Here is a 71834-nt window from a genome sequence, read left to right on the forward strand (position 1 = left end):
AATGGAGTTTCTCATTGATCATACAGCAAATGCCGAAAAGTGCCCTTTATGTATGTAAATGAGATATTTATATATTTCATTTTCAATAAATGTGCAAACATTTCTAAAAACATGTTTTTACTTTGTCGTTATGGGGTATTATGTGTGGATGGTGTAATGCAACAAAATGTGGAATAAGTCAAGGGGTATCAATACTTTCTGACAGCAATGTATATTTCTTTCTGCCATGTGTTGCCCTTTATCAGATCCTTCATCCATATATTCAGTATAGAGGCCAGCCATAGAGACTGTGAGGCTTAATCCTAATCCATTTGTGGCTTGTTGTTTTGATTAAGTGGTCACGGGGCTTGTCTGAGAAGACACTTGGCGATATTCACTACCAGCCTATAGCCATGGACTGGACTAGAGAGAGCTATACTACACCTGGAGCATGACTGAGGCCCTGTGTGTACCAACCTAGAGGTACCACCCATCATCACAAAAACAACTGGAACAAGTTGTCTCCTGTTTGAATAAATATGTCTGAAAAATCCTCCAAACTTCCCTTTCTCTTCCCTCAACGTGTTCTGGAGGCTGAAAAGAGTTAGAAAAATAAGGTATTTGCTGCTGATGTGCTAAAATAGTGAGGGAGAGACCTCATCGTGGAGAGGCAACCTGGCCAGGTAAGATGGGTCTTGCAATTGTGTTGCAGTTTTCTAGTGTGATGAAGGGATTTGACTGCTTGAAATAGAGAAGGTTGTTGTAAAATATGATCATTATAGGCTTTGTTGGTTGACTATAATTTCATGCTAATCTTGCCAGGCCCATTTTATATGTCTAAATATTAATCAATCACAGAACAGTTAATTAAATGCACATTTTAATCATGGAAATAGTGCTTGTAAATGTCTTCAATGAATGAAAAAATGCATATTATTTTTTACAACTACAATTGTACCTCACACAAGGTCATGGGATGTGGCTTTGCAAAATCAGACAAGCTGAAGAAACGCGACAGAGAAAGTAAATGCTTTTTCTCATGTATTATCACCTCTATAAACAATTAAACCATTATAAACCAGTTTGGATTAGCCTAGAGAGAAATGAACTAATCTTCTCTGTCTTGTTTTTCTGTTACTTATAGCCAGCCTCTTAGTCCCAGGTAAAGTCTTACAATTCAACATTTGGTTAATTCAAATTTGTTTTCAAAATGTACATCAATGTTATTATCAACATCACATACTGTGAAAGATAACACTTGATTAACTAAGATTAACACTTGTACTTCTTTGGTTTATGTGTCTTTGTTACCTACAACGTGATGTGAAGCTGCCACAGGTGAGTCAGTCAGTCTTCAGCTCGAGGACTAAATCACTACAGATCATTATGGGGTATTTGAGGATCTGAATTTGTAATCTATGACTGAGTGCTCCAGTAGTTACCGTTAACATTATCATCAGATAAGCTAAGAATAGCTGTAGAACTCTTCATACGGGTATCAGACACTCAGACAAGCTACAAATAGCTGTAATACTGCTTTAAAAAAACTGAAGTGAAACCACTAAAGATATAGTAGGTCCCATAATGATAACTAGCTACATTTGCACTGTAAACTTGTGTGTTCTTTTGGTAATGGGATCGCGATAGCAATGAGAGGGTTGTGAGTTCAAGTCCCACAGGGATCACATACTGTAAGTGCCTATGTGTTGTAATATGCTCTCTCCCGACGCTACTCATTCCCCCAGCAATGAGGGCAGCTCTCCTAATCCAACGTTGGTACCGTCAGTACGTGGCACGGCTGGAGATGAGACGCAGGTGCACCTGGAACATCTTCCAGTCCATCGAGTACGCAGGAGAGCAGGATCAGATTAAGGTGGGACAACAAACACACATACCTAGCATTGCGGGAAAACTACACATTCACATGACACCATGTGATTCTTTTAGTTAAAAAAAAGAAGAATTTAATCAATTATGTATTTTCTTCTTCTTCTTCTTGTTCTTCTACTTCTTCTTGTTCGACTTCTTTATCTCAGCTCTACAACTTCTTTGGCTACCTCATGGATCACTTCACTCCAGCCAGCAGTGAGCGTAAGCTATCCTCTCACCTCATCCCCAGGCTATAGGCGAAGAAGTCAGGTGTACGAGATTAGGGATGTGTCCCAAATGGCACCCTATTCTCCATATTGTGCACTACCTATGGGCCCTGGTCAAAGGTAGTGCACAACATAGTGAATACTAGATTGCCATTGGGGATGCATCCCAGCTTTCCTCCCATTAGCTAATTTGACTAATTACCTACAGTACGTCCTCTGAAAAACCTGTGTCCTATCTCTGTCTTAGGGAACCTGATCTCACACATCTTCCGTGAGAACAACATCTGCCGTAATGTAGATTGGGAGAGGTACTTCTGCTACAAGAGCATTGAGGTACCAAAGCTGTACTCTGGTCCCCATCTCTCTTTCCCCATAACATGTTCCAATGCAGCTGAGCTGGTGGAGGCCTTCAAGAACAAACAAGTAGGTATTCCTACTCACAAGTGATCCAGCAAGCAAGTGTAGGCAGGGCCATCAGTGGCCTCCATGTGCCAAACATCCATTCTACCACCAACTGTTGGGCAGAGGCTTGCCATTATGCTAGTTTTCTCTGCTGACTGCCGTCTGTTGTTGACTTTCTACTAACGACTTTCCTCTCACTTCTCGTTTTCCCTCAAGCGTTCTGTTCTTCTCTGTCTGTTTTTCCCAGTAGCAGCTCCATTCTCGCTATGTCCTTCAGCTCCTTGGGGAGACCTGGAGGCTGCTGAGGATCCTCCCCAACATCAGTCAGATCTCCACCTGCCACAGCAAGGAGATCACCATCTGTGGTAGAAACATAACCACACACCAGGCTTTTAAACAATTCACTGGTTGTATAGCTTTATTGCTTCTTATGTTTTACCAACTTGTCACTCACTGGTAAACCCTCTCCCTCCCAACAGGAGACTTACATGGGCATCTTGAGGATCTTTTGTTGGTCTTCTACAAGGTGGATGCCACTTTTTTGTCAACGCACCACATCACAATTCACATGACATGGTTCTCATTCATAATGAAGGTAAACTAATTTAAGCTTTCTTTGTATTTGACATGTGCTTACCTATCCTGATTAGAATGGTTTACCATCATCTGAGAAGCCTTATGTCTTCAATGGAGACTTTGTGGATCGAGGAAAAGATTCCCTGGAGATCCTCCTCATCCTGTTTTCCTTTCTCCTGGTCTATCCTAATGATGTCCATCTGAACAGAGGCAACCACGAGGACCATATCGTTAACCTAAGGTACTATCAGACATACTCTATGTACAGTATAATCCCTGCACTAACATACATAACATGGACATGTCTACTTCTGCTAAGCTACCCAGTAAAGCAATGAAAACAGTCAAGCAGTGCTAAAAATAGCCCACATTAACATATGTAGATGACATTCATATTCTGACAATTCTGAAACTTACTTAGATAATACCTTTGATGATACATGGTTATAACATCTACAGAAAATACAGAAATGCCAAAGTTGGAGGTGATGCCGTTTACTTTCAGAACAAGTGATCACACTACAGTAGCCATATCTAGGAAAACCAAACTTCCAAAGGCTGGGCCTAATATAGTGTATAAGAGGTCATACAATATGTTTTGTAGTGATTCCTATGTTGTTGTACATAATATGTGTTGGTCTGTTGTGTGAAATGAGGAACAACCAGATGCTGCAATTGACACATTTATGAAGTTGCTTATCTCAGTTACTAATAAGCATGCACCCATTAAGAAAATGACTGTAAAAACTGTTAAATCCCCGTGGATTGTTGAGGAATTGAAAAATTGCATGCCTATCAGTAACTGAGGAAAAAGAAACAGCAAATAAGTCTGGCTACAAAACCGATTTGCAAACAGGTCAGAACAGCTCTACTTATTTTTGTAAGAAGTGTTGACATGCTGAATGCACCGAGGTGTATGTTAATTAAAACTACTAGCACACAGCTCAGACACCCATGCATACCCCACAAGACGCGCCACCAAAGATCTCTTCACAATCCCAGAGTCAAGAACAGAATATGAGAGGTGCACATAGAGCCATGGCTAAATGGAACTCTATTCCACATCAGGAAACTGATGCAAGCAGTAGAATTGGATTTCAAAAACAGATAAAATACACCTTATGGAACAGCAGGGACTGTAAAGAGATACACATAGGCACATACACATATACACATGATAAGATACGCACTCTACACTCGTGCACCTGGATGTTGTATTGTAAATATGTGGTGATGGAGTGGTGGCCTGAATGTGATGGGTAAGGTGTTATGAAAAGTAATGTCATGTAGTATTTTAAACTGTATGTATGTTGCTGGACACCAGGAAGAGTAGTTTCTGCCTTAGCAGCAGCTAATGGGGATCCATAATAAATACAAATACAAATAATATCTTATTCTCTGGTATTCCCCAGTAGAAACATCATTCAACACACGTTTCTTTCCCCCCCAGATATGGCTTTACCAAAGAGGTGCTTGGAAAATACAGGGTAGGTCTCACCTTATGTCATTCTATAACATTGGATAATTGTTCAAATTGCCAATCCAAGTGTTTTCCCAGGGCAGTCCTATTTATTTGATATGGATGAACCACATCATAGGTAATTTATTCTGCTAATCAGAATCATCTAATCTTCCTGAGTATTATGTTAACCAGTGATCAGAGTCCACTTATATCAAGCCTATCTATTTCAGTGTGTAATGTGGGTCACTCTCCTTCTTGACTAAGGAGATTACAGGATCTTTCTCTCCGTCAACTGTGTAACTCTTCGTGACTCTCTTTCTCTATCTTTGTGTGTTTGTGTACGTGTGTCAGTCAGTCTTAAATAGCCAGCACACTGACCCAGTTAGTCAGGAATACCTGTTTGTTTTAGGTTACATGGTTACAGTAGCCAATGGATAAACTGTTGGTAGATAACACCATCCACATCCGCTTAGTTCTTGATTAAAGACCTACTGTATTTGATGTGTTAATAGTGTGTATCCCAAAAGGAAAAAATAGCACAGGTTACTGCACAGGCCTTATCGTTTTCAATATAATCAATGACGCTGACATGTTGAATCTTATACTAACATATGCATAATAAGAAATATTCTGATCGACATTGTTGTCACTTGACTTGTGCTTAGCTTCATGGCAAGAAGATTCTAAAGCTTCTCCAGAAGATCTTTAGCTGGTTGCCCCTGGCGACAGTAATTGACAACAAGGTGTTGGTTCTGCACGGCGGTATCTCAGACACCACGGACCTTCACCTCATATCCAGGGTGGACAGACACAAAGTAAAACCACACTAACACCTCACTTAAAGGAATAGTTCACTTGTAACAAAGTATAACCTCACAGAACCCTTCTCTTTAGTTCACCCACATTACTTAAATGTAGCTGAGCATCAATTAGACACTAATTGATGATTTATCTTAGCCTATTCTAGCCTTAGTATAGACAGGTGTAATGAACACCCCAAAATAGTGGGTCCCTAAATATCCCTAAACCTAAATATCACCCAGATCGCCCAGATCACTTTGCTCATTGTTTAATAATGTCTGTGCTAAGTGCAGCATTGCTCACTGTAGAATGGATCATGACAATACTTGTATCTGTAGTATGTTTCAGCTCTCCGGCCTCCCAAGAGGAAGAGGCAAAACAGGTCAGGTATGACGGACTCCGATCTAGAAGACGATGACCCAACCACCAAGCCTGTGGACAGCAGCAGGCGCCGGGTCCACTCCCTGACCCACAGCAGCAGCACAGGGACCAGGCATGAGGTCCAGCGTCGCTCCCTGCAGGGCCTGAACAACAGGGTGACCTGCTCTGTAGAAGAGGAGCTGAAGGAGAGACGCAGGCAGGCCGGACTTAGCCAGTCCTACGGAGACCTCCGTAACTCCCTGGCTAACTCTGACTCTGACCCAGACTCTGGAGAGCTGCTGGAGTCGTACGGGGACGAGTGGAAACAGGTAACTGAGATCATACACCATTTACATCACATATTTGTTAGAGTATGAATAAAGTTAAAATAACAGTTTGTGATGTTTTAGGAGGATTATCCATATTGGGGTGAAAGGATTAGGATAGCAGGAGCTGATGGAGTTAAAGGCTGACATTTGTTTATATTATGGGGTGGAATTGATTTGAGTTCTACCTTTATTTGAAGAATAGCAAAGATGATTGAAAGCAAGAGATAGACTGATTTGGGTGGACATTGTTAGTCTACAGAACCAGTGAATGGCCATCCCCCTAGTGGTGGTGTTAACTAGTAACTACACCCTGGTGTTGTCTGTCTGGGCTGCAGATTGTAGACATGCTATGGAGTGACCCCATGCCCCAGGATGGCTGTGTCCCCAACGAGGTGCGAGGTGGAGGATGTTACTGGGGTCCTGATGTGACAGAAGAGGTCCTGCAACGTCACAACCTCACGCTGCTTATACGCTCCCATGAGTGCAAGCAAGAGGGCTACGAGTTCTGCCACAACCGCAGGGTGAGGAAAGCCACAGACATAGCACAATCAAAAGAGAATTAAATATGCAATAAACTGTAGCAAAATGTTTTTACTGCAGCCATCTCTTTGAAATAAAAAAGGAATACAAACTCTGTGAGTGTTTGATAAAATCCTCTAAGAGTAGGCAAAATAGCTTTGAGTTCTAAAGCAAAATAGAACCTTTGAATAATGCTTGTTCTTTCTCTTTCTCTAGGTCCTAACCATATTTTCTGCATCTAACTACTATGAGGTGGGAAGCAACAGAGGAGCGTACATCAGGATGGGTCCTGACCTGGTGCCTCACTTCATCCAGTACCAGGCCAACAGGGCTACCAGGGCGCTCACACTGAGACAAAGGTAACATAGGTCACACGAGCCACAGATAGATGTTTAAATGACTCTGAGACACAGGCAGCCCAATTCTGATATTTTTGGGGAAAAAGATCAGTTGGACTGCCTGTGTAAACGCAACCATTGTGTCATCAATGTGTCATCTGTGCGGAGAAGGTCATGAAATGGCACTTTGAACAATTGAATATCAGACTAAAAGAAGATTACCTCAGATGTGTATATGTCTGACATCTCACACATACCACACTAAAAACCCTGCAGTGAATTCCTTGTATACCTCAGACACATTATCCACTGTGTGAGGTGGTTGATGCCTTGTGTTTTCAGTGTTGGGCGGACTGAGCGTTCAGCTCTCAGGGCTTTGAGGGAAAAGCTGTTTGCACATAAGTCAGACCTTATCAGTTCCTTTCAAGAATACGACCCGGAAAATACAGGTACTGAACCACACACTCACCGTTTCACTCATATCACCTACCAGGAACCTCTGTTCCCCTTAGTACTTTAGTGAATACATTATATAATATTGACTACTATTCATCACCATCTAGTGGCAACAGTATATTTAGCAGTCTTAAAATCCTACCATAAAGGTTCCAAATGTACACTGAATGGTGTCAACATCAAATCATGTTTTATTGCATCTCTCTCTGTGATGATTGTCTTTATGGCCCAGTATAGGTTATAGATAAAAGTTCTCTATGCAGTAAAAAGTCTGTCAGTGTTTTATGTTTATCTGTGTGATCACTGCATGGTCTGGTCTCTCTCCCAGGGCTGATCTCTCTGTGGCTGTGTTGAGACTGGGTTTACCCTGAAGGGTTAGTGTAGCAGTTTGAGGCTGACTGTGTGACTGCGGCATGGTCTCTGTAATATGGTTGTGTGGTCTCTCAGGGCTGATCTCTCTGGGCCACTGGGCCTGTGCCATGGAGGCTGTGTTGAGGCTGGGTCTACCCTGGAGGGTGCTGCGGACTCAGCTAGTGGGAGACACTCTGGATGGCATGCTGGACTATCATCTCTGGTTCAGAGAACTGGCCATCACCGAGCCCAACACAGAGGTGAGGTTTACTAACACACAAATGTAAACATATATGCACACACACACACAAAAAACAGCAAACAAGCACCTAACAAAATTCCTGGTTGCTGCCTTTTATCTACCAGCTCTCGAATGCCAGTCTGCTTGAAACCATGTATAAGCACCACTCCAACCTGGAGACCATCTTCAGGATCATAGACACAGACAACTCAGGTGAGTAAATAATCAGCTTGGCCCAGATACCTGCCCTGTTGTGTTTTACAAACATGACCTTTCTCAAGCCTCTCAGGCCCCTCTCTGTCATAACATACAGAGAGCTTATTAGTAACAAGCTGAATATGATGTTCCATTGAAAACAAAGAGATTAATTGAACTGCATTGATCCCCAGAGGGAAAATTGGATGTGTCACCAGCATAGGACACCTACAGGAACAACAGACACACGTGTAACAGACGTTGTGCTTGCTTAACAGTACTTAACTAGGCAAGTCAGTTAAGAAATTCTTAATTACAATGATAGCCTACAGTAGGCTATAGTTTCTTTCCTAAAAGCCCACACTGGTGGTACTCAATCTCAGATCCTCTGCCTTGCGCAAACACGTGATCGCATCCCTTGACCAATTACACTATAGAAAAGCTAGTGAATCGATAGGGCAACTAGAGACATTTCAAGCTGGGGAGTGAGGCTACGAATCCAACTCTGTTACACAGGCACATATCAGAACACATAGACCTGATGTACTTTATTTTTCCTTGTCTGATCTGTGGGCTATATATCTTACATGTGAAATAAACCCATTCGATTGAGTATAAATCAGTACCATATGTAGCCAGGTTTAAAACTGCAGAATATCACCGTCTTTCACTCAAAGACCCCGAAAATTCTTCTGGTGCACTACAGATTAAATAATGTGTGATCGGGGGGGAACACATTTCTATTCAAATATGTAAAGCAACCAGATTCCACAATAGAAATGTAAAGGTCATTCCCGATTGAGTCGATATATTGCATTTAAATGTCACACTTTAATGCTAAACTTCCAGATTGAATAGAGCCCATGATCTAAAATACAAAGCACTATTCTATTTCATTGTCTCCCAGGTCTGATATCGTTTGAAGAGTTCCGTCAGACGTGGAAGCTGCTTAGCTCCCATCTGCAGACAGAGATCAGTGACGAGGCCATCAGTGACCTGGCCGTCTCCATCGACTTCAACAAAGACGGCAGCATAGACATCAACGAGTTCATGGAGGCCTTCCGGCTAGTGGGAGGAGACCTACTGCAGAATGAAGGTGACCCCCACTGACACATCTTCAAACTGGAATCTACTCATTGCAATCAATGGTCAACAGTACCATAGGAGGGCTTCCAGCCGACCTACTGCAACAACAGACATGATAAAGCACTTCAAGAGGAAATACAGTATATTACTACCAACTGGAATCTACCCATTCAAATCAATGGCCTAGCCCTGGAGGGGGGTCAACAGTATGATCGGGCGAGGGCTTCCAGCAACCTGCTGCCACATGAACAGTAGTCTTGCTTGCCAGCCTCACGGTGCTTCACCATGCTGCGGGGAGGGACTACAGGAATGCTAGTGAAAAAGGAGGGGGATGAACCTCTTGAGTTTGAGTTTATTTCTCTGATACCCACTTCTAGAGAAAATATACTACAAACTGGGAATCTACTTATTCCAATCAATGGACGCATCTCCAAAAGGACAGATATTTAGAACCAATGAAAAAAGATTGAAAAGATTTTGGGGCATATTGATTATTCATACAGGCCTCTCTCAATAGGTGACCATAATAATATTATGACCTAAGGAAATATTGATTCTATAGATAAACTATACAGCCATTGGCTAGTCATTGTGTGAGAAACCCAGACAGAACACAGGATATGGATTTGCAAAGCATTCGTTTTAGAAATGGTGCCTATGCATGTGTAACAGATTAAGACTGTACCGGATAAACTCACCAACAGACTAAAATGTTGCCAATGGTGCCATTGAATCAGATCCTTTTCAGTGTAACAACTGGTTTGTAATGTTGTCAAGCGGCATTCATGGGAGACAGAGGACCCTGGTTCAAGCCCAGTCAGAGGCAGATTGAGGGAGAAAACAAAGCTGCTGAGCTAGCACTGACACCGGTTACACTTGGGTAAGAAAGAGATCCAAACAAAGGAGTCATGTTGAAAAAGGCTCCTCAATGACATTTTATTAAACCATGTTAGGGATGTGTATAATTCTTATTCAATCATATAAAATATTACTAAAGCAATAATAAAAAGGCGTATTTATTTACAATGTGTTGAATATCACACCAAATCATCGAACAGTCACATTTCACTGGCTGTCAACCAGACAGTGTCCACCAGACGGTCTGGCAGTTTTTCTAAGGCAGTCTTGTTCCAGTTTAGATGTTTGGGGGTTTCAGGGGCAGTTTCCAAGACAAAATGATACCAAGTAATGGACTAAAAAGGATTTTTGATTGAGATTCAATATTCAGCCATTAGTCCAGGACAAGGATTAATCTGTGTGAGAAAGCAACTCTGAGTTGAAGACAGACAGACCATAGAAAAGACAGATATATGCCTTGCTAAGAAGAGGCATAAACCTTTAACTTTTGTCAGCAGTGAGAGAGAGATTCAGGGTCACGTGGGGCCTGGGAGGACCTTTGAGGTCAGCCGAGTCTGTCCAGGAGGCCATGTTCTATCAGTTTGATGTCTTCCACGTCATCTTTGATCACACTGATCAGCTGACTCAGACCCTCCTGCTGCTGCTTCAGGTGCTGTGGAGAGGAGAACGGAGAGACACTCGGTCAGCAATACTGACCAACCACACACAAACAAAGACACTTAGAACTACTGACGGACTAACGGCAGACCACACACATCTGTAAGCAAACAGACAAAACACTTCCATAATTTGCGTTAACATATACATGCAGTATGTCTTGCCCATAAAAATAGAATTTTAACAGTCTCACCTGTCTGATCTCTCTGAGAAGGTCTCCGTCCACACTATATCGTTCCTCTGAGCGCACCGTCCCAAAGTGGTTCTGCATCCGGATCTGAGACATCAGCTCATTCAGACGGCCCTAATAGAGCAACAACCATTTTGAGTAAATTTTATAGACAAGGTCCTCAAATTACATGAGAAATACTGTACATCCAACAAGAAAAGAGCAGGGTCATCAAATCTGAATCAGTGAGAGGCGACAGGTAGTATAGCAGTTAAGAGCATTGGGCCAGTAGAAATGTCGCTGAGTTCCCGAGCAGACTAGGTGAAAAATCTGCTGATGTGCCCTTGAGCAAGGCATTTAAACCTAATTGTACCTGTAAGTCGCTTTGGATAAGAAGAACGTCTCCTAAATGACCAAAATGTAAATAGGTAGGGTGTCCAAAGTTGCAGCTAAAAGTCAGCTTTTAGCATAGTCACGTAGGGCATGGCGGAGTGCCAGCATTTGTATGGAATAACCAGATGTTGCAGTGAACTTACCTTGAACTGCGTGGGGGCATTGAGTTCACACTGGATGGTGTCCAGCTGCACTCTTAGGTGCTCTTCATCCACCTGGATGGCATAGCCACTCTTCCTCTGAATCTCCTGCTTGATCAGCACCTAAACACACACACAATCAGTTTATATACCAAGACTGCCCCTGACAAAAAAAAAAAAAGTGTTTTGCAGGTACCATTTAATTTAATGAGGCTGCCAGTTGAGGACTTGTGAGGCATCTGTTTCTCAAACTAGACACTAATGTAGTTGTCCTCCTGCTCAGTTGTGCACCGGGGCCTCCCACTCCTTTCTATTCTGGTTAGAGACAATTAGCACTATTCTGTGATTTTGAGCCTGTAATCAAACCCAAAAATGAGGATGCTCCAGATACTCAAACAGTTTGATTGCTTCTTTAATCAGGACAACAGTTTTCAGTTGTGCTAACATAATTGCAATCAGGTTTTCTAATGATCAACTAGCCTTTTAAAATTATAAACTTGGATTAGCTAACACAACGTGCCATTGGAACACAGGAGTGATGGTTGCTGATAATGGGACTCTGTACGCCTATGTACATATTCCATTTAAAAATCTGCCGTTTCCAGCTACAATTGTCATTTACAACATTAACGATGTCTTCACTGCATTTGATCAATTTGATGTTATTTTAAAAATAAATAAAAAATTTGCCTTCCAAGTGATCCCAAACTTTTGAATGGCAGTGTGCTTGTATGTGTATATATTACATACACGCACGAACGTACACACAGAGGTTTGGATATACCTACTCATTCAAGGGTTTTTCTTTAGTTTTTACTATTTTCTACATTGTACAACAATAGTGAAGACATCAAAACTAAGAAAACACATATGGAATCATGTAGGAACCAAAAAAAAGTTAAACAAATCAAATATATTTTAGATTCTTCAAAGTAGCCACCCTTTGCCTTGATGACCTCTTGGCATTCTCTCAACCAGCTTCATGGAATGCATTTCAATTAACTGGTGTGCCTTGTTAAGTCAATTTGTGTAATTTCTTTCCTTCTTAATGCAACCACTGTCAGATTTTTTAAAAACTTTACGGAAAAAGTATACCATGCAATAATCTGAGATGACGCTCAACAGAAATACGAAATTACATCATAAATATTCCCTTACCTTTGATGATCTTTCATCAGAATGCAGTGCCAGGAATCATAGTTCCGCAATAAATCGTTGTTTTGTTCGATAATGTCCATTACTAGTGTCCAATTAGCTACTTTTGCTAACACGTTTAGTTCACATGTCCAAACGTTGGCGCCAGTCCAGGCGAACTCGGACGAAAACTTTAAAAAGTTATATTCCAGGTTGAATAAACTGGTCAAATTAAGTAGAGAATCAATCTTCAGGATGTTGTTATCATATATATCTAATAATGTTCCAGCCGGAGCATTCATTTTTGTCTACAGAGTAATGGAACACATGACAATATCATGAGAAATGCGCCTGGCCAGGAACTGGCATTCTGCTAGACCACTGACTCAAATGGCTGCCATCCGGTCCCACATCACACTAGAGGCTTCATTCCACATTCTACTGACTGACATCTAGTGGAAGGCGTAGGAAGTGGGAACAGATCCATATCTTACTGGGATGTGAATAGGCGATGAGTTGAAAATCAACCAGCCCCAGAATTTCCACTTCCTGTTTGGAAGTTTGCCTGCCATATGAGCTCTGTTATACTCACAGACAGTTTTAGAAATGTCAGAGTTTTCTATCCAATAGTAATAATATGCATATACTAGCATCTGGGACAGAGTAAGAGGCAGTTCACTATAGGCACGCAATTCATCCAAAGTGAAAATGCTGCCCCCTATCCATAAAAAGTTAACCGGTCTAGGATCAGCGGAACCCCTCGCCAACAGCCAATGAAATTGCAGGGCGCCAAATACAAATCAACAGAAATCTCAAATCAAATTTCAGCATTTTAAAGATAAAATTCTTGTTAATCCAGCCACAGTGTCTGATTTCAAAAATGCTTTACAGCGAAAGCTCCACAAACGATTATTACGATTATGTTAGGTCACCACCAAACCCAGCCATTTTTCCAGCCAAAGAGAGGAGTCATAAAAAAGCACAATTAATAATACTACATGATTCCAAATGTGTTATTTCATAGTTTTGATGTCTTCACTATTATTCTACTGTGTAGAAAATAGTAAAATAAAGAAAAAACCTTGAATGAGTAGATGTGTCCAAACTTGTGACTGGTACTGTATATTACTGCTCGGCTAAAATAATCTTGGTCGACCAACAGCCTAACGACCAAACAATCAACTAACTGGGGTCAGCCCTATTATACACACATAGTAAAATAAATATTTAATCAAGATAGTTAACTTCATGATATTCTGTCGGCATTCAAAATATGTTCACACACCGCTGTACCAACTGACAACAGCCAGATGACTTGACTTAAGAATAATGTATGGCACATACCTGTAGTACTCTGTGAGAGAGATCCATCAGCTTCCTCTTGTATTGAGCGATCTTAGCCACTGTTGTTGCCTGGTTCTTCTGCAGTTCACTGATGTCATTAGAGATGATCTGGTGAAAGACCACAGGAAAAGTGTACATAACTACATAGGAGGAACCCACCTACAGCATATAAAGGAGGGTACTGAGAAGCATGTGAGGCAGTACAGGAAAGCTGTAACAAAGGCCAGCGTAACGTAGCTCCCCTCCTGGATAGGTCTTAGTAGCCAGATTCATCTATCAGAGTCTCCTTTGCACAGTCCTTCAAGAACTAAATAAGAACCAGCAACCTAAGGTTCTTTATTCATTTTATGGTACTGCAATTTCCCTATCCCTCTACACTCGTTTATAACACTTCTAGAAGCAGGCCATATACAGTGGGGCAAAAAGTATTTAGTCAGCCACCAATTGTGCAAGTTCTCCCACTTAAAAAGATGAGGCCTGTAATTTTCATCATCGGGACACTTCAACTATGACAGACAAAATGAGAAAAAAAATCCTGAAAATCACATTGTAGGATTTTTAATGAATTTATTTGCAAATTATGGTGGAAAATAAGTATTTGGTCACCTACAAACAAGCAAGATTTCTGGCTCACAGACCTGTAACTTCTTCTTTAAGAGGCTCCTCTGTCCTCCACTCGTTACCTGTATTAATGGCACCTGTTTGAACTTGTTATCTGTATAAAAGACACCTGTCCACAACCTCAAACAGTTACACTCCAAACTCCATTATGGCCAAGACCAAAGAGCTGTCAAAGGACACCAGAAACAAAATTGTAGACCTGCACCAGGCTTGGAAGACTGAATCTGCAATAGGTAAGCAGCTTGGTTTGAACAAATTAACTGTGGGAGCAATTATTAGGAAATGGAAGACATACAAGACCACTGATAATCTCCCTCGATCTGGGGCTCCACGCAAGATCTCACCCCGTGGGGTCAAAATGATCACAAGAACGGGACCCCAGAACTACACGGGGGACCAGGAATGACCTGAGAGAGCTGGGACCAAAGTAAAGAGCCTAATCAGAATGAATGGGGCCATGTACATGTCCAGGCCCGCCTGAGATTTTGATCCAGAAGATTGGAAGAATGTCCTCCCAAAATTCCATCAGCAAAGAATGCATTGAAGATGAAACTGTAAGGCATGGGGGTCTTTTTGGGGCTGTTTTTCTGCAAAGGGACCATGACAATGATCCCAAACATCAGCAAGGGCATTGCCCGGGCAGCATGACAATGATCCCAAACACACCGGGGCAACAAAGGAGTGGCTTCGTAAGAAGCATTTCAAGGTCCTGGAGTGGCCTAGCCAGTCTCCAGATTTCAACCCCATAGAAAATCTTTGGAGGGAGTTGAAAGTCTGTGTTGCCCAGCAACAGCCCCAAAACATCACTGCTCTAGAGGAGATCTGCATGGAGGAATGGGCTAAAATACCAGCAACAGTGTGTGAAAACCTTGTGAAGACTTACAGAAAACGTTTGACCTCTGTTATATACCCATTGTTGGCAATGACAAAGTATTGAGATAAACTTTTGTTATTGACCAAATACTTATTTTCCACCATAATTTGCAAATAAATTCATTAAAAATCCTACAATGTGATTTTCTGGATTTTCTTCTCCTAATTTTGTCTGTCATAGTTGAAGTGTCCCTATTTTGAAAATTACAGGCCTCTCATCTTTTTAAGTGGGAGAACTTGCACAATTGGTGGCTGACTAAATACTTTTTTACCCCACTGTATGTGTACGGGTAAGCAGCGCAATTGTAGAGGAAAGCTCACGTCTACTCTGGACTGGTGCTGTTTGGTCATCTGGTCCTGAATCTTCAGTCTGCGGAGTAGTTCTTTGAAACCAACCATGGGGACGGGGATCAACCTGTAGGATTACGAATATCATCAGTTCCATATACAATTTCAAAATGATCATCTAGCTCAGAAGAATTAATGATAACAAGCTTTTAATAACCTTGATTCACATTGAACAACTTACTTGTCCGCATCAGGGTTATCCACCTTTGCCTGTTCCCAAATGATGGGATCCACACCTGAAAACAAGCAACAAAACTCTGAGTCATATACAGGTCACATTCTTAGTGCTACATGTGGACCAAGTAGTCCATACGCTGTTGTTTCAATAAACCATTAAATGAAACCAAACTGAAATCCATGAAGCCACAGCTGTTGTACAATAGACATCTGGTTATCTAAAAGCCATGGCCTTGTTCCCATGCTCAGACGTTGCATGGCATCAACCAATGGTTGCGTGTCAGATCATCGACTGTGTCATCGGGCACCAGATTGCTATAACATGATGTGCTTAAACTGATATGGAAAATACCTATTCAGACGCTGTAAAATCTGGCATGCATCAGCAACGTCTGAGCCGGGGAATGGGACCATGCTCTCAACATAATGACTCAGTTAACTTAGTTGTGATGGAGGTGAGAGAAGAGCGAGTATGTGGAAGACACACAACCAAATTTACCTGCTGGTGCATTCGCCAGCAGCTGTTTGAGCTGTGCTGGTGAGAGCTCAGTGCGTGTAACAGACATGAAAACTGCTAGCTGTGTGAGCTGGGCCTTGGTGTTAGCCTGCTCTACATAGCTGTACAGTGTTGTAGCTGGGATCCTCTTAGATGTGCCGTTAGGAGAACGCTCCACCACATAGATCACCACCTCCGTCCTAGAAAGAGATAGACAGGCATTCAGTGTTACACGGTCCACTTAGAGGGCTTCTAAATGTTCACTAATTTGAAAAACAAGAAAATGGCAGCCCTGCCACTTGGTTTGCTATCAAAGTGAGTATTTGGGCTGGAGAAATGTAATCTCTGTTAATAGGCTCATAGATTGAACAATGGATGCAGGGACTGACAGATCATGAGGTCAATGTGATAAACTTAGCGATACTACATACAGTATATTCTCTGTGTACCCATAGACTGTATCTGGTAGTGTCTACTACTACTCACTGGTCATCAGGCAGGGCTTTGACTCCCTCTACGTTGACGGTGAGAGTCTGGTTCCCTCCCAGCACCTTGTGTAGAGACTCAACCAGCTGCTGCTGTTGGCTACGAACATCAGCCTCCTTCTTATTGAAGGCCAGGACAACCAGACCATCCTCATCCTTACTGCCTGGGATACAGCTGTAGCCCACCGCCTTGCAGACACAAACAGATATGATAAACTTGCAGTTTGTGTCCTTTGTATTCTCTAGATAGAACTTTGGTGGTCTCTCTTATGCCGACATATTTGTGACAGTTAATTGAACTCCAAAGCACTGGTCTACACCACTGCAGTTACCTGAAGACGGTAAAAGAATAGTACAACAAACCTCGTCAACATGTGAAAACAAGTTTAAGATTAAAACAGCAATTTGCTTTATTAAAATAACAAAACACTTACAATGTCAAAATATGCTGATACGAGGCATTACCTTGAACCTGCAGAAAGGGTTCTCCTGTGTGAAGTCTACAGGGGGGAGTTGGTTGTTGAAATAGCCCTTGCCTGTTCCCCAGAAGGCCTGGAGCTGATTCCACTTGGCCAAGATGGCATCTCTCTCGTCCCCAAGCAGGGTGGGGGCAGACAGGGCGTTAGCTGTGTGGACGAGCTGATTAGACTGGGCCGGGGCCTGGGCCTGCTGCCCAAAAAAGCTTCCTATATAGCGCAACACAAAAGAAAACTTAGCTATCCTAGCAAAACATTACTTGTTTGGTTTGCATACACCGGGGGTCAATCGCAATAGTCTATCCTTAATTCCTCCTTGCGTTCTCTCCTCGTCTCCGTCTCAAATCTTTGGATCTTCTGTTCCCTCTAAGGTTAAGGAAGCGAGGAGAGGACCCTAGGAATTGAGGAAGGACTTTGAGATTCACCCCTGCTCTTAGCCAGAGGAACACTTACCTTGCTGTTGCTGCTGTGGCTGGATATTGAAGCCACCAAATCCACCTCCTAGAGTTGTCCCCAGACTTGTTCCAAACCCAGCTGCAGCAGTAGTGCCAGTGCCCAGCCCAGAGGAGAACCCAAATCCCTTATTCTGTGTATTACCAAACAGTCCTCCTGGAAGGATAAATAATTATATCAATAAAACCATTAAATGGAAAATATAAGGATTTGTTGAGCATTTTGGCTTAGAATCTTAGGTTTGGGTTATAGTGTGTTGGTAATCTGAGAATGGAATGCTAGTATCGGGAGAGGCTATGGCAAGGAGATAACATGTTATGGTAGAGTGCACCATCTAGTAGTTGCCATGCAGAATAGCAGGAGCAAGCAGAGTAGGACAAGGCCGTTCCAGCCCTGGCTCTCTCCGTCTGTACCCAGCCCTGCCCCAGCGAGTTCCACAGTCCTGACCTGTTGTGCTTGCAGGAGCGGCAAAGCTGAAAGTTGACCCAGGCGCAGCAGCGGATGTAGTGGTTGTCCCAAAACCCCCAAAAGCACCTGAGCAAGACAAACCAGACCGTCAGAGAGAAGTAAGAGAGCATGGATGAATGGATGGATAATGGAAATAAAGATGAGGGAGGGCGTAGAGATTAGGGTTGCAAAGGGTCGAGAACTTTCCAGAAATGTTCATGGGAAGTTAAGCCCAGTAATGTTGCTTAAATTCATTTTTAAAAAGTTAGCTTATAACAGTGAACCTTTTTTGTGGAATACACACAAGGCAATTCTAGGTCTTGTGGCATATTTTGGTTAAACTATCCCCAATTCAATGGAATTGCAACCCTCTGCATGCACAGTGCGTTCTTCCATCACATGATGCTGATTCTCAAGATCTTGCACACTAAGGATATGCTATTGAGCCAACACTAATACACTGTCTGAGCCAAGGACAACATACTTTCTGGTAAGTTTTAATTACAATACTGGGTGGGGTGAATATATTCTATATGGCATACATTCTTTTTTGTTAACTAGTTAATAGTAACCTACAACAATGTGTGTTTAAATCATTTCTAACTTGTTAACAATTTCTACTAGTTAGTTTTCGCTACCATGTGGGTTTTGGCTTGCTTGAGCCTGCTAACTGAGGAGTGTTAATTCACCTGTTTCCATACATGTTACATTTTAAAACATTTATCTTACAAAGGAGTTGTTTAATCTAACCACTTAACTATTTATATGTACATGGTGTGTGTGTGATTTATATATATTATTTTTTAAATCTAATCTTGACAGGAAAATGCCACGGGCACTATCTGATGTGTGGAGATATTTCACTGCAACTAATGTAGAAGGAAAAGCTGTGTACAGCAGATGAGCTGAAGGCAGTCATCAATGACCTTGAACCCCAGAAGGTATTTGCACTGGTGACAGACAATGCTGCGAAAATGACGGCTGCTTGGTCTAATGACATCATGGCACTAAAAAACAATGGATCAACTCTACAAGAGAGCCAAAGAAATGGTTAGGTATGTGAAGGATCATCAAGTTATAGCAGCAATCTACCTCACCAAGCAAAGTGAGAAGAAGAAGAGCACCACATTCAAGCTGCCCAGCAACACCCGTGGGGGTGGTGTTGTCATCATGTTTGACAGTCTCCTGGAGGGGAAGGTGTCTCCAAGAAATGGCCATATATCAGTCTGCCGATATGGACAGCACGGATCCTCCTAGATTATGTGTTTTGGGAGAGAGTGGTAAGTGGCCTGAAACTCCTGAAACCGATAGCAGTAGCCATTGCACGGATTGAGGGAGACAATGCCATCCTGTCTGATGTTCAGACTCTGCTTGCAGATATAAGAGAAGAAATCCGTACCGCCCTGCCCACTTCACTGCTGCTCCAAGCAGAGGAAACTGCCATTTTTAAATACACTGCTTAAAAAAATAAAGGAAACACTTAAACAACACAATATAACTCCAAGTCAATCACACTTCTGTGAAATCAAACTGTCCACTTAGGAAGCAATACTGATTGACAATACATTTCACATGCTGTTGTGCAAATGGAATAGACAACAGGTGGAAATTATAGGCAATTAGCAAGACACCCCCAATAAAGGAGTGGTTCTTCAGGTGGGGACCACAGACCGCTTCTCAGTTCCTATGCTTCCTGGCTGATGTTTTGGTCACTTTTGAATGCTGGCTGGCGGTGCTTTCACTCGTGGTAGCATGAGACAGAGTCTACAACCCACACAGGTGGCTCAGGTAGTGCAGCTCATCCAGGATGGCACATCAATGCGAGCTGTGGCAAGAAGGTTTGCTGTGTCTGTCAGCGTAGGGTCCAGAGCATGGAGGAGCTACCAGGAAACAGGCCAGTACATCAGGAGTGGTGGAGGAGGCCGTAGGAGGGCAACAACCCAGCAGCAGGACCGCTACCTCCGCCTTTGTGCAAGGAGCAGCACTGCCAGAGCCCTGCAAAATAACCTCCAGCAGGCCACAAATGTGCATGTGTCTGCTCAAACGGTCAGAAACAGACTCCATGAGGGTGGTATGAGGGCCCGACGTCCACAGGTGGGGGTTGTGCTTACAGCCCAACACCGTGCAGGACGTTTGGCATTTGCCAGAGAACACCAAGATTGGCAAATTTGCCACTAGTGTCCTGTGCTCTTCACAGATGAAAGCAGGTTCACACTGAGCACATGTGACAGAGTCTGAAGACACCATGAAGAACGTTCTGCTGCCTGCAACATCCTCCAGTATGACCGGTTTGGCGGTGGGTCAGTCATGGTGTGGGGTGGCATTTGTTTGGGGGGCCGCACAGCCCTCCGTGTGAGACCATATGCTGGTGCGGTTGGCCCTGGGTTCCTCCTAATGCAAGACAATGCTAGACCTCATGTGGCTGGAGTGTGTGAGGAGTTCCTGCAAGAGGAAGGCATTGATGCTATGGACTGGCCCGCCTGTTCCCCAAACCTGAATCCAATTGAGCACATCTGGGACATCATGTCTCGCTCCATCCACCAAAGCCACGTTGCACCACACACTGTCCAGGAGTTGGCGGATGCTTTAGTCCAGGTCTGGGAGGAGATCCCTCAGGAGACCATCCGCCACCTCATCAGAAGCATGCCCAGGCGTTGTAGGGAGGTCATACAGGCACGTGGAGGCCACACACACTACTGAGCCTCATTTTGACTTGTTTTAAGGATAATTTGTGTGATTTTGTTGTCAGCACATTCAACTATGTAAAGAAAAAAGTATTTCATAAGAATATTTAATTCATTCAGATCTAGGATGTGTTATTTTAGTGTTCCCTTTATTTTTTTGAGCAGTGTACATCAAAAACTGAAGACTTCTGCCTGAAGCCCATACATGCCGCAGCATACATGTTGGACCTCAAATATGCTGGCAAGAGCATACTGTCTGGCGCAGAGATCAACAAGGCCTATGGTGTCATCACTATCTTGTCTCACCAACATGGCCTGGATGAGGGCAAGGTTCTTGGCAGTCTGGCGAAGTACACATCCAAGCAAGGGCTTTGGGATGGAGACATAATACGGCAGTTGTGCCAACATATCACATCAGCCACCTGATGAAAGGGACTTTGTGGATCTGAGGCTCCTTCCCCTGTTGCATCCATCATCCTCCAAATCCTACCAACATCAGCCGCTTCAGAGCGCAACTGGTCCTTGTTTGGGAACACACACACACCAAAGCACGCAACAGACTGACCAATACAATGGTTGAAAAATTGGTAGCAAATTCTGAGGCTTTTTGAGCTTGACAATGAGCCATCCCCAACAAGGTTGGAAAGTGACAGTGAAGATGAGGCCTCAGAATCTGATGTTCAAGAGGTGGACATTGAGGAGGTCCAGGGAGAAGACATGGAAGCCTGAGAGGAAGACAACCAAAGCTTTAGTTTCTAGACTATCATCGTACAGATATGTTGAAAACGTTTTTGGGAGATGCGATGGATCATTGGGGATCATTCAAAATTCCCTTTTGTTGTTCAGTGAAATCGTCCCATGTTTAGAGTCAACTCATTTAATTAAAGTTCAATTCGTAACTAAATTGTTTTTTATGTCTATTGGAAGGATTTAATCATTTGCAATTATGTCTACTTATGATAAGGTAAAAGGTTTATATGATATGGTAAATATATCCAATGCAAAAAACATCTACATTTAAATGGTATTAATATTATTTTGAATATATTCCCGTTAATTCCCATATATCCCACGGAAAGTTTCCACCTCTAAATATTCCCCAAAATGTGCAACCCTAGAAGAGATCAATTGATTTCTCCAAGGGAGGGGGTCCCTAATGCTTTTTTAGAGTGGAGAGGATAAATACTCTTGAGAAATAACACAGAACATGTCATGTGCCTGCCAGGCAAACAGTGGCCTAACAGATTCAGGAAAATGCGATAAGAAACACATAACATATTCCATAAAAATAATCTAGCACAGCCTTTCCCAACTCCGTAATCAGAGCCCACCAGTTTGACACAGGGACTGTGCTGACAAAGGCTGTTGTAGCAGATAGCGGATGTATCCAAAACAGGCAACATGCAAAACATCATTAGATGAGCATTTAACATATGCATAGGGTGAGATGGAGATATACAAAAACACCACACCAAAATAATACACAGTCGTGTAGGGAGAAATGGAGAGGACAAATGTGTGCTGTAGACATACTAGACGGATTGACTGATTAATATTTTTGTTTTAAAGGCATCTACCTGCGCTAGCCAGGCTATTACCAAAATTGAACACAGTGGCTGCTGTGGTAGCTGCACCAAAGCCCCCAACATTAAAGCTGATTGCAGCCGCGTTGGGAGCTGCTGCATTTAATCCAAACCCCCCAGAATTAAACCCACCAGACGTGGTGCTCCCGGCTCCTAGCCCCCCAAATCCTGTAGCCAGCAGGCAGGCAAGGCAGGCAGCGAGAGAGAGAGAGAGAAAGGGGTGCAGAGGATGGTTAGTGTAGAGAAGAGCACCGCAACAGTCCCACACTGGGAAAGCTTCAAACACATTGAATGTACAAGAGTACGCCCGGTAGCGTCATAACAGATGAGCCCCAACAGTGATGTTTTCAGTTGGAATTACTAAGCAGAGGAGATGCAACTGAAACTAATTAACAGCCACAACCCTCAACTCCCTGCTCTGTTAGTCAGTCAGTTAATGAATAAGATACTAGTATTATGCTGAATACACGGGTGTAGTTGGATGGTTATTTAGTAGTAACCACATTTCACACTTGTGGTAAGCTGGTAGCCTGGGTGCCATTCTGTTTCTACTCTCTTGCCAACTCGGAAATCCCAGACCTAGGGCAGAAATAGCACTAGGTCTGGGAAACATGACGGATTCTCTTTGCAACTACGAAAAAGAAAAGATCCTGGGGAGTTTTCTTCAAACAGACAACTCTCCCAACAAAACACGAGTTTGGGTAGGCAAGGCTTAAAATGTAGGCAGGAATTGTGCTCATGAAAAACTTACCATAGGCAGACATGCCAGAACGTCGCGATTCTATACCTAAGTTCACAGGCAAAACCTTTGCAGTGGTTTCAGTGCAGGTAGTTGATGCAAACTAGTAAAAAAAACACTCATTTAAAATAACCTCTATGATACTATTGTGTGTCCAGGAGACATTTATGCTAGGGCAACAAGCAGATAAAGCAGTTATGAAAGCAGAACTCTGGCCTTTCCTCTATTCCAAACTGACTTTGTATATGTTTTTTTTAACCTTTATTTAACCAGGCAAGTCAGTTAAGAACAAATTCTTATTTTCAATGACAGCCTAGGAACAGTGGGTTAACTGCCTGTTCAGGGGCAGAACGACACCTTGTACCTTGTCAGCTCGGGGGTTTGAACTTGCAACCTTCCGGTTACTAGTCCAACGCCCTAACCACTAGGCTACCCTGCCGCTCTACATGTACAGACAAGTTAAGCTGGAAGGAAACTAGTCTGTCTAAAAAGACTAAACTCTTTCTGTCATTGTCATGCAAAACATCATCATGCTGTTTGGTTTGCCAATGAAGTAAGCAAGAGAACAAACAGATCTGGTACAGGGCTAGCTAATTGGCTGGTTAGTTAGTCAAGTTGGCGTGACTGTCAAACACTGATGTAGTGGACAGTCCCAGTCTTACCTGTGGTGGTGGTGCCAAAGCCGCCGAAGCCAGCAGGGGCCGCAGCAGTGGTGGTGGTCCCGAAACCAGGGGCTGCAAGACCTGCTATAGCCAAGAAGAAAATTATTTAAGTCTTTACAATGGGGAAGAACAACAAACTCTTCAGGGAGAGGAGAGAAAGAGCATTTTAAAATTCCCCTTCACCTCCATGAATCAGTGATAGTCTGTGGGGCCAGGGGCATTGCAATGTACTGACTGCTGCTGAGTCTGAATATTTCAGTCATCCTTTGCTTTGCCAGAATTCTGTTCCCTTTCACCACCCATGTATTCACAGAGCCCCAATCAAAGATGCAAGACAGTCCCCAGGGACTATACAGTGGTATTAGAATACTGCCAGTGAACCTTGTCTCATCATTCTTGCCACCGAGACGAGAGAAATTATTTCTCATTCTCTACCACATTTCTCAAGGTCCTGTTCATGTTTAATCATCAAGTCTTTTGTGGGGTGCTGGCAGAGTGATCTTCTTTATTTGCAATCATAAAGGTCTTTAATAGCTAGACTACAAAAAGTAGATCTTTGTTGGATAAAGCAACCTCATTTATTCAGCATAGGAAATTGCAGCATAAGAATGCTATTGCGCCTACAGACTGTGCTGAACTTGGTTGAGCTACTGTTTACTCAGACTGGGATTATTTGAGAAACCTCTACACCAGTCTACATTCTCAAACAAGCAGCCTAGCTAGTTAGCAGATTACTCTTATTCTTCTGAGTGATGAGAATGCATTTTGGGGAATGGGGAAGCTGCTGTGCCTTGAAAATGAATAGAGATATTTACTACCAAATCCCGATGAGGCACTTGTGGTGGTCATGGCAAAGCCAAAAGCTGAGGGTGCTGTTGTTTTGGCAGCAAATGAACCAAATTAAAATCCATTAGTGTCTTGACCAACAACAAAATATGTAGTCAGACAGTGGAATGTTATGAGGATGGATGAAGTGGATAAAGTTGATGCCGCAATGGGCAACTGCATCCCTGAGTTAAAAGACAACCTGCAGGACAGGCTGCTACATTTCAGAATGTCGCATTTTGATACAGAGGGTCACAATACAGAAAGAGAAACACAACACTGCTTTGAGAATCACTCCTATCAATAATCACATTGAAATCAATTGCGCGAGAGGGGGGATATGAGGTTGCAAGTCCTGTGAAAACAAACAGCTCAAAAACCACATGGAATCTGGCAATAATGTGTACATCACTGGTTAAAAGACAATTTGTAGAAGGCAGATCAAATTTTTTTGAAGTGGGTTTATCACTTCCATTGAGATCACCCTGAAATCAATAGAACAGGGGGGAAAGGTTTGGGGTGTAACACTGTTTAAAATTAACACTATTCAAAGGCGCCACAGAAACTTGGAAAAACGTATACATGGTTGGTTCAGATGAGAATTTGTTGAAAGCATCCATCTAATAGTTTGGCATGGCGGGTGTTGATTTCGGGAGGCTTCCATCACAGTAATGGAAACATAAATAAGTTCTGTTAGTTAACTAATGAATCACGACCCGCCATAGGATATCAACAGTGACCACGGTTGGCTGCTATTTAAGTGTTATGTTGGTTGACTTTCAAATCCGTGTATTGGTGTGGCCAGCGACTTCTGTAGAGACTGCCCAAATGTACCTAGCTTTGTACCGCAACTAGCCATTTAAATTATCATTTATATTAAATTTGCCAGCTTTCATAGAATCGGCATATATTAATAATAATATATTTAATATAAGTAGACATGCACTCAATTGACTGTAGCGCATATAAAGCACCCACAAGCTACCGGTGGCTGAAAACACAATCATCGCGGGATAAACGAGCGACGAATTTCCCGACCAAGGGTGGTCCAGATAACCTCTCCCGGGTAGGGGGCAGTATTTTCACCTCCGGATGAAAAGCCTGCCCAAAGTAAACTGCCTGTTACTCTGGCCCAGAAGCTAGGATATGCATATAATTGGTGGAATAGAAAACACTCTAAAGTTTCAAAAACTGTTAAAATAATGTCTATGAGTATAACAGAACTGATATGGCAGGCGAAACCCTGAGGACAAACCATCCAGGGGAAAAAAAGATGTCATAGGATTTTCCAATTGTTTTCTATGGGATACCCTTATTATTAGGAACCTGGTTGCAGTTCCTATGGCTTCCACTAGATGTCAACAGTCGTTAGAAATTGCTCTATGTTTTTCTTTTGAGAAATGAAGTAGTGCTATTCATTATAAGTGTCACTCCAGGTGGACTCCACTGTTTTGGTGCGCATGAACTGGAGCTTGCTCCATGTTGTTTTTATCTGGTATTTTATCCAGTATTATTCCGTCTTAAATTTTAGCGATTATTTAGATTTTAGGTTACCTGAGGTTGGATTAGGAATGTTGTTTGAAATGTTTGAACCAAGTCTACAGGTAACATTTTTGGGACATAAAAAAGGACGTTATCGAACAAAAGGACCATTGGTGATGTTTCTGGGACAGGTAAGGCATTAATTATATCACTATTTCTGACTTTTGTGGCACACCTGCCTGATTGAAATATGATTTCCATGTGTTCGTATGCAGGGCGCTGTCCTCAGATAATCGCATGGTTTACTTTCGTCGTAAAGCCTTTTTGAAATCTGACACAGCGACTGGATTAACAAGAAGTTACACTTTATTTCTATGTATAACATATATTTTCAAGAATGTTAAATATTTGAATTTGGTATTTGAATTTGCCCATAAGAAGTTTTAAAAAATCATGCCTTCCTCCCTGCAAGTGTATACTCGTCAGACGTCATCAGAAGTGTCAACTTAATTTGAGGGCTGAGTGGGTAGGGTGTATTTTAACTTCTTGGATATAGGGGGCGCTCTTTTAATTTATGGATAAAAAAACGTGCCCGTTTTAAGCGCAATATTTTGTCACGAAAAGATGCTCGACTATGCATATAATTGACAGCTTTGGAAAGAAAACACTGACGTTTCCAAAACTGCAAAGATATTATCTGTGAGCGCCACAGAACTCATGCTACAGGCGAAACCAAGATGAAACTTCAAACAGGAAATGAGCAGAATTTTTGAGGCTGTTTTCCATTGTCTCCTTATATGGCTGTGAATGTGCCATGAACGAGCCTACACTTTCTGCCGTTTCCCCAAGGTGTCTGCAGCATTGTGACGTATTTGTAGGCATATCATTGGAAGATTGGCCATAAGAGACTACATTTACCAGGGGTCCGCCCGGTGTCCTTTGTCTAAATTGGTGCGTAATCTCCAAGCTGCACGCATTGATCCATGTGATTGAGGGGAGAGAGGAGACTTCCACGAACGATATATCATCGAAGAGATATGTGAAAAAATACCTTGAGGATTGATTCTAAACAACGTTTGCCATGTTTCAGTCGATATTATGGAGTTAATTTGGAAAAAAGTTCCGCGTTTTGATGACTGAATTTTTGGGGTTTTTTGGTAGCCAAACGTGATGTACAAAACGGAGCGATTTCTCCTACACAAAGAATCTTTTTGGACAACTGAACATTTGCTATCTAACTGAGAGTCTCCTCATTGAAAACATCCGAAGTTCTTCAAAGGTAAATGATTTTATTTGAATGCTTTTCTTGTTTTTGTGAAAATGTTGCCTGCTCAATGCTAACGCTAAATTAGCTATCAATACTGTTACACAAATGCTTGTTTTGCTATGGTTGAAAAGCACATTTTGAAAATCTGAGATGACAGTGTTGTTAACAAAAGGCTGAGCTAGCGTATTTATTTCATTTCATTTGCGATTTTCATGAATAGTTAACGTTGTGTTATGCTAATGAGCTGCGGGGCTAATTACACTCCTGGATACAGGTTTTTTTCGTAGCTAAACGTGATGAACAAAACGGAGCGATTTGTCTTAAACAAATAATCTTTTTGGAAAAACTGAACATTTGCTATCTATCTGAGAGTCTCCTCATTGAAAACATCTGAAGTTCTTCAAAGAACTTTTCTTGTTTTTGTGAAAATGTTGCATGCTGAATGCTACGCTAGCTATCAATAATCTTACACAAATGCTTGTTTTGCTATGGTTGAAAAGCATATTTTGAAAATCTGAGATGAGTGTTGTTAACAAAAGGCTAAGCTTGAGAGCTATACGGGTGATTTAACAAGCGCATTAACGAAAAAAGCACTGTCGTTGCACCAATGTGTACCTAACCATAAACATCAATGCCTTTCTTAAAATCAATACACAAGTATATATTTTTAAACCTGCATATTTAGTTAATATTGCCTGCTAACATGACTTTCTTTTAACTAGGGAAATTGTGTCACTTCTCCTGCGTTCTGTGCAACAGAGTCAGGCTATATGCAGCAGTTTGGGCCGCCTGGCTCGTTGCGAACTGTGTGAAGACCATTTCTTCCTAACAAAGACAGCCAACTTCGCCAAACGGGATGATTTAACAAAAGCACATTTGCGAAAAAAAGCACAATCGTTGCACGAATGTACCTAACCATAAACATCAATGCCTTTCTTAAAATCAATAGACAGAAGTATATTTTTTAAAACATGCATATTTAGTTAAAAAATTAATGTTAGCAGGCAATATTAAACTAGGGATATTGTGTCACTTCTCTTGCGTTCATTGCACGCAGAGTCAGGGTATATGCAACAGTTTGGGCCGCCTGGCTCGTTGCGAACTAATTTGCCAGAATTATGACATAACATTGAAGGTTGTGCAATGTAACAGCAATATTTAGACTTATGGATGCCACCTGTTAGATAAAGTACAGAACGGTTCTGTATTTCACTGAAAGAATAAACATTTTGTTTTCGAAACGATAGTTTCCAGATTTGGCCATATTAATGACCTAAGGCTCGTATTTCTGTGTGTTATTATATTATAATTAAGTATGATTTGATAGAGCAATCTGACTGAGCGGTGGTAGGCAGCAGCAGGCTCATAGGCATTCATTCAAACAGCACTTGACTGCGTTTGCGAGCAGCTCTTCGCAATGCTTCAAGCATTGCGCTGTTTATGACTTCAATCCTATCAATTCCCGAGATTAGGCTGGCAATACTAAAGAACCTATTAGAACATCCAATAGTCAAAGGTATATGAAATGCAAATGGTATAGAGAGAAATAGTCCTATAATAACTACAACCTAAAACTTCTTACCTGGGAACATTGAAGACTCATGTTAAAAGGAACCACCAGCTTTCATATGTTCTGAGCAAGGAACTTGGCATTTGTTTGGCACATTGGTTTCTTCTCCAATACTTTGTTTTTGCATTATTTAAACCAAATTGAAACTGTTTCATTATTTATTTGAGATTAAATTGATTTTATTAATGTATTATATTAATTTAAAATAAGTGTTCATTGTTCATTCAGTTTTGTTGTAATTGTCATTAGTACAACTATATATATATATAAAAATCACCCGATTTATCACTATCGGCTTTTTTTGGTCCTCCAATAATCTGTATCGGCAACTAGCCATCTAACATTAAAAGTCAGTCAAAATGTTAATTTAAATGGTCATTTAAATGGCTAGTTGGGAGACTAATATAAATTATCCGTGCCATTTGAAAAAATCCTGCAAAATTAGTACAAAACCAAAGATATTGATGCATAAAATGTAACTGATCTTGTGTCATTGTGTTGACTATACACTTTTAAACTAACATCACCAATCTGAGGGAAACCTTATGTGTAATTCCCGCCAATGTGATGTAGTCAAAACGTCAATTTGTGTAATGTAGGAACACAATCATAACATCATGGAAAGAAGTACATGGTAAAATAATAATTGAATATCCTAATTTAGGATAATAGTAAATGAAGCAAACGCAGATGTTATCACATTGCTATATTATTCTCTCGTTTAACCAGTTAGACAGATAAAAAAAAAAGTGTCCTAAACACAATTTAACCAGGCGATCTAAACTAGAGTGTCTATGCGGAAGGATGAATATTTGACGTCCTTACACTTGCTCGTCCGTAACATAAGGGATTCAACAGAATGTTGCTGACGACTATGTAGCTAGTGTAGTTAGTTAGCTTCGCTAGTTAACTATATTAGAAAGCTTACAACTGGCAGTTTAAATAGCAAGCTGACTTAAATCGATGATTCTCCATTTATGTGAGAATAGTTAATACAAACTGACTAGCTAGCTAGTGTATGAACATTCTAGTACGCTAGCTAGCTACTTCGTTAGCTAACCTTAACTGGCTTGACCTGCAGTCAAGGCCGCATGTCTTGATTTTGTGGTTTCGTTAGCTGTGGCGTACGTAAATGAAATCATAGCCATCCGTTCATCACAATCTCTGCTGTTGATAGTAATGTAAAGTGCTTTCTCATAAATTCGACATCAATAGATGGAAATATCTCCTTACTTGCAGGGTTGGTGGCAGCGCCGCCAAAGTTGAACGCCATGATTACTCCTGTTCACAGCAAATTGGGTCCGTGCAGGAAGTGTCGTTGGATTGTATAGTTCCGCGAAATAAATTCTTCTTCTTCTTTGATGAGGTTTAATGGTGGTTGGCATCCAATAAATGTTGCATTAAAGCCACCTACTAGACTGGAGTATAACTGCTTTATAACTTTGCTTGAATTTTTAAAAACAAATAAACAAATACCCTACTATCTAACACTACACTCACAAAAAACAGCATACTCCAATGTTTAAATATATTTAGTCCTACTTCAGGCCAACAGCCTGAAAGGATGGGACACCACCACTTAACACACCCTGTAACTCTTCTGACGTTCAGTCTCGCACACCCAAATACCTCTCTGCATCTGCCACCGCAACCTCAATTTTCTGCGACTTACATTCCATCCCTGCAGTACAGTTCATAACCATTGCTATAAATGCTAACTGAAACATATATCACTTGTTGGTTTATCCCTCTGTATTGGTACAGATCTACTCACACCACTCCTCTCAGGATCCTTGACCCTTCTTCCCCTACTTTCTTCACTGCCTCAGCATATGACAACCTCTGCACTACTATAACCCTGGAAACCTCAACCTGCCTCTCTTGCATGGGACATTTCTGATCCCCAGCCCCATGGGCACCCTACATACAGTATACCACTACTTTCCCCAATGCTACACATTATTTTGTCTCATGCCCTTCTGCACACATCTCACACCTAGTAACCTCCCTCCTACACACTGCTGCCACATGCCCATAAGCTTGACACCTGTAAAAATGTAATATATTCGGCACAAAAGCTTGTGCAGAATAACTTATAGATCCTGACATCACATTGTCGGGCAAAGCCTCAACATCGAAACTCAAAAGAACAGACAAAAACTTTTGCTTCACCACTCACACCACCCTGTCTGCATCGCAGTATACTACGAGTATCACAAACACCAGGAATCTTCCCCTTCAGTTGGTCAGCTTTCACATTTACCACTACCCCAGTAATCACTCCTTTGAATTTATTTTATTTTGGGTAACAGACATATACAACAAAATATACAATGTGGACCCAAAGGATATCACTTAAAAGTATTCATTAAAATGCTTGTTTCCAAAGTGGTTCTCAATGGTAAAAATTGTGCCCTTTTCTTGAGAGCAAAACAATTCACATCTCTTGCCCTCATTCGTTTAACGCGGAGCGCCGACTCTCTCTAACCAGCAGAAACAATTATCACAAGACCACTTCTGGTTACTCTCACCGATTCCACAGCACCCAACTCTGTTTTCACTCACCCTGAAGCCACAAATGGATCAGCCAAAAGGCAACTGTCCACTTTTTCCAAAAACTAAACTCCTACTGTCACAGACTCATCTTTAACCTAACCCTCGGTGCACTTCTGACAGACATTTTGTTCTTGCCTTCTCAAGGGACGCTATTTAACCGGCTGTCACAATCTCCCCCGCAAATTAAATGTTCAGTTGATATAGTTCTAACATATAAGTTGAAATAGTGATTTTATTATAAAAACTCTTTTTTTCAGACAGCAATTCAATGCTCTAGTTTCTACTGTATATTTGAAATTGAGCGTCTAGTTTACATCATCATAAAACATAGGCTACAGGATGTCTTGGTCAATTGAAAAGCCACATCATCTACACCTCACCTGGGGTGTATTCATTAGTTGTCATGTCTAGAAGGGATACAGCTTTTGTTTTGCATTTTAAATAACCCTACCTCGAACCTTAACTTAATTATCCTAACCAGTTACGTTAATTATCCTAACCTGCTGCGTAAATTCTCCTAATTTGTTACGAAAAGTACATTTTGACAAAAGCTGTACGCCATCTAGACAAAACCTTAATTAGTCAGCTTATGTTGCAAAACGTTGGTCTGTTGCAAAAGGTTTTTGGGATAATAGTCTTCCTCACAACTTAATAACAGTTGACACTCACTCACAACTGTCAAAATGATTCTTGTTGGACTAATTAATTTTTCTAGGCTGTATCACAACTAGCCGTGATTGGGAGTCCCATAGTTCTTTCACACCGATCTTCACAAACCACTTCTGTATGGACCTCACTTTGTGTACTGACGCATTGTCATCCTTCAACAGGAAAGGGCCTTCCCAAACTTTTGCCACAAAGTTGGAAGCACAGAATAGTCTAGAATATCATTATATGCAGTAGCGTTAAGATCTCCCTTCACTGGAACTAAGGGGCCTAGCCAAAACCATGATAAATAGCCCCAGACCATTATTCCTCCTCCACCAAACTTTACAGTTGGCACTATGCATTGGGGCAGGTAGCGTTCTCCTGGCATCTGCCAAACCAAGATTCGTCCGTCGGAGAACCAGATGGTGAAGCGTGATTCATCACTCCAGAGAACGCGTTTCCATTGCTCCACAGTCCAATGGTGGAGAGCTTTACACCACTCATCCGAAGCTTGGCATCGCGCATCTTAGGCTTGTGTGCGGCTGCTCGGCCATGGAAACCCATTTCATGAAGCTCCCGACTAACAGTTCTTGTGCTGACGTTGCTTCCAGGGGCAGTTTGGAACTCGGTAGTGAGTGTTGCAACCGAGAACAGATGATTTTTACGCGCTGCGCACTTCACCGGTCCTGTTCTGTGAGCGTGTGTGGCCTACCACTTCGCAGCTGAGTCATTGTATTTGTATTTGCAGCAGCTACTCTTCCTGGGATCCAGCAACATTTAAGGCAGTTATATACAATTTAAAATATTACAGGACATTACATTTCATAACACTTTTCTCAACACATTAAGTGTGTTCCCTCAAGCCGCTACTCTACTATCACATACAGTACCAGTCAAAAGTTTGGACACCTACTCATTCCAGGGTTTTCTTTATTTGTACTATTTCTACATTGTAGAATAATAGTGAAGACACTAAAACTATGAAACAACAAGTATGGAATGAGATTGCTTTATATAAACGTACCATGTATGTAAAATGTATGTACAGTACCAGTCATTCAAGTGTTAAACAAATCAAAATATATTTGAAATTCTTCAAACCCTGTAACGACGGATGAGGGGAATGAGTGAGGAGTCAGATGCAGATAGCGAAATGAACGGGAAAACGCTTTAATGTCCTTCAAATCGTAACAGGTCCAAAACATGGGTGAATGCCCAAAACACTGGCACAAAACCAACCCAAAACCTAGACGCACACTGGACAGCGAAAAACCCAAAACACGATACATCACCAAACGTAACAACCAACAAGCCCACACAAACACCAGCGGACAAAACAAACTTAAATAACACCCATCCCAAAACCCCAACATGGAACAGGTGAAAACAATTAGACAAAAACAAACAAAAAGGAAAAAGGGATCGGTGGCAGCTAATAGACCGGCGATGACGACCGGCGATGACGACCGCCGATGACGACCGCCGATGACGACCGCCGAGTGCCACCCAAGCAGGAAGGGGAGCCACCTTTGGTGGTATTCGTGACAAACCCTTTGCCTTGATGACAGCTTTGCACACTCTTGGCATTCTCTCATCCAGCTTCACCTGGAATGATTTTCCAACAGTCTTGAAGGAGTTCCCACATATGCTGGACTCTGCGGTCCAACTCATCCCAAACCATCTTAATAGAGTTGAGGTCGGGGATATAAAACATATTTTGATTTGTTTAACACTTTGGTTACTACATGATTCCATATGTGTTATTTCATAGTTTTGATGTCTTCACTATTCTACATTGTAGAAAATAGTAAAAATAAAGAAAAATGAATGACTGGTACTGTACATACATTTTGCATACACATTTTACATACATGGTACTTTTATATAAAGCAATCTCATAACAATAATACATTAACAAATACCACCTATCACCATAGACCACCCTCATTTGTTTTCCATGTGCCATATATTTTTCAATTGTGCTGTGATGTTTTACATACGTTTTGAACCTTTCTAATCGTATAGTATCCACAGATTATGAGCTAAAGATGAAAACCTTTCCTACAAGTATTATTATGTTATTTATTGACTGTATATGGCTTTCCAAATCGCCCAACACTGCTATTTTCAAGGTCAATTGTGAACGTTGTGATTTTTTTTACCATTCCTGAACCTGTGACCAGAAACAATACAATACCAGAAGAAATGGTCTAGTAATTCTGTCTCTTCCAAGAAAAATCTACAGAGCTGTGATTGTTGTACGCCACATATATACAGCTTTCTGTTGGTGGAAAGAATTTTGTATAATTGAAATTGAAAAACTCGAAGTGTTGAATCAAGTGTCTTTTGTACCAGTTCATAAACCATTTGCCATGGAATCAGTACATCAAAAATCTCTTACCATTTATTTTGCAACCTGTATGGCGCAGCTGTCAATATTTTTGTCCTTTAAGCCAATTTGTATCTTAAATATATTGCAGAGAAAGATGTTCCCTACCTTCTCCCTTCTCCACTTGCCTCCTCCATTTTGTGGTAATGCTGCAATCAGTTGGTTTGGATTGGGCAGACATTCTCATACATTTTCGATAGCTGCACTGTTTATATTCTTAAAATAATTAATAAATATAATTTAAAAAATTAACATTTTCTTCCGTAAAAAATAATGCTTTATTAATCAGTATATTTCAGTTTAACCATAACATTTGTGGTAATAATTGTTCTCTTTTCTGGAGGATAAAACTGAAATTTGACTATGCTCTCTCTAATTCTCTCTTTCTCTCTTTCTTTCTCTCTCTCGGAGAACCTGAGCCCTAGGACCATGCCTCAGGACTACCTGGCATGATGACTCCTTGCTGTCCCCAGTCCACCTGGCCGTGCTGCTGCTCCAGTTTCAACTGTTCTACCTGCGATTATCATTATTTGACCAGGTTGGTCATTTATGAACATTTGAACATCTTGGCCATGTTCTGTTATAATCTCCACCCAGCACAGCGAGAAGAGGACTGGCCACCACTCATAGCCTGGTTCTTCTCTAGGTTTCTTCCTAGGTTTTGGCCTTTCTAGGGAGTTTTTCCTAGTCACCAATGTTTAAAACATCCTAAATATGGATTGCATACATCATTTGACTTGTTTCTACGACCTGTAATGGAACTTTTCGAGTTTTCGTCTGGAGGAATTGCTCGTGCTTTTTGAGCATTGAAATGCTGGGCTGAACAAGCTAACAACAAGTGGCTAAATTATGGGCTTTTTGGAACTTTATGGAACAAATCAGTCATTTATTGTCGAACTGGGATTCCTGGAACTGCCTTCTGATGAAGATATTCAAAGGTAAGGGAATATTTATAGTGTTTTTTGTAGCTTCTGTTGATGCCAAAATGGCGGCTATTTCTTTGGGTTCTGGAGCCCCGTTCTCAGATTATTATTTTTCCGTGAAGTAAAAAAAAAAATCTGACACAGCGGTTGCATAGAGGATACATTTATCTTTAATTCTGTGAATAACACTTGCATCTTTTATCAATGTTTATTGTGAGTATTTCTGCAAAATCACCGGATGTTTTGGAATCAAAACATTACTGCATGTAACGCGCCAATGTAAACTGGGATTTTTTATATATATATATATATATGCACATTATTGAACAAAACACACAATACATGTATAGCATGATGTCCTATGAGTGTCATCTGATGGAGATAATCAAAGGTTAGTGATTCATTTTATCTATATTTATGCTTTTGTGACTGTGAAATATCGCTCTGTGTGTTTTTGAGTTTGGTGGTCATCTAACATAAATATATGTTGTGTTTTCGCTGTAAAACATTTTAACATTTTAATTTGCTGTATTGGACTTGTTAATGTGTGAAAGTTAAATATTTCTAAATAATATTTTTATCAGCTGAATGGGAGGGCGTGTTCCCTTCAGGGAACTCCTTGTGCCCCCCTAGCCCCAACAGGTTTTAAGAAAGGGTGATACTTTAAACTACATTTCATGTTCAATTATTCTGAAATCAGTTGTAATCTGTATAAAGGCAAAAATGTTTTGTTTTTTTGTGACGGCTGAGCCTTTCTTTATAATCTACAGAAGAACCATTTTGGTTTTAAGTATAACTGTTACACCCTGATCTGTTTCACCTGTCTTTGTGATTGTCTCCACTCCCCTTCAGGTGTCGTCCATCTTCCCCATTATCCCTTGTGTATTTATACCTGTGTTCTCTGTTTGTCTGTTGCCAGTACGTCTGCCTCGCCTGCCTGTCGACCTGTACCTTTGTCCCCCTCTGGATTACCGACCTCTGCCTTACCCTAACCGTGAGCCTGCCTGATGTCCGGTACCGTTTCCCCACCTTTGGCTTGCTGACCCCTGCCTGCCTTGACCTGTCTATCGCCTGCCCATTGAATTATTAAACTATTGTTTATTCAACGTGGCCTGCATCTGTGTCTTATCTACATACCTGATAGTACAAACTGGCCATGACTGACCCAGCAGGTCTGGACCAGCTGCGCAACACCATCTCTTCCCAAGGAGCCTCCATTGCTAGGCACAGGGAATTGCTTCGTGGGCTGATGGAGGGGGTCCGAACGTTGGCTGAGTGCCATGAACGGGCGTTGGACATGCTGCTGGAGCAATTCCGCGGGTCGTCTGGGGGGCAGCCTGCCTCGGTGGTAAACCCACCGCCCCTCAGCAACTCGGCAGTTAGCAGTGCCACTCCACCGGCCATTCGAACTTCCCGGGAGCCCTGGTTACCTCCTCTGGAAACCTTTAAGGGAGAGCAGAACACCTGTCGGGCATTTTTTGCTCAATGTGCCCTCATTTTCGAGCTTCATCTCTCCTCCTTCCCCTCGGATCGCTCCAAAATAGCCTACCTCATCACACTAATGTCTGGAAGGGCGCTCACCTGGGCTACCGCCGTATGGGAACAGCAGCCGGTCATATGCGTGAGCCTGGAGTGGTTCGTGGGGAAAGGTGAGGAAGATTTTTGATGCCCCGTTCTCCGGGAGAGAAGCTGCCGGGGAAGTTAATCCAGCTCTGGCATCTCTGGCTGACTATGTGGTGGATTTCCATACGTTGGCAGTGGAGAGTGCGTGGAACCCGAAAGCACTGTTCGACATGTTCCTGCACGATGTCTCGGAGGAGGTTAAGGACGAGCTTGCGGCTTGGGAGTTGCCCATAGATTTTGACTCCCTCATCGCTTTGACCATCCACATTGATGGGCAATTGTGGGAACGGCAGATGGAAAGGATATTTGATTTCACTCACACGTTCAGGGATTCCACCTCGCCTCCGAGTCATCCTGGAAGACCCCGACAGTCCCGTGGCCAAGAGCCTCTGAGATTTCGCGACCTTCCTCGAGAGTCACAGAGGAGTGCCGAGGCACTGTTTCCCGAGTCCATGCAACTAGACAGGGCTGGGCTGTCGCCAGCGGAACGGCAACACCGGATCAGCACAAGGAGCTGTCTATATTGCGGGACTTTTGTTCATTTTGTGTCCTCGTGTCCGGTAAAAGACCAGGCTCACCGGTAGGAGCGAGTAGTGGGCCAAATGGGGAACCTTTTTGCAGCCTTTTTCATGTCATTCTGCTGTGGGGAAACCAGTCCAAATGTCTCCGGGTCCTCATTGAGTCTGGAGCCGATGAGAGCTTTTTGGATGTCACACTGGCTTCTGAGCTGAACATCCCCACTCAGCCCCTCTCCATTCCCGTGGATGTTAGAGAGTTGGACAGGCGCTCTATAGGTTGGGTCACCCATGACACCACTTCCATCAACCTACTTGTGTCAGGGAATCACAGTGAGACCATTCAGTACTGCTCATCAAGGCCCCGCAGATTCCTGTGGTTTTGGGATTCTCCTGGCTCCAGTGACATCAACTGGTCTACGGGTGCCATCATGGACTGGAGTCTGTTCTGCCACGGCAATTGTCTGAAGTCAGCGCAACATGCCCTTGGGACGCCTTCCTGGGTCCTCAGAGGTGTTTCCCGCCATTCCTGCAGAGTACCAGGATCTTCGGGAGGTGTTCATCAAGTCCCGGGATACTTCCGTTCCACCGCACCTCCCCTCTGACTGTGGGATTGACTTTCTCCCTAGCACTACTCCGCCCCGGGGGCGTCTTTACTCGCTGTCGGGACCTGAAACCAAGGCTATGGAGGACTCCATTGCAGACTCCCTAGCTACTGGATTTATCCATCCCTCTCCCGCTGGCTCAGGGGTTCTTCTTCATGGAGAAGAAGAACAAGACCATGCGCCTGTGCATTGACTACTGGGGACTTAATGACATCACTGTAAAGAACCGTTATCCGCTACCACTAATTTCCTCGGCCTTCGAGCCGCTCCATGGGGCCACTGTGTTCTCCAAGCTGGATCTACGAAATGCCTACCACCTGGTGTGGATACGAGAGTGGGACGAGTGGAAGACTGCCTTCAACACGGCCAGTGGCCACTACACATATCTGGTGATGCCCTTTGGCCTCACCAACGGCCCTGTGGTGTTCCAGCCTCTGGTGAATGACGTTCTCCTTGACATGCTGAACCTGTTTGTCTTCATCTAGATTGATGACATCCTCGTCGTCTCCCGCTCCCCCCAAGAATCCGTGCTCCATTTTCGGCAGGTTCTCCAGCACCTTCTGGAGAACCAGTTGTTCTCAAAATTAGTTCCATCGCTCCACCATTCCCTTTCTGGGCTACATCATCTCTGCAGGAAGCGTCAAGATGGATCCAGAGAAGGTGAAAGCGGTGGTGGATTGGCCTCAGCCTATGTCCAGGTGCATCTGCAATGCCTCCTGGGGTTCGCCAACTTTTATCAATGCTTTATCTGGGTTTACAGCACCCTGGCTTCATCCCTTGTCTGCCCTCACCCCTACCAAGGTTCCGTTCACATGGTCCACGGCCTCTGACCGGGCGTTCCGGGACCTTAATTAAACACCATTTCACCACGGCTCTGATCATGGTTCATCCGAACCCTTAACGTCAGTTCGTGGTGGAGGCAGATGCTTCGGACGTCGGAGTGGGGGCTGTTCTGTCCCAACATTCTGCCCTGGAGCTTAACTTCTTCGATATAGGGGGCGCTCTTTTAATTTTTGGATAAAAAAACGTTCCTGTTTTAAACAAGATATTTTGTCACGAAAAGATGCTCGACTATGCATATAATTGGATTTGGAAAGAAAACACTCTGACGTTTCCAAAACTGCAAAGATATTATCTGTGAGTGCCACAGAACTGATGCTACAGGCGAAACCAAGATGAAATTTCAAACAGGAAATGCCCCAGATTTTGAAGGCGCTGTGTTCCAATGTCTCCTTATATGGCTGTGAATGCGCCAGGAATGAGCTTAGACTTTCTGTCGTTTCCCCAAGGTGTCTGCACTATTGTGACATATTTGTAGGCATATCATTGGAAGATTGACCATAAGAGACTACATTTACCAGGTGCTCGCTTGGTGTCCTCCGTCGAAATTATTGCGTAATCTCCAGCTGCGTGTATTTTTCCATTTGGTTCAGAGGAGAAACCAAACTGCCACGAATGATTTATCATCGAATAGATATGTGAAAAACACCTTGAGGATTGATTCTAAACAACGTTTGCCATGTTTCTGTCGATATTATGAAGTAAATTTTATTTTTTTTGCCAAACGTGATGAACAAAACGGAGCGATTTCTCCTACACAAATAATATTTTTGGAAAAACTGAACATTTGCTATCTAACTGAGAGTCTCCTCATTGAAAACATCCGAAGTTCTTCAAAGGTAAATAATTTTTATTTGAATGCTTTTCTTGTTTTTGTGAAAATGTTGCCTGCTGAATGCTAGGCTTAATGCTATGCTAGCTATCAATACTCTTACACAAATGCTTGTGTAGCTATGGTTGAAAAGCATATTTTGAAAATCTGAGATGACAGTGTTGTTAACAAAAGGCTAAGCTTGTGAGTGAATATATTTCTTTCATTTGTGATTTTCATAAATAGTTAACGATGCGTAATGTAATGAGCTTGAGGCTATGATTACGCTCCCGGATACGGGATTGCTCGACGCAAGAAGTTAAGCTGCATCCCTGCGCCTTCTCCCATCACCTCACCGCCACCGGAGAGGAATTACGATGTGGGGAATCGGGAGCTTCTCGCAGTGAAGATGGCATTGGAGGAATTAAGGCACTGGCTCGAAGGGGTGGAACATCCGTTCATTGTGTGGACCAGCCACAAAAACCTGGAGTATCTCCACACCGCCAAGTGTCTCAATTCCAGGCAGGTGGGTTGGGCCCTGCTGTTTTCCCAGTTCAACTTTTCCCTCTCCGACCGGCCGGGATCAAAGAACGTCAAGCCGGATTCCCTGTCTCGCCACTATAGCCCCACGGCTGCCACCCAAGAGCCCGAGACCATTCTTCCCACCTTGTGCCCGGCGACGCACTTCAGCTGGGGTATTGGGAAACAGGTTTGGGAGGCGCAGCGGTCCCAGCGGTCCCAGCCGAACCGGATGTTCGTGCCTGATGCTGTCTACTCCCCGGTCCTGGAGTGGGCCCATTCCTCCAGGCTTGCCTTGCACCCGGGCTCCCAGCAAACACTGGCCTTCGTGCTCTAACGCTTTTGGTGGCCTACCATGGTTCCGGACGTTGCCGCCTCTGTCGCCACCTGCACTGTCTTTTCACGGAACAAGACCCATCGACAAGCTCCGACTGGCCTCCTCCAACATCTGCCCTTCCCTCACCGCCCATGGTCTCACATCTCCCTGGACTTTGTCATGGGTCTCCCCCCGTCTGATGGCAACACCACCATCCTGACCGTGGTGGATCACTTTTCCAAGGTCGCCAACTTTATTTCTCTCCCCAAGTTACCCTCTGCCAAGGAGACGGCCCAGCTCATGGTGCAGCACGTCTTCTGGATCAATGGACTGCCCGTGGACATGGTCTCCGACCGCGGCCCTCAGTTCTCATCCCAGTTCTGGAAGGCATTCTGCACCTTCATTGAGTTGTCGGCCAGTCTGTCCTCTGGGTTCCATCCCCAGTCTAACTGCCTGTCAGAGCGAGCCAACCAGGGCATTGAGACCCCCCTGTGCTGCCTGTTCTCTGCCAACCCCACCACCTGGAGCCAGCAGCTGGTGTGGGTGGAAGACGCCCGCAACACCCTTCCCTGCTCTGCCAAGGGGCCTATCACCGTTTGAGTGTTCCCTGGGGTATCAGTACCCTCTCTTCCCTGAGCAGGAAGAGGAGGTCAGCATACCTTCTGCCCAGATGTTTGTCTGCCGCTGTTGTCGTACCTGGAGGAGAGCCCAGTCGGTCCTCCTCAAGTCCACCTCTAGGTATCGACGACAAGTGGATCGCCATCGGACCCCAGCTCACCGGTATCTTCTCGGGCAGAAGGTATGGCTATCCACCCGGGATCTGCTCTTCCAGGTGTAATCCCGCAAACACTCCCCTCGGTTTATCAGCCCATTCCCCATCTCCCAGGTCATTAGCCCATTTGATGTTCATCTTCTGTTGTCCCATACCCTTTGTATACATCCCACCTTTCATGTGGCCAGAGTCAAATTCATGTCTCACAACTCACTTTGTCTCCTGTTTCCTTGTCCTCCTGGTTTTGACCCTTGCCTGCCCCTGACTCCGAGCCTGCCTGCCGACCTGTACCTTTGCCCCCTTCTGTATTAGCAACCTCTGCCTTACCCTGACCCTGCCTGCCATCCGGTACCATTGCCCCACCTCTGGTTCGCTGACCCCAGCCTGTCTGGACCTGTCTATCGCCTGCCCCATTGAATTATTAAACTATTGTTTATTTGACATGGCTTGCATTTGGGTCTTACCTTCATACCTGATAATAACTTATGCATGAGTGAAGCTTTTAGTGAGGTTTAAAGCTTTAATATTGAATACTTTTAGCCCCCCAAACTCATATTCATTATATAAATAGGTTTGTTTATTTGGCTTAGCGTTCCAAATAAAATTAAATATTTCTTTGCTCATATGATTTATAATGTGTTGAAAATCCCAATTTTTCTGCATAGTCAATTTACACACAGTTCTGACACACACACTTACGCCACCAGACAAGCCACCAGGGGTCTTTTCACCGTCCACAAATCCAGAACAAATTCAAGAAAGCATACAGTATTATATAGAGCCATTATTTCATGGAGCTCTGTTCTATCTCATATTTCCCAAATAAACAGCAAACCTAATTTAAAAAAACATATAAAGCAACACGTCACGGCACAACGCCTCTCCCCTATTTGACCTAGATAGTTTGTCTGTATGCATTAATATGTGCCTTTTTTAACGTATGTAGTTTTGTGCTTGAGTTGTTCTTGTCTGTTAAAATACAGTGTTTACACTACCTTGTAGTTTAACAATAAAATGGGTGTAGATATACTTAAGCTAAAAAATATGAATTGAATATCAATTTCAATAGAAAGTTTGCAAAAAAAGACAAGATTCTGCAACCATGGAGAGTTAAATACTTGTCTATTTATGGAAAAATCACAACTCTTTGGTCCTATCACAGTTTACTTACATACTAATGGTGCTGTCTATTCCAGACTCGTTTTTTAAACGTCTGATAAACGTTATGAATTGTGCTACTTGTCGTGGAGAATCGTAACAAAATTGAACACTTACAAGAACTTGTGAATTCAATATAGGCTTCTAATACAAACATATCAGAAGCCTAGATGGTCCGCAGAACACACAGAGCACTGGCTCTGATTTATACGCATACAACATATGAGTCCATCCCACATGCAAATGAAGTTACTTCCCTCAGTCCATCTGCCACCATTATATCCCAATCTGTGCTTCCTGCATGTTCAGCTCGATAACGCCCATATCTGCTTTCAGTTAAGTTATAATAGTGGCAGGACGTCTTCATGTCCCAAAAATAATACATGCCCATCTTATGCTATGGGCCCCCTTACGTTCAGCCTGGTGTGTTCTTTGGTATGTCTGTCCTTATTAGGACTCGTAGACTATGTGTCTCTTCTCTTCATGTCCTAAAAATATATGCCCTATGTCTATAGTCCATCCGTTGGTCATTTGGCTGACCCCCTCCTTTGTATGTCCCTCTGACCTTGGTTTGTCCAGCTGTCCTATGCTCTCATGGCCTTACTCTGGCCTCCTGTCCTATACAATAGACAATGCATTTTACCAGAATGGCAAATGCACTCTAAGTGTATCTTTCTCTTGTGTTACAGTATTATGTTCCTCCCTATATGTACATCTTTCTCCCACACACTCAAGAAGTGCTTCTGCTTTTTCTTCTTGTTCCTCGTTAGTGTGTCCTTTTTCCCTGTTGTTGCTCTGCTGTTGTCATCACATTCATAGAATCTAGTGATTTTCTCTTCTGTGGCAGTGCGAATTCTGTTACACTGATTTTTCCTGGAGTATTGAAGACTTGATGGCCTGTTTTCATTTGCCCTCATTGCTTTTGCTGAAAATCCTAATTCTCTGTTTGCAGCTTTGACCAGGCCATACTTTGTCAGGATGTTGCCTCTGAGAATTTTTGAAGCCACTTGTTTGTCTTTGGCACTGCACATTTTTTTAATACTTTTGTTTGAACTCTAAATCCTTTTCAAGTTCTTCGGAGTTCCCTTCATTTGCTGTTCTGTCTTTGTCTTTGGAGAATCTTGTCTCTTCATTTTGTTCATCAGTCGATCATACCTTTTTTTGTATTTTTCACTTTCTGTAAAGCATTATCAAGTTTGACATTTGTCATACTAAGATCTCTGTATGCTTTTGAGCGACCTCTTCCAACCTTTTTCCTTCCACCAAGTATTCGACTTCTCATTCATGTTGCAGACGATGAGGAATGGGTACCAGGGTCTGCATCAGGGGCAGGTAAGTTAGGGGCAGGTATGTTAGCCTCATGTTCTGGCTGCAAGTCATCTGGTGACTGAGGTGGTGTGTTGGCTGATAGGTAGGTCTCCATTGCAACTGTTCTCTTTAAAGTCTGTCTTCTATTCCGTTGGTTACATTTTCATTGCCATCGCTTGTTTCTTTGTTCTCGTTTTGTAAGCTCAGAGATAGATTTCACTTCTCCCTTCTCTTTTTTTTCCCAGTGTCTCTCCCTGTCTTTTTGCAGATGTTCCTGGTATCGTATAGGATAAAAACACATTTTGTTTCTATATGTCTGTGACCTCTGTGCTGTTTTATGTGGTATCTTCTAAAAATAAAGACAAATACTACTTAGTTTTTAACCTTGGAGCATTTTCTAGATTCAATTAATTTAAAGCATGATTAAATTAAAACAAATGTTAAGTATAAATGAATAAGATAATGTATTTGTGTCATTTCCACCACTTTGTCATTTCCATCACATTTAAGTTTGTGATGGGAATGACTGATGGAAATGACATTTCTACAGTTTCTGGAGAAAATTGACAGACAGCTTAGCGTGCTTTGATTATTATTACAGCTAGCATATCGTTTACCTTAAATACATAAAATATTTTTAAAAATGCAAAAGTTCTACCACAAATTAAAGAAATTTTGCCTGTTTGGAAATTACTGACTGTCACACCCTGACCATAGTTTGCTTTGTATGTTTCTATGTTTTGGTTGGTCAGGGTGTGATCTGAGTGGGCATTCTATGTTGGATGTCTTGTTTGTCTATTTCTATGTCTGGCCTGATATGGTTCTCAATCAGAGGCAGGTGTTAGTCATTGTCTCTGATTGGGAACCATATTTAGGTAGCCTGGGTTTCACTGTGTGTTTGTGGGTGATTGTTCCTGTCTCTGTGTTTTGCACCAGATAGGGCTGTTTTTGGTTTTCCACTTTTATTGGTTTTGTTAGTTTATTCATGTCTAGTGTCTTTATTAAAAAACATAAATAACTACCACGCTGCGTTTTGGTCCGCTTCACCTAAGGAAAACCATTACACTGACAATTAAAATATTCTCAACACAATCAATATTTACCTCGACTTTTCTTAAACTTCAGGACATCACATCTGGAACAACTGTCCACTGCAGCCATGTGCTTCAGTGTCACAATATGTTTCCATGTTAACTAAATTAACATTCTCTTGAAAAAACTTTATTAATGAGGAATTTGTCCTCAGTGGTGGAAATGACACCACTCCCAAAGGACAGGTATAGCTTGTGTAAAAAACAATATAAAGGGCATACTCACAATAAATATTGATATAGATTTTATTTCATTGACTCTTTCTGTAGTACATAACATTATATAATGTGGAATTATTAATGTTTTCTCATGGAAAAACATAGTTGAAGCTTAAAAGTCTGGGTCAGGGACAAGGGCAAAATTGTGAAATTGAGGTATAAAATGCATCTAAAAAGTAGCTAAAATACTTTAGAGAGGTGTTTAAAAAAGTATGGGGTTTTGAACTTAACATACAAGTATTTGTTTTATTTTGCGTAAAATCCCCAAAATTGACCCGAGGACATGGAAGTGCCCATATTATATTATTTGCATTTGACAAACGGCAGCCAAGCATCGATCGTCATGTCCAGTGGCTATTTTAGCATGTAAATCTTCGTGGGGCAAAAAATAATAATTTGGGATGCATGCCAGCAAAGCCACTACACAACACAACACTAAACAATACATTAATTGCACTATACCAGTGCTACACCTGGCTATCAGCGGTGCATTGTCTGGCAGCGTAACAGTTTATTCAGCCTCATTTACTGCCTTTAAAAAATATAGCTGATATGGCTGACATGCTTAAACAAATGTGGTTTCTAACCACCGTTGAGATGTACAAACTATGGCATAAGGGGACGACAAGCGGATAAGAGGCAATCCGTAATATCGATTAAGACATTAATGGGCGAGCTAGGACGGACGTAGTCAATATAACAATTTGTTTCAGCACTTTTGAAATGTACAGCGACAGAATTCAGAACATGGGCCATTCTCTCTGTACACCAAGTCAGAACCCAAGTCAGCAGGATAAATAAATGGGGCATATAAGCAGACAAAAAGCTCTTACAATATTCAATGATTACATTTCTCAAAAACAGGTTATGGGCTACATGTGCACCACCAAGTCAGAACAGTAGGCTAAATTAAGAAGTGAAAATAGACCAAATTATTAGGGTGAGGCATAAGGGCTAATAACAGCTTAGTACCCAACATACACTTAGTATATACATATCTCACTTGCATATTACGTAATTTACGCAGCAGCATACAAGACATGTTTGGACTCACTTTGTGCTGTGCTCACTTGAAGAGGAAGGTGGCGTGACGGTCCTTCGTGGGCAAATTTTGTCATCAAAGTCTGTCATTCTCTGGATTTATGGTGTTTCCAAGACAACTGGGAACTCGGTCTTCAGGTCGTAGCTCTAGAAAGAGGCCCGAGTTCCCGATTTACAATTCTGAGTTGGATGAAAGTTCAAAACGTATTTTCCCAGTAATAGCTCGTTTTTCCCGAGTTCCCAGTTGTCTTGAACTCACGAAGTTCCGAGTTAACAGTTGTTTAGAGCGCCACAAAAATCATGCTTCATTGACAGCATGGCCAATATTGAATGGCCATGCTGTCAGGAAAAGACCCTTAATAACTTCTTATGGCTAGGGGTCCCGCTAGCGCCCCCCGCTGAAAAGGCAGCGCGGGATATTCAAAAATATTTTTGGGAAATATTTAACTTTCACACATTGACAAGTCCAATACAGCAAATGAAAGATAAACATCTTGCTAATCTACCCATCGTGTCCGATCTTTAAAAATGTTTTACAGCGAAAACACAACATGTATTTATGTTAGATCACCGCTAAATCCCCAAAAACATACAGCCATTTTTCCCAGCCAAAGATAGTCACAAAAGCAGAATTAGAGATAGAATTAATCACTAACCTTTGATAATCTTCATCCGGTGACACTCATATGACACCATGGTACACAATACATTTATGTTTTGTTCGATAATATGCATATTTATATCCACAAATCTCGGTTTACATTGACGCCATGTTCAGAAATGCCTCCAAAATATCCGGAGTAATTACAGAGAGCTACGCCAGATAACAGAAATACTCATCATAAACTTTGACGAAAGATACATGTTTTACGTATAATTAAAGATACACTGGTTCTTAATGCAACCGCTGTGTCAGATTTTTAAAAAACATTTCGAAAAAAGCAGACCATGCAATAATCTAAAACGGCTCTAAGACGTAACAATATTTCTCTGCCATGTTGGAGTCAACAGAAATACGAAATTACATCATAAATATTCCCTTACCTTTGATGATCTTTCATCAGAATTCAGTGCTAGGAGTCCTAGTTCCACAATAAATCGTTGTTTTGTTCCATAATGTCCATTACTAGTGTCCAACCTCAGGAGGCTGAAGAAATTCGGCTTGTCACCAAAAGCACTCACAAACTTTTACAGATGCACAATCGAAAGCATCCTGTCGGGCTGTATCACCACCTGGTACGGCAACTGCTCCGCCCACAACCGTAAGGCTCTGAAGAGGGTAGTGACGTCTGCACAACGCATCACTGGGGGCAAACTACCTGCCCTCCAGGACACCTACACCACCCGATGTCACAGGAAGGCCATAAAGATCATCAAGGACAACAACCACCCGAGCCACTGCCTGTTCACCCCGCTATCATCCAGATGGCGAGGTCAGTACAGGTGCATCAAAGCAGGGACCGAGAGACTGAAAAACAGCTTCTATCTCAAGGCCATCAGGCTGTTAAACAGCCACCACTAACATCGAGTGGCTGCTGCCAACATACTGACTCAACTCCAGCCACTTTAAACATGGAAATTGATGGAAAAAAATGTGTCACTAGCCACTTTAAACAATGCCACTTAATATAATGTTTACATACCCTGCATTACTCATCTCATATGTTCATGTATATACTGTACTCTATATCATCTACTGCATCTTTATGTAATACATGTATCACTAGCCACTTTAAACTATGCCACTTTGTTTACATACCCTAGATTACTCATCTCATATGTATATCCTGTACTCGATACCATCTACTGCATCTTGCCTCTGCCGTTCTGTACCATCACTCATTCATATATCTTTATCTACATATTCTTTATCCCTTTACACTTATGTGTATAAGTTAGTAGTTGTGGAATTGTTAGGCTAGATTGCTCGTTGGTTATTCCTGCATTGTCGGAACTAGAAGCACAAGCATTTCGCTACACTCGCATTAACATCTGCTAACCATGTGTATGTATTTCTCAGAGTTCTAACCGGGTCGGTTCAAACACAGTTGAATTGTTCTCTGTGTTTTCTTTAGGCACACACACACACACACACACACACACACACACACACATTCCTCTCTTTCCCCAGACTTATGTTTAATATTTTTATTATACCTTATATATGCTACATAACCTATACTCCCTAATTGTTAAGTTTCCGGGTAGAATTATTTAATCATTATCTTTAACCTTATAAATTATTTTATCAGATAGAAATCAAATCTAACTTTATTTGTCACATCCTTTAGTCCACGATCAGCTCCTTTTGTCTTGCTCACATTGAGGGAGAGTTTGTTGTCCTGGCACCACACTGACAGTTCTCTGACCTCCTCCCTGTTGTGTCATAGGGAGTACAGGAGGGGACTAAGTCCACACCTCTGAGGGGCCCCAGTGTTAAGTATCAGCGTGGCAGACGTGTTGTTGCCTACTGTTACCACCTGGGGGTGGCCCTTCAGGAAGTCCAGGATCCAGTTGCAGAGGGAGGTGTTTAGTCCCAGAGTCCTTAGCTTAGTGATGAGCTTCGTGGGCACTATGGTGTTGAACACTGAGCTGTAGTCAATGAACATGACCAGCCTTTCAAAGCACTTCATGGCTACCGACGTGAGTGCTACAGGGCTGTAATCATTTAGGCAGGTTACCATCGCTTCCTTGGGCATAGGGACTATGGTGGTCTGCTTGAAACATGTAGGTATTACAGACTCGGTCAGGGAGAGGTTGAAAATGTCAGTGAAGACACTTGGCAGTTGGTTCGCGCATGCTTTGAGTACACGTCCTGGTAATCCATCTGACCTAGTGGCTTTGTGAATGTTAAACTGTTTAAAGGTTTTGTTTACATTGGCTACCGAGAGCGCTATCACACAGTCATCTAGAACAGCTGGTGCTCTCGTGTATGCTTCAGTACTGCTTGCCTCGAAGCGAGCATAAAAGGCATTCAACTTGTCTGGTAGGCTTGCGTAGAAGAGGAGAGAGTAGCGGCAGAGAACATCAAGGTAGGGGCTGAGAGGGTAGGATTGGAGGAGAGATTGGGAGAAAATGAAACAAAGTAGTGATCAAAGACATAGAGGGGGGTTGCAGTAAGATTAGTAGGCAAACAGCCTCTAGTGAAAATGAGGTCAAGTGTATTGCCTACTTTGTGAGTGGAAGGTGACTGGGAAAGTGTGAAATCAAAATAGGAAAGAAGTGGAAAGAAAGAGGTGGAAAGAAATTAATTGAAATTAGGTGTCAGGAGATTATATTCACTCAGTACAATGAGTGGTGAGCCATCGTCTGGAAATCAGCTTGTCAAGGTGTCAAGTTCATTGAGGTACGATAGATGACAACAATGTTAAGCTTGAGGGACAAGTGACAGTGACTGTATGGAATTTAAATGAGGAGATAGACAGGTGAAAGGCGGAAAAGAGAAAATCTCCACTTAGGAGAAATGAGTAGCCCTGTGCCACTACTGCTACGACCAGATACTCTCAGACTATGAGAGAACACATAGTCAGATGACAAGAGAGCAGCTGGAGTAGCAGTGTCCTCTGGGGTAATCCATGTCCATGTCAGAGCCAGAAAGTGTAGGGACTGAAGGGCAATATAGACTGAGATGAACTCAGTCTTTTTGACCACAGGTCGGCAGTTCCAAACGCTGCTGGAGACTAGGATTCCACATGGGCTGTATGAGCATGGTACACTAAAGTATAAGGGTTGCAGACATGGGGTGGGGTGTGTCTGTAAACATACAGAGAAAAGAGCAAACTGTGATAGGAAGCACACACATACTTGCCAAAAGAGCCAAATGAGATCATCAGAAAATAACTAGGTAAGATACTCAACTGAGTATCTTTAACTCTGTACTGTTGGAAAAGACCTGTGAGTAAGCATTTCACTGTTAGTCTACACTTGCATGTGACAAATACCTTTTTATTTTATTGACAGGATGGAACTGTTATTCTGAAGGATTCCAAAAATCTGTGACCCAAAACATGGAGTGGGGGATTACACCAGCCTACTGAAAGATCTGGTGAAGGAGAAGATGTTGGGCAAGAAAAAAAGGAGAGACATGGAATATTTTTTGAGTGAATATGGAATGGAGGATTGCACAGAACTTTTGGAAGAGCTTGAGGAGGAAATGGAACGGGATGAGGAGGAGGAGGAATTAAATGTGGTGTCAGGTGCAGTGATGACTGCTGAGAAGAAGTTGAATGTAGAGGAAAGTTGTGAGGTGAGGAAGGTGGGTGCGAATTGTGCAAAAACAGGGACAGGTGCTCCAGTAGTTCAGAGATGGAACTTGTTGAGCATGAGGGTGAAGTACCTGCGGCAAGGATCGCCGAATTCGGGCCTCGTCCCAAGGATGCTCATCCCAAGGTTGATAAGGATGATTTTGGCCCAGTGGGAGTGAGATTTGTAGAGAGAATGGATCCTTGCTGTTTGGTTGATCTATATGTGGTGTCAGGTTGGGTGGAGGAGAGGTTGGGGACTGTTGAGTTGGTGAAGGTTACTCAGAGTGTGTTTCCTCCGCTCAGAGGGAGATGTCGCTGTGGATTACGAGATTAGGGACAAGAACTGTGCTTTGCTCTCCAGAGCACGATGCCGTTGAAAGGAGTTATATCTGTGGAGAAAGTTGTGTCTGTTAGTTGTGGGGGTGATTATGGGGCTGAAGATCGGAGGTGTCCGGTGGGAGAAAGGCAGATTGAGGTTGCCAGGGTTAGAGTAGTACAGAGAGTGTCGTATGCCGAAGCATTGAAGAGAGTGGTAGAGGAAGATAGCTACAGAGAGAAGGATCCTGAGAGGATTCCTGTGAGTAGGCAGAGATCAAGAGAGGGTGATGGGAAGAAAATGTGCTTCAGTAAGGTGGGCTTTTTTAGCATTTATAGCCATGGTTGTCAATTGTACTGCAGAAATTGATGAAAAGGGGGACTCCCGGGTGGCACAGTGGTCTAGGGCACAGCATTGCAGTGCTAATCAAATCAAATCAAATTTTATTTGTCACATACACATGGTTAGCAGATGTTAATGCGAGTGTAGCGAAATGCTTGCTAGCTGTGCCACCAGAGACCCTGGGTTCGAGCCCAGGCTCTGTCGCAGCCGGCCGTGACCGGGAGGTCCATGGGGCGACGCACAATTGGCTGGGTTGGGTTGGGTTGTGTTTCGGAGGACGCACGGCTTTGGACCTTCGTCTCTCCCGAGCCCGTACGGGAGTTGTAGCGATGAGACAAGATTCTCCCCATGAAATTGGGGAGAAAAGGGGGTAAAATGGATGGAAAGACAGAAAATATAGGTTGTGGTGGAAGCGGCAGAGAAGTATTTGGGAAACAGCTGCAGGGGTTGTTGAGAGGTAGTGATATGTCCTCTCAGACCGTTGCTCTGGAGTAGGACTAGGTAGGGTTAAATAGTGGAGGGGTGGTGTTTTTGTTGTTGTTGAGGGAGCTAGTAGGTGGTAGGGTAATTTTCCTTTTCCACAATTTTGCATTATTGTATCTAAGAATATAATGTAGGTAGGCCATGAATGGCCTCACACGCCAGTACAGCAGGTGGCGCTCTATGCACTTAAAAGTTGGATGCGATCCGCCAACCAAATTCCCAAAGAATAAGAAGAAGATGAAATCCGTGACCCGGAAGTACATAGTTATTCTTGCTTGCTTCACAGCGGTCGCTGTTATTGACAGTTATTTAAAGAATACGATGGTATTTGACTGATAAATAATGTAATCAAGAGGAGGTTATCCAATCACGGATTGTCAATAACACATGGCAAGCAACGTGAAATTTTGTTTTTGACGTGCACCATGGCAGCTCGCTCAAGGTAAGCAGACAATGATAATGTTAGCTAGTCTACGAACTAGCTAGCTAGGTCAATCAATTTACACAGCATAGTGAGCAAACTAAGAAGAGCAGCTAGTCTAAAAGTTGAATTTTGGCATGTTACTTTGATATATACGTTTGAATGTAGCTAGAGAGGCTTGTTGTAAAAGTTATCAGTTAAACGTAATAAAACTGCGTTACCATACCGTTTTTGGTGGAATCACTGCTCACCACAGCTGTGTAGTGTGATTTAGTTAGCAAGCTTGTGCCACTTCTAACCAGCTGATCGACGACATCGGTGTGTGTTTATAACTAACGTTAGGTAGCTATAAGGCTGTGAGCTAACTTCAAAACATGCCATCGTATTTCAATTAACAGTGTAGTTTGCTAACAACTATTTTGGATAGCACGGTTTAGTAAAATAACTGTCCATTAACGTTAGCTAGCTACGTTATGTAATTTAACCTGTGGTCCTGTGAGTTTAAACGCGCTAACTGTTTCACATGAATGTAGTTGCTAGTTAGGCAATTAACTCACACTCGTAAGTGTCAGATGGAAATAATTGGTTAGATAAATCGATGCCTTGCTAATCCTTACTGTGTCTAGCAGTTAGCATGCTGTAATAGCTAACTACTTTAGCTAGCTGTTGTGGATTAACCTTATATTAGCTAATAGCTAGGTACCGTTAACCGTAGTTCAACGTTTTACAGAAGAACTAGTGTAGCTACATTCAATCATTCCGTGTTGGCATTCAATCTAACTTGACCAGGAGATTGAATATGGCGACTAGTTAGCTACGCCTCCTGCGCATGAACAGCCTTTTACAGTGGTGTCAATTGAAACCGTTTTCCCAACCTGTTTGTTTTCCAATAAAGCCCATTGCCCCAAACTCAGGGAATGGGAGGAATGCAAGTTAACATTGTGCTCGTTAATTGTACGTTTCTAGCAATCTTTTGAAGACAATCAGAAACTTTGAATATCAGGTTTGAGACGAATAACATGCAAGGCTCTGTCACTCGGTGTCACAACACTGACCTCAAAACAGGAGATAATAATAATAATAATAATAATAATATTCACAGAAGTACATCCCTGTTTGGGTTCATGAAAGTTAAATTGGTCTAATGCTTTGGTATGGCATTAGACCTGTCTTCTGGAATAAACTATTGTAGCCAGCTGATGTCTGCTCATGAAACTAAACCTAAAGGTGTGTAGCCCAGGAGAACTAGCCTACTAGCTTGGGCTGTGACATATCAGTATCGATGTTTTTCCATGGCAAAAACGAAAACATGAAGCAGAAAAGTCCTCATGTATGTACAATATTGTGGGGAATAAATTAATGTGACTCTGGATGACATGTTTGTTTCCAATATTAGGACTGTTTTTCTAAAAAGGTTAAATCAGATTCATGTTTTGTTTCCTTGCCACAATACTAAGAAGTATGGCAAAATTGGTATTGTGTAGGGATGTGCATCTCTCCTTACAAACACGATTCAATACGCATCTAGATAAATGGGCTCCGACACGATGCTGGAAAGGTACACTTTTTTTATTTTGATAACGATTCAGTCCGATTTGATTAGTCAGGAGCTGAGCTGGATGTGTGTGAGAGCTGAGCCATCGGGCAGGCTAAGCCACTACCACTTAGATTAGGGAGGCAATTTATGTTTTTGGCTCCCCATTTTTTTATCTGAAATCCTCATCACCCATTGAATAACTTGTCATATAGCAGATACATATTTTTTGCTCGTCATATGCCAATATTTATCTTTAGAAATGAGCTATGACATAGCCAATTTAATACAGTCAACATGTTTTCACTGTCATTATGGGTGAACAAAATAATATACACTGCTCCAAAAAATAAAGGGGACACTAAAATAACACATCCTAGATCTGAATGAATGAAATATTCTTGTTAAATATGGTTTTCTTTACATAGTTGAATGTGCTGACAACAAAATCACACAAATTATCAACCCATGGAGGTCTGGATTTGGAGTCACACTCAAAATTAAAGTGGAAAACCATACTACAGGCTGATCCAACTTTGATGTAATGTCCTTAAAACAAATCAAAATGAGGCTCAGTAGTGTGTGTGGCCTCCACGTGCCTGTATGACCTCCCTAAATCAAATCAAATCAAATTTTATTTGTCACATACACATGGTTAGCAGATGTTAATGCGAGTGTACCGAAATGCTTGTGCTTCTAGTTCCGACAATGCAGTAATAACGAGCAAGTAATCTAACTAACAATTCCAAAAAAAACTACTGTCATACACAGTGTAAGGGGATAAAGAATATGTACATAAGGATATATGAATGAGTGATGGTACAGAGCAGCATAGGCAAGATACAGTAGATGATATCGAGTACAGTATATACATATGAGATAAGTATGTAAACCAAGTGGCATAGTTAAAGTGGCTAGTGATACATGTATTACATAAGGATGCAGTCGATGATATAGAGTACAGTATCAACGTATGCATATGAGATGAACAATGTAGGGTAAGTAACATTATATAAGGTAGCATTGTTTAAAGTGGCTAGTGATATATTTACATCATTTCCCATCGATTCCCATGATTAAAGTGGCTGGAGTAGAGTCAGTGTCATTGACAGTGTGTTGGCAGTAGCCACTCAATGTTAGTGGTGGCTGTTTAACAGTCTGATGGCCTTGAGATAGAAGCTGTTTTTCAGTCTCTCGGTCCCAGCTTTGATGCACCTGTACTGACCTCGCCTTCTGGATGGCAGCGGGGTGAACAGGCAGTGGCTCGGGTGGTTGATGTCCTTGATGATCTTTATGGCCTTCCTGTAGCATCGGGTGGTGTAGGTGTCCTGGAGGGCAGGTAGTTTGCCCCCGGTGATGCGTTGTGCAGACCTCACTACCCTCTGGAGAGCCTTACGGTTGAGGGCGGTGCAGTTGCCATACCAGGCGGTGATACAGCCCGCCAGGATGCTCTCGATTGTGCATCTGTAGAAGTTTGTGAGTGCTTTTGGTGACAAGCCGAATTTCTTCAGCCTCCTGAGGTTGAAGAGGCGCTGCTGCGCCTTCCTCACGATGCTGTCTGTGTGAGTGGACCAATTCAGTTTGTCTGTGATGTGTATGCCGAGGAACTTAAAACTTGCTACCCTCTCCACTACTGTTCCATCGATGTGGATGGGGGTGTTCCCTCTGCTGTTTCCTGAAGTCCACAATCATCTCCTTAGTTTTGTTGACGTTGAGTGTGAGGTTATTTTCCTGACACCACACTCCGAGGGCCCTCACCTCCTCCCTGTAGGCCGTCTCGTCGTTGTTGGTAATCAAGCCTACCACTGTTGTGTCGTCCGCAAACTTGATGATTGAGTTGGAGGCGTGCATGGCCACGCAGTCGTGGGTGAACAGGGAGTACAGGAGAGGGCTCAGAACGCACCCTTGTGGGGCCCCAGTGTTGAGGATCAGCGGGGAGGAGATGTTGTTGCCTACCCTCACCACCTGGGGGCGGCACGTCAGGAAGTCCAGTACCCAGTTGCACAGGGCGGGGTCGAGACCCAGGGTCTCGAGCTTGATGACGAGCTTGGAGGGTACTATGGTGTTGAATGCCGAGCTGTAGTCGATGAACAGCATTCTCACATAGGTATTCCTCTTGTCCAGATGGGTTAGGGCAGTGTGGTTGAGATTGCATCGTCTGTGGACCTATTTGGGCGGTAAGCAAATTGGAGTGGGTCAAGGGTGTCACGTAGGGTGGAGGTGATATGGTCCTTGACTAGTCTCTCAAAGCACTTCATGATGACGGATGTGAGTGCTACGGGGCGGTAGTCGTTTAGCTCAGTTACCTTAGCTTTCTTGGGAACAGGAACAATGGTGGCCCTCTTGAAGCATGTGGGAACAGCAGACTGGTATAGGGATTGATTGAATATGTCCGTAAACACACCGGCCAGCTGGTCTGCGCATGCTCTGAGGGCGCGGCTGGGGATGCCGTCTGGGCCTGCAGCCTTGCGAGGGTTAACACGTTTAAATGTCTTACTCACTTCGGCTGCAGTGAAGGAGAGACCGCATGTTTCCGTTGCAGGCCGTGTCAGTGGCACTGTATTGTCCTCAAAGCGGGCAAAAAGTTATTTAGTCTGCCTGGGAGCAAGACATCCTGGTCCGTGACTGGGCTGGGTTTCTTCCTGTAGTCCGTGATTGACTGTAGACCCTGCCACATACCTCTTGTGTCTGAGCCGTTGAATTGAGATTCTACTTTGTCTCTGTACTGGCGCTTAGCTTGTTTGATAGCCTTGCGGAGGGAATAGCTGCACTGTTTGTATTCAGTCATGTTACCAGACACCTTGCCCTGATTAAAAGCAGTGGTTCGTGCCTTCAGTTTCACACGAATGCTGCCATCAATCCACGGTTTCTGGTTAGGGAATGTTTTAATCGTTGCTATGGGAACGACATCTTCAACCCACGTTCTAATGAACTCGCACACCGTATCAGCATATTCGTCAATGTTGTTGTCTGACGCAATACGAAACATCTCCCAGTCCACGTGATGGAAGCAGTCTTGGAGTGTGGAGTCAGCTTGGTCGGACCAGCGTTGGACAGACCTCAGCGTGGGAGCTTCTTGTTTTAGTTTCTGTCTGTAGGCAGGGATCAACAAAATGGAGTCGTGGTCAGCTTTTCCGAAAGGGGGCGGGGCAGGGCCTTATATGCGTCGCGGAAGTTAGAGTAACAATGATCCAGGGTCTTTCCACCCCTGGTTGCGCAATCGATATGCTGATAAAATTTAGGGAGTCTTGTTTTCAGATTAGCCTTGTTAAAATCCCCAGCTACAATGAATGCAGCCTCCGGATAAATCGTTTCCAGTTTGCAGAGAGTTAAATAAAGTTCGTTCAGAGCCATCGATGTGTCTGCTTGGGGGATATATACGGCTGTGATTATAATCGAAGAGAATTCTCTTGGTAGATAATGCGGTCTACATTTGATTGTGAGGAATTCTAAATCAGGTGAACAGAAGGATTTGAGTTCCTGTATGTTTCTTTCATCACACCATGTCACGTTAGTCATGAGGCATACGCCCCGCCCCTCTTCTTACCAGAAAGATGTTTGTTTCTGTCGGCGCGATGCGTGGAGAAACCCGTTGGCTGCACCGCTTCGGATTGCGTCTCTCCAGTTAGCCATGTTTCCGTGAAGCAAAGAACGTTACAGTCTCTGATGTCCCTCTGGAATGCTACCCTTGCTCGGATTTCATCAACCTTGTTGTCAAGAGACTGGACATTGGCAAGAAGAATGCTAGGGAGTGGTGCACGATGTGCCCGTCTCCGGAGTCTGACCAGAAGACCGCTTCGTTTCCCTCTTTTTCTGAGTCGTTTTTTTTTTGGTCGCTGCATGTGATCCACTCGGTTACACTGGTTGTAAGGCAGAACACAGGATCCGCATCGCGAAAAACATATTCTTGGTCGTACTGATGGTGAGTTGACGCTGATCTTATATTCAGTAGTTCTTCTCGGCTGTATGTAAAGAAACCTAAGATGACCTGGGGTACTAGTGTAAGAAATAACACGTAAAAAAACAAAAAACTGCATAGTTTCCTAGGAACGCGAAGCGAGGCGGCCATCTCTGTCGGTGCCGGAAGTACACCCTACAACGCCTGGGCATGCTCCTGATGAGGTGGCGGATGGTCTCCTGAGGGATATCCTCCCAGACCTGAACTAAAGCATCCACCAACTCCTGGAGAGTCTGTGGTGCAACGTGGTGTTGGTGGATGGAGCGAGACATGATGTCCCAGATGTGCTCAATTGGATTCAGGTCTGGGGAACGGGCGGTCCATAGCATCAATGCCTTCCTCTTGCAGGAACTGCTGACACACTCCATCCACATGAGGTCTAGCATTAGGAGGAACCCAGGGCCAACCGCACCAGCATATGGTCTCACAAGGGGTCTGAGGATCTCATCTCTGTACCTAATGGTAGTCAGGCTACCTCTGGCGAGCACATGGTCTGTGTGGCCCCCCCAAAGAAATGCAACCCCACACCATGACTGACCCACCGCCAAACCGGTCATGCTGGAGGATGTTGCAGGCAGCAGAACGTTCTCCACGGCGTCTCCAGACTCTGTCACGTCTGTCACATGTGCTCAGTATGAACCTGCTTTCATCTGTGAAGAGCACAGGGCGCCAGTGGCGAATTTGCCAATCTTGGTGTTCTCTGGCAAATGCCAAACATCCTGCACGGTGTTGGGCTGTAAGCACAACCCCACCTGTGGACGTCGGGCCCTCATACTACCCTCATGGAGTCTTTTTCTGACCGTTTGAGCAGACACATGCACATTTGTGGCCTGCTGGAGTTCAGCAAACCTTCTTGCCACAGCTCGCATTGATGTGCCATCCTGGATGAGCTGCACTACCTGAGCCACTTGTGTGGGTTGTAGACTCCATCTCATGCTACCACTAGAGTGAAAGCACCGCCAGCATTCAAGTGACCAAAACATCAGCCAGGAAGCATAGGAACTGAGAAGTGGTCTGTGGTCACCACCTGCAGAACCACTCCTTTATTGGGGGTGTTTATTGGGGGTGTCTTGCTAATTGCCTATAATTTCCACCTGTTGTCCACCTGTTGTCTATTCCATTTGCACAACAGCATGTGGAATGTATTGTCAATCAGTGTTGCTTCCTAAGTTGCTTCCTTTGATTTCATAGAAGTGTGATTGACTTGGAGTGATTGACTTGGAGTTACATTGTGTTGTTTAAGTGTTCCCTTTATTTTTTTTGAGCAGTGTATTATTATGACCTGCTAGATCTCCTGTCTATTTTATATTATGACATTTCAGCTAGATCTACTGTCTTTATTATATTACAACAGACCAGCTTTATCTACTGTCTCCATTTCACTTTGGCCATTGTTGTGTGGGCCTGCCCTCTCCTCAACAGCATCAAATAGGCTATTTCATGTGGGTTGGGGTGGGGCGGCAGACACACGCATCTCACGTTTCATGACATTTCATGTTTATATAATGCTTCTAAAATGTAAAAAAAAAATCACAAATAATATTTTATATTATTAATTTCAAACAAGGGCTTTCGCATAAGTCCAAAACAATGTCCTCTCCCGTTCAAAAAATATTCCTCCATAATCGCTAAATGAATCATCCTACAACAGTCTCTCACATTCCCAATCAATTTTTCCCACGAAATGACCCATCAGGTTTGATTGTGTTACAAACAAACCAGTTGATTGCAGTGAAACCAAACATGACTGGGAAAGTCACGTTCTGTGTGGGTTATTTACCTGGAATGTGTCGTCTCAAATGGAATGAGACGGAATTCCCGACACAAGCGGTTCACAAAATGTTTTGTGTTAGGCTATAAAGGCTAAGGCTATATAATCACAAACTGCATTAAAATATGATGTTACGCCTGTGCTGGTTAAACATTTTTTTTTTAATGGGGCTCTATGCTCAGATAATCGCATCTTATTCTTTCGCAGGAAATCCTTTTTTAAAATCTGACAACGCAGTTGGATTAGCAAGATTCTAGGCTTTCGATAAGTCACTTGTATTTTCATGAATGTTTAATATGACTTTATGTACGATCACCGTATGTAGCCCGCTACCGGGTTCCGTGCTCAGAGAGGTTAACAGTCTGATGGCCTTGAGATAGAAGCTGTTTTTCAGTCTCTGTCGCTGCTTTGATGCACCTGTACTGACCTCGCCTTCTGGATGATAGCAGGGTGAGCAGGCAGTGGCTCGGGTGGTTGTTGTCCTTGATGATCTTTATGGCCTTCCTGTGACATCGGGTGGTGTAGGTGTCCTGGAGGGCAGGTAGTTTGCCCCCGGTGATGCGTTGTGCAGACCTCACTACCCTCTGGAGAGCCTTACGGTTGTGGATCTGTAGAAGTTTGAGTGCTTTTGGTGACAAGCCAAATTTCTTCAGCCTCCTGAGGTTGAAGAGGTGCTACTGCGCCGCCTTCACCATGCTGTCTGTGTGTGGGTTGACCAATTTAGTTTGACTGTGATGTGTACGCTGAGGAACTTAACTTACTACCCTCTCCACTACTGTATTGTCGATGTAGGGGGGTGCTCCCTCTGCTTTTTCCTGAAGTCCACGATCATCTCCTTTTGTTTTGTTGACGTTGAGTGTGAGGTTATTTTCTTGACACCACACTCTGAGGGCCCTCACCTCCTCCCTGTAGGCCGTCTCGTCGTTGTTGGTAATCGAGCCTACCACTGTAGTGTCGTCCACAAACTTGATTGAGTTGGAGGCCTGCATGGCCACGCAGTCGTGGGTGAACAGGAGAGGGCTCAGAACGCACCCTTGTGGGGCCCCAGTGTTAAGGATCAGGGGGGTGGAAATGTTGTTACCTACCTTCACCACCTGGGGGCTGCCTGTCAGGAAGTCCAGTTGCACAGGGCGGGATCGAGACTAGAGGTCGACCGATTATGAATTTTCAATACCGATTATTATAGGACCAAAAAAGCCGATACCGATTAATCTGACAATTTTGTTATTCTTTTTTTTTGTAATGACAATTACAACAGTACTGAATGAACACTTAACTTAATATAATACATCAATAAAATCAATTTAGCCTCAAATAATGAAACATGTTCAATTTGGTTTAAATAATGCAAAAACAAAGTGTTGGAGAAAAGTAAAATTTCAATATGTGCTAACGTTTCAGTTCCTTGCTCAGAACATCAGAACATATGAAAGCTGGTGGTTCCTTCTAGTTTTCAATATTCCCAGGTAAGAAGTTTTAGGTTGTAGTTATTTTTGGAATTAAAGGACTATTTCCCTCTACCATTTGTATATCATTAACCTTTGACTATTGGATGTTATTATAGGCACTTTAATATTGCCAGTGTAACAGTATAGCTTCCATCCTTCTCCTCGCTCCTCCCTGGGCTCGAACCAGCAACACAACGACAACAGCCACCATCGAAGTAGCGTTACCCATGCAGAGCAAGGGGAACAAATACTAGAAGGCTCAGAGCGAGTGATGTTTGAAATGCTATTAGCGCGCGCTAACTAGCTAGCCATTTCACTTCGGTTACACCAGCCTCATCTCGGGAGTTGATATGCTTGAAGTCATAAACAGCAGCGCTGCTGGCAAAACGCACGCAAGTGCTGTTTGAATGAATGCTTATGAGCCTGCTGGTGCCTACCATCGCTCAGTCAGACTGCTCTATCAAATCATAGACTTAATTATAATATAATAACACATGGAAATACGAGCCTTAGGTCATTAATATGGTCAAATACGGAAACTATCATCCCGAAAACAAGACGTTTATTCTTTCAGTGAAATACAGAACCGTTCCGTATTTTATCAAACGGGTGCCATCCATCAGTCTAAATATTCCTGTTACATTGCACAATCTTCAATGTTATGCCATAATTACGTAAAATTCTGGTCAATTAGTTTGCAATGAGCCAGGCGGCCCAAACTGTTACATATACCCTGACTCTGTGTTCATTGCACGCAAGAGAAGTGACACAATTTCACCTGGTTAATATTGCCTGCTAACCTGGATTTCTTTTAGCTAAATATGCAGGTTTAAAAATATATACTTCTGTGTATTGATTTTAAGAAAGACATTGATGTTCATGGTTAGGTATCAACATGTATGCAATGCAGGACACGCTAGATAAACTAGTAATATCATCAACCATGTGTAGATATAACTAGTGATTATGATTAAGTTTAATGCTAGCTAGCAACTTACCTTGGCTTCTTTCTGCTTTTGCGTAACAGGCGAATGAGGCAGGTGGTTAGAGCGTTGGACTAGTTAACCGTAAGGTTGCAAGATTGAATCCCTGAGCTGACAAGGTAAAAATCTGTCGTTCTGCCACTGAACAAGGCAGTTAACCCACCTTTCCTAGGCCGTCATTGAAAATAAGAAATTGTTCTTAATTGACTTGCCTAGTTAAAACCTCTCTGGGATATGTGGGACGCTAGTGTCCCACCTGGCCAATAGCCAGAGAAAATGCAGAGCGCCAAATTCAAATAAATTACTATAAAATCTAACTTTCATGATATCACACATGTAAAATACCAAATTAAAGCTGTGTTGTGAATCCAGCCAACATGTCAGATTTCAAAAAGGCTTTTCGGCGAAAGCAAACAATGCAATTATCTGAGGATAGCACCTCCGTAAACAAAAGAGAGAGAACATATTTGAACCCTGCAGGCGCGACACAAAACGCGGAAATAAAAATATAAATCATGCCTTTGACGAGCTTCTTCTGTTGGCACTCCAATATGTCCCATAAGCTTCACAAATTGTCCTTTCGTTCGATTAATTCCATATATATATATATATATATCTCCAAAATGTCTGATCCGGAAAAACACAGGTTCCAACTTGCGCAAAGTGACTACAAAATATCTCAAAACATTTCAAACTACTTTTGTAGGGAAATGTCCAGGTTTGCAGGTGCCTTGGTGGAAGAGTGGTGTAACATCTCACAGCAAGAACGGGCAAATCTGGTGAGGAGATTTACTGCAGTACTTAATGCAGCTGGTGGCCACACCCGAAACTGACTGTTACTTTTGATTTTGACCCCCCACCCCCTTTGTTCAGGGACACATTATTCCATTTATGTTAATCAGATGTCTATGGAACTTGTTCAGTTTGTCTCAGTTGTTGAATCTTGTAATGTTCATACAAATATTTTCACATGTTAAGTTTGCTGAAAATAATAACAGTTTACAGTGAGAGGACGTTTATTTTTTTTGCTGAGTGGTTTCAGAGGAAGGCCCCAAAAATGATCAAACTCCAGTCATCTAAGTCACAGACTGTTCTCTCTGCTACCGCACGGCAAGTGGTACCAGAGTTCCAAGTCTAGGTCCGGGTGGACTATGTAAATAATAAATATTGTCCTACCTCTATTTCTTGAACTGCATTGTTGGTTAAGGGCTTGTAAGTAAGCATTTCACGGTAATGTTGTATTCGGTGCATGTGACATACAATTTGATTTATTGGTCCTTGCCAATGCATTGATTTTCAAATGATTATTATTATTATTATTATTACATTTTCAAATGTGAGAATAATGTGCTTGCCTGACTAAATAAATTGAATGCATGCATGGGGATTTTTCTGTGGCCGATGCAGTCACACCTAATAAAGTCATGAATAGTGGGAGCAACAGAGTGGTTGGTGCAACACCCTTCATTTGAAGCAGTGGGAAACAAACCAAAGTGGCCACATGTCTCACAAAAACCAATCAAAAATGCCATCACGGTCAGTTTAAGGGAGCAGAAGATTGATTTTCTGTTCAACTCTGAGCTGGATTTGCCAGTCTTTGCAATTAGTTTGTTTGTTTTCCCTCGTTAGCCTTTAGCTAACATCGTCTGTGTGATTTCGCTGTTCATTTTGTTAGTATTTTTGGAAAAGAAGCCCAATAACTTTTTTGCCGACGTGAACATCTGGATACCGCCCAAGCCTAAGTGGTTTACACTTAAAATCATATTTCAGCCTTATCTTATGGCTCCCCCAAATGTGATGGCAACCCATAGGACTGTTTGTATATAATTACACCTGTTTCCAATATAAGCACACATACACCCATCTCCAGTTATGATGGGCACACATGATGACATCCCCCTGGACAGTACTACGCCTAGATTGACTAGGTGTGTACTCAGACTTCTCTGTAAATCATATTGATGTCTACAGAAATTCAGACTTGCGCACAAATTTCAATTTATGATTTGGCCAATGAGTAAACAGTGGCGTCGATTTTTATGTCCTGTGTCTGTCTGATTCACTGCAGCCACAATGAAGAGCGGAATCTCCTTCGCATCCGAGAGTGGGAGAGGCGGAACCAGGAAGCCTTCCAGGAGAAGGAGTTCTACCAGGAGAACGTTCCCCTTTTTGGGGAACCCTACAAGGTGAGTTTGGTTCCTGTTTACCTCTAGGCCTATGTCCTCCTTCAGTTCTAATAACCATGTAGAACTGTGTACTATTTGCATTGCTGTTTGCTCTTAAGAGAGGTGTTGTGAACCCGATTCCAACCTTTTTATTAGAAACTCTTCAGAGCTTCTTGATGTGTTTATGATTTGCTCAGGAAGTGGTCACCTGTGTGCATACCCTTCTGTAATCGCAATGTGGTCGATGTCTAGTAGTAACTGAAGTATAGGCTAGCTCCAGGCTCATGGCAGTTCTCGCCTTTCTCCTCTATTAGGAGGGTTGTGTGATATCGGGGGAGACCTCTTCTATGATACTCCAAATATTGCGATATCCCATAACTGGTTTGCGCAGTTAATTAATAAATCATTCCAGACTGCAATTGTCTAATACCCATGTCTGGGATCTGTTTGTAAGTGTTTGATGCATGTCTGGTAGCTATAACAAAGTTAAGGAAAAAAATCAGGAATTATCACAAGCACTTGCATTCTAATGAGTCCTGTGTGGCTTGTGAGTTTCGTAGAGCAAAACCATCAACACGTGCGTGTTCATGAGCGTCTAAGCTTTCCAAGATGGGTCATAATAGAACTGTAGCTCAGACATTAGAGACGTTTTATTGAACAACTCTAGAGCTCCGGTCTACTGCACAGGCTTTCTGCTATGGGCGGCTCCAGAATAAATAGATCCATCAAATAACATGTCCAGGAAGTTTTCAGCTGAAACGGGTGACTCAGGTGTTAAGAACCATTGAAACCACGGTGCGGTCTTATTGGGTCTGATGGAGTTGTCTTACAGCATGGACATGGTATACACTCGGTGGCCAGTTTATAGTTTGCTCCTATAGACATTGAGTCACTTTGCCGTGGCTTGTTATATAAAGCAGGCAGACTGTCAGCGAGGCATTCAATTACTGTTCCATTGAACACTAGTATGGGCAAAACAAGTGACCTAAACAATGTGGGTGTGGTATGATATGATCGTCAGTGCCAGGGGTACCAGTTCCACTATCTCAGAGATGGCCTGCCTTCTGCACTTTTCACGCGCAAAAGTTTATAGGGTTTACCGAGAACGGTGCGACAAACAAAAAAACATCCAGTCAGCGGCAGTCCTATAGGCGAAAACAGCTTGTTGATGAGAGGTCGAAGGAGAATGGCAGGAATCATGCAAGCTAACAGGCTGGCCACAAACGGGCAAATAACAGTGGTGTGCAGTATGGCATCTCGGAACGCACAACTCATCGGTTTTTGTCACAGCTGGGCAAATGCAGCAGACCCCCACACTGGGTTCCACTCCTATCAGCTGAAAATAGGGTTGGGCGGTATCCAGAGTGTCATAATGTTTCTATACTATACTGGGTATACAGTATTGGCAAATGTGTACAAAGGGCGTTGGATATAATTTTTGACACACCTTTGATTTCTTATACTTATAAGCAGTGGCATAGCGCGCTCCGCCGCGAGGCAAGTATACGATTTGGGAGAAGGGTGGCGAATTAGGACACATCCTTCTGCCTCAAAGCAACATTGCCCTTTTCTGAGGATTTTGTTTGGCGTGACTAGTGAGCCCATACATGGAATCCAACCCCAGGGGGTAAGCTAGCTACTGTCACAGAGAGAACTTTGTCTAGTCTACCACTTTGTAAGGTCACATTGGTTGGTTGCTGTAAATAGTCAGCCAATATTTGATATTTTGGGCAATACATACACAGAGACTCAAAAGGCAACAGTACATTTAGATATAGTGGGGCAAAAAAGTATTTAGTCAGCCACCAATTGTGCAATTCTCCCACTTCAAAAGATGGGAGAGGCCTGTAATTGTCATCATAGGTACACTTCAACTATGACAGACAAAATTAGAAAAAGTCCAGAAAATCACATTGTAGGATTATTAATGAATTTATTTGCTAATTATGGTGGAAAATAAGCATTTGGTCAATAACAAAAGTTAATCTCAATACTTTGTCACTGCCAAAGGGTATATAACAGAGGTCAAATGTTTTCTGTAAGTCTTCACAAGGTTTTCACACACTGTTGCTGGTATTTTGGCCCATTCCTCCATGCAGATCTCCTCTAGAGCAGTGATGTTTTGGGGCTGTTGCTGGGCAACACGGACTTTCAACTCCCTCCAAAGATTTTCTATGGGGTTGAAATCTGGAGACTGGCTAGGCCACTCCAGGACCTTGAAATGCTTCTTACGAAGCCACTCCTTCGTTGCCCGGGCGGTGTGTTTGGGATCATTGTCATGCTGAAAGACCCAGCCACGTTTCATCTTCAATGCCCTTGCTGATGGAAGGAGGTTTTCACTCAAAATCTCACGATACATGGCCCCATTCATTCTTTCCTTTACACGGATCAGTCGTCCTGGTCCCTTTGCAGAAAAACAGCCCCAAAGCATGATGTTTCCACCCCCATGCTTCACAGTAGGTATGGTGTTCTTTGGATGCAACTCAGCATTCTTTGTCCTCCAAACACGACGAGTTGAGTTTTTACCAAAAAGTTATATTTTGGTTTCATCTGACCATATTACATTCTCCCAGCCTTCTTCTGGATCATCCAAATGCTCTCTAGCAAACTTCAGACAGGCCTGGACATGTACTGGCTTAAGCAGGGGGACACGTCTGGCACTGCAGGATTTGAGTCCCTGGCGGCATAGTGTGTTACTGATGGTAGGCTTTGTTACTTTGGTCCCAGCTCTCTGCAGGTCATTCACTAGGTCCCCCCGTGTGGTTCTGGGATTTTTGCTCACCGTTCTTGTGATCATTTTGACCCCACTGGGTGAGAGCTTGCAGATCGAGGGAGATTGTCAGTGGTCTTGTATGTCTTCCATTTCCTAATAATTGCTCTCACAGTTGATTTCTTCAAACCAAGCTGCTTACCTATTGCAGATTCAGTCTTCCCAGCCTGGTGCAGGTCTACAATTTTCTTTCTGGTGTCCTTTGACAGCTCTTTGGTCTTGGTCATAGTGGAGTTTGGAGTGTGACTGTTTGAGGTTGTGGACAGGTGTCTTTTATACTGATAACAAGTTCAAACAGGTGCTATTAATACAGGTAACGAGTGGAGGACAGGGGAGCCTCTTAAAGAAGAAGTTACAGGTCTGTGAGAGCCAGACATCTTGCTTGTTTGTAGGTGACCAAATACTTATTTTCCACCATAATTTGCAAATAAATTCATAAAAAATCCTACAATGTGATCTTTTTTTTTCTCCCCCCCCCCCTTATTTTGTCTGTCATAGTTGAAGTGTACCTATGATTAAAATTACAGGCCTCATCTTTTTAAGTGGGAGAACTTGCACAATTGGTGGCTGACTAAATACTTTTTTGCCCCACTGTACATAAATGTTTATCAGGACCTCACCTAAACTGACATGTTTTTTTTTATTTGTGACCTACAATATCACCCTCACTGCATGTTGCTCTCGGTTTAGTTAAAAGGTAGGCCTGGACTAGCGATTCTAAGTACGCGTTAGCAGTTTAGGGTCAACTTCTATAACAAGAAAGAGCATGTAACAAGATGCTATTGTTATTCTCATCTTACTCTCTATCATTCATTTTCAAGGCTAACAACAACCATTGCAGATCTGATAAGAGCCCTGTTATAATCAATTGTCCCAACATTGTCTGCAGAACCTGAACTTTTATTTTCTGTTTCAGACAAACAAAGGAGATGAGCTTTCCAGCCGTATACAGAGGATGCTGGGTAGTTATGAAGATGTGAACATCTCCAACTCTCATCTGTGTTTGGACAGTAGCTTCTCTAATGACCCCCCATCTCACGTCACTACAACATATAGGCGGCCATCTCACAGCCGAGACAGAGTGAAGCCTGCATTCCAGAACACTCCTCTGTACGGGGCAGGCCCGAATGGTAGTGGAGGTCCCTCCATTAGCAGGCAAACTTCTCAGCCTCTGAAGAGGCTCCCTGTTCCCTCCTCCCACACCCAGTCCTCACTGGGTCTCAGTCAAGGCCGGGCCAGCCCTGATCCCCTCCAGGGGAAAGCTGAACCCTGCCCCTGGCCAGACCTGAGGGAGTGTGCCAGTCTTACTCCGGTCCTCTCCACCCTGTCCCCCCCAGCTGAGCCCCTATCCCCCCTACATTCCAGTGACCCCAGTGACTCTGAGCCCCAGGACACCCCTGACAGGCACCAAGGATCCCCCCTGCACACCGAGAGGCACCCGGCCTCCCTCCTGCACCCCGACTCCCCTGTCCCAATGGAGGGGTCCTCTCTGGATGACCCCCAGAGAGACATCCCACTTCTGGGCACCGAGGGAGCAACAACCCTGCCCTCTCAGACATTCCCTCTACCACTGGCCTCTAAACCAAATCTGGTCATGCCCCAGAAGCCCACAGCCTACGTCCGGCCCATGGACGGCCAGGACCAGGTGACCAGCGAGTCTCCGGACCTCAAGCCCTCTCCTGAAGGCTTCCATGGACAGTCTTATCATGAACCCTTACCAGACTTGAAAAGCACCAAGCCCAGCCTTTCCAAACTGAAGATTCCATCACAGTCTATAGAGGTAAGCAGCACACTGTTTTGTTTTTAACCATGGTTGTGTGTGTGGGTCCTTATTTTGAATAGCCTATACCCCTCAAACTCAATTCTGAACCGCGAAGCCAGTTAAACTGCATTTTTTAAATAATTGTTCCCCTCTAATCAGAGACCGATTTAGATCTGGGACTCCAGGTGTGCGCAATTAGTTATCAGTTAAAACGCAAAACTAGCAGGCTCCGGACCTCATAGGGTAAGAGTTGAGTACCCATGGCCTAAACTGAGAAATATCAGTTCATACCAGACACACTGGACTTTAGATTCAAATAAGTTGGCACACTTTAGATACAGTGGCAAAGTTGGTCAGCAAAAAAAAACAAACATTATGTAACATCAATGCAACACACCTTGAACATATAAAATATACCATATACCATAAAATGTAACATGAACCAGTTCTAAATCAGTCCTATTTCTTAGTTGCTGTTTAATATAGAACTTTTGGCTGCCTTGTTTTGATCTGGAAAGTATCACTGTGACTAGCGACTTAAATATTTGGCAAACTCCAGACATCTTAAAACTATAGACTGATTTTGGACAAAGTTGGCAGCTGTCTGTGGTTTTAAAATCTCTTGCCTACTACTTACCCCTGTCCTCTTATCTGATTATCAGCTGTTGTCAAACATGGGTCTGTAAAGATGCTTATCTTCCTCAATAGTGTTCATCAAATTCTACTAAATGAAAAGCCTATATGACATCCTGGCATTTTAAAGTGTACTACATTTTTAAGAAATTCACATACCTAATCAGCCTATTATTTTGAATGTAAGTCTGGGTATTCACACATGCCCAATGCGTTCAGCTAAAGATTGCATGTAGGTTATTAACACAAACCCAGTGGAAGTCAAGCAGAACAACCCATTGTCGTCAATCCATTTGCATGCTCTAGTATAGTCCTATTCTCTCTGGGTGAATATTTCCATAATTGGCTTTGATGGGACTTGGAGAGGAGACCTCATCCTGCCTGTGTACCTGTGGGAGGACGCCAACAGGAAAATCATCTGTCCGGTAACGTCAGTTAATGCACATCTGTTTTCTGTAATTATGGTTGTTAGAATAGTCTCAAATGATAATTACTGTTGACTGAGACAGGCGGGTGACAATTTCTCTATGGGTGAATGTTTACATAATTAACCTAGTTAGTGATTCTCCTCTGCTAATAGGGTACTGTGTTTTTGTAGGCCTAACCAAAGTAATCCAATGCATTTATTTTTATTCATTTATTTGCCAGGATTGTTACACTTTCAAGCACCTCAAGTCCCTCATCATACTTGCAGATCAGATTACATTATATTTCCCTTAAAGAGGGCGAGAGTTGAGGCACAACCAGCATTTTTTAAATCATAATTGAAAAGGTGAAACACTCGCTTTCTGTTAAACATTATTTTATTTAAACGACTATTAAAAGCTTGATGTTTCGGACCTTAATCGGAACCCTCAGGTTGTTTTCGCACTAAGAAGAGCTTAAACTTTCCCCACTGCCCCATCCAGAGAGAAGAGGACAGAAAGCTTCTGAGAGCAGACAGTTAGCTCATAGTTGTATTAACCATGCCTCTGCAATGCCTCAGCAAGGCTGTCCACAATAAAAAATATAAAAAAGCCTCTGAGGAATGTGGCCTATCCCCTGCCCTCACCCTCCCTCCCCACAGCCCAGGCTGCACCTGCAGCGGCCCTGCTCTGCTCATTGTTGGAGTTCCTGCTGTCCCTTGCACATGTGGACATAAACCCAGCAGTGCTGAATAGGCAGGCTGGTGTTTTCACCCACCGCCAGGGCTAATCCAGTACAGGATAGCTGTGCAGTGACTCATAACCCCCACCCCCCTCCTCACTCAACAGACTGAAGGGTCCACATAGAAATGCCACAAATAGAGCTGACATGTCAGAGAACTCGCCTAGTCAATGTCAGAGATGTACATCTGAACTTCTAGATAATATATTTATATCTGAACTTCCCACAACATTCTGTCCTGCTGAACACATGCAGCGTTCCTTTGATTTGAATCCATAGTGAATGTCCTGGAGAGTGGGTATTGGGTAATGTAGAGGTGTTTGGTGTTCACTCTGGGGTTTCATTGGCGTTTCTGTTTTTTATCATGCTTGAAGCTACCTGCCCTCTCCCTCCCTGGCTATATAGAGCATTCTGCTCTACCCTGCTGTCCATGCCTTGCCTTGACCATACAGAACTAAAATGTTAATAATTCACAATAATCCTGTTTGCATGGGCTGCTCAGATATACCCAGGACCTTAGAGTGAAGGTACTGGGAGGAACTTTTTGGTTCAATAAGTTTCCTCATAGATCTACTAAACTACATACATGCCTGCTAGTGAACTGTCACAATCTTCAGTATGCTCAGGAAATGTTAGCTGTTTAAATAAATTTACTTTATATTAAAGCCAGGACTAAACATAGTTATGTTTTGGCTCTGTAGCAGACATTGTGGCCATTACTTCAACTAATGGCTACTCTTTGACTAGTGGGGAAAGTCAGGAAAGTCTTTCGGGGTCAGTGACTAGCCTACAGTAAGGATGCACCAAGAAATGTTTGTGTGCCTTTGCACTTCAGCGAAATGCCCACACGTATTCACTGTCATCAAGGCCAGCAGTCAGCAGCCTGTTAACACACTAAAAGAGAAGACAATCAGTGAGTAGTAATACAACATAGTTGTGGAAGCTGTTCTGTAGGCACTGGCCAAATATAAGGTAAATGAAATTTAATCACACTGTTGGTGTGTCTAGACAGTTGTACAGTTGTAAGCCAATAATTCAATTTTGAACTGCAATGCTCAAAGTAGCTCGACTACCTGGCTGCTACACATAAGGAATGCAATACTGTGGTGTTATGTTGATGTTTGTTGTTATCCAGTCCAGAGGGGTATCCTACAACACAAGCTAGATATTGCTCGTCCGCCTGCCGCTAACTCCAGCAGGCTTGTAACTGCGTTTGCATGTATTTTGGCTATTTGAGCGCCAAACTCTTCATTGAGACAATGCTGAAACATCAATCCATGGGCAGGTCCATGCTACATTTTCATTTGTGACAAAATCAGTCCAGAGTTAGCCTGCCCAGGAGCAGGTTAGTTCTGATGGATTTGTTGCCATATAAATTGACCTGACTAAAAAGTGAGCCATATTTGTATGACCAAAGTTACCTTGTTAACTTTTCAAACCTGATGCATAG

At 42.8% G+C, this 71834-nt stretch overlaps 3 protein-coding genes across 12 annotated transcripts in view; 2 read left to right on the forward strand and 1 right to left on the reverse strand.

Moving 5' to 3' along the window:
* Positions 1-343: 343 nt before the first annotated feature.
* Positions 344-10036, forward strand: LOC112219620 (serine/threonine-protein phosphatase with EF-hands 2-like). Of its 3 annotated transcripts, none has more exons than XM_024381029.2 (19): positions 344-662; positions 948-1002; positions 1124-1141; positions 1309-1317; positions 1725-1852; positions 2016-2070; positions 2323-2498; positions 2728-2842; positions 2957-3003; positions 3128-3294; positions 4504-4540; positions 5181-5330; positions 5655-6005; positions 6341-6526; positions 6741-6883; positions 7205-7311; positions 7766-7929; positions 8036-8123; positions 9013-10036. In XM_024381029.2, exons 2-19 carry the CDS (start codon positions 951-953, stop codon positions 9213-9215), a joined length of 2196 nt encoding a protein of 731 aa, XP_024236797.1. In that variant the 5' UTR covers positions 344-662; positions 948-950; the 3' UTR covers positions 9216-10036. The 3 variants fall into 3 exon arrangements, with proteins under 3 accessions (XP_024236797.1, XP_024236798.1, XP_024236799.1); XM_024381030.2 differs by having other exon boundaries at positions 2323-2408; XM_024381031.2 differs by lacking the exons at positions 7766-7929; positions 8036-8123; positions 9013-10036 and adding an exon at positions 7647-7756.
* A 61-nt stretch (positions 10037-10097) lies between these two features.
* On the reverse strand, positions 10098-30422 carry nup54 (nucleoporin 54). 7 transcript variants are annotated; one of them, XM_024381035.2, is made up of 14 exons: positions 30308-30422; positions 23931-24014; positions 22662-22697; positions 18263-18349; positions 17816-17971; positions 17352-17512; positions 16888-17075; positions 16405-16601; positions 15910-15964; positions 15702-15795; positions 13887-13994; positions 11412-11531; positions 10900-11010; positions 10098-10701 (listed from the first exon to the last, which is right to left on the reverse strand). In XM_024381035.2, the coding sequence occupies exons 1-14, from the start codon at positions 30345-30347 to the stop codon at positions 10594-10596; spliced, it is 1545 nt and encodes a 514-aa protein (XP_024236803.1). In that variant the 5' UTR covers positions 30348-30422; the 3' UTR covers positions 10098-10593. The 7 variants fall into 7 exon arrangements, with proteins under 7 accessions (XP_024236803.1, XP_024236800.1, XP_024236801.1 ...); XM_024381032.2 differs by having other exon boundaries at positions 17352-17572; XM_024381033.2 differs by having other exon boundaries at positions 17352-17572; positions 23931-24011; positions 30308-30399.
* A 21627-nt stretch (positions 30423-52049) lies between these two features.
* Positions 52050-71834, forward strand: part of LOC112219622 (AF4/FMR2 family member 1) — a 72853-nt gene continuing 53068 nt past the window's right edge. For both annotated transcript variants that reach the window (XM_024381039.2, XM_024381040.2), the window contains exons 1-3: positions 52050-52235; positions 63977-64094; positions 67760-68623. In XM_024381039.2, the coding sequence (XP_024236807.1) occupies positions 52219-52235; positions 63977-64094; positions 67760-68623 (999 nt within the window). In that variant the 5' untranslated portion in view covers positions 52050-52218. The remainder of the gene's footprint in view (positions 52236-63976; positions 64095-67759; positions 68624-71834) is intronic.

Source organism: Oncorhynchus tshawytscha, linkage group LG20, assembly GCF_018296145.1.
Source record: "Oncorhynchus tshawytscha isolate Ot180627B linkage group LG20, Otsh_v2.0, whole genome shotgun sequence".
NCBI classification, from domain to species: Eukaryota; Metazoa; Chordata; class Actinopteri; order Salmoniformes; family Salmonidae; genus Oncorhynchus; species Oncorhynchus tshawytscha.

What these genes read in the sequence shown, in the direction of transcription:
- LOC112219620 (XM_024381029.2), top strand. Translation starts at nt 951, where the DNA reads ATGGGATGTGGCTTTGCAAAATCAGACAAGCTGAAGAAACGCGACAGA. An exon ending in CCAGGGTGGACAGACACAAA is followed by an intron (nt 5,331 to 5,654) that starts GTAAAACCACAC and finishes TTGTATCTGTAG; the next exon opens with TATGTTTCAGCTCTCCGGCC. An exon ending in AGTTCTGCCACAACCGCAGG is followed by an intron (nt 6,527 to 6,740) that starts GTGAGGAAAGCC and finishes CTCTTTCTCTAG; the next exon opens with GTCCTAACCATATTTTCTGC.
- nup54 (XM_024381032.2), bottom strand. Translation starts at nt 30,347, where the DNA reads ATGGCGTTCAACTTTGGCGGCGCTGCCACCAACCCTGCAA. An exon ending in CTTTGGCACCACCACCACAG is followed by an intron (nt 22,698 to 23,930) that starts GTAAGACTGGGA and finishes TGCTGGCTACAG; the next exon opens with GATTTGGGGGGCTAGGAGCC. An exon ending in ACCCTTTCTGCAGGTTCAAG is followed by an intron (nt 17,076 to 17,351) that starts GTAATGCCTCGT and finishes TGTGTCTGCAAG; the next exon opens with GCGGTGGGCTACAGCTGTAT.